The sequence below is a fragment of the Phaseolus vulgaris genome, chromosome 3, assembly GCF_051622355.1.
Source record: "Phaseolus vulgaris cultivar YP4 chromosome 3, ASM5162235v1, whole genome shotgun sequence".
NCBI lineage: Eukaryota > Viridiplantae > Streptophyta > Magnoliopsida > Fabales > Fabaceae > Phaseolus > Phaseolus vulgaris.
Genome location: NC_143500.1, coordinates 27,871,972 through 27,934,596, shown reverse-complemented (window position 1 = coordinate 27,934,596; position 62,625 = coordinate 27,871,972). Strand labels below are relative to the sequence as shown.

The window sequence follows — 62,625 nt, the reverse complement described above, 5'->3', positions numbered from 1 at the left end:
AACAGTAGCTTTTGTGTCACAGATTGAACCTAAAAGCCTGGAAGAAGCACTGCAAGATAACAATTGGATAACAGCAATGCAGGAAGAGCTGAACCAGTTTGAATACAATGAAGTATGGACCTTGGTTCCAAGGAAGCATGAGATGAACATCATAGGAACCAAGTGGGTGTACAGGAACAAGATGGATGAACATGGAGCTATCACTAGAAATAAAGCAAGACTGGTTGCTAAAGGGTATAACCAAGAAGAAGGTATTGATTTCGGTGAAACCTATGCACCAGTAGCACGTCTTGAAGCTGTCAGACTTCTTCTAGCATTTTCCAGCATACAAGGCTTCAAGCTATTTCAGATGGATGTCAAAAGTGCATTTCTAAATGGCTACATCAATGAAGAGGTGTTTGTATCTCAGCCTCCAGGGTTTGAAGATCACAAGAATCCAGAACATGTGTTCAGGCTTAAGAAAGCCTTATATGGATTAAAGCAAGCACCTAGGCAATGGTATGAAAGGCTAAGTGAATTTCTACTGTCTCAAGGTTATAGCCGTGGCAATTCAGATAAAACTCTCTTTCTAAAGAAGAAAAGTGAAGATATCATACTTGTGCAAGTCTATGTAGATGATATTATCTTTGGATCCACAAATGAAGAGATGTGTGAAGACTTTGTGAAAACCATGAAAAGTGAGTTTGAAATGTCAATGCTAGGAGAAATGAATTTCTTCCTTGGTCTACAAGTTAAGCAACTCAAGGATGGGATTTTCATAAGTCAAGAAAAATACTGCAAGGAACTGCTCAAGAAGTTTGATATGGACCAATGCAAAGCAATCAGCACTCTTATTTCAACAAATTGTCAGCTGGATCAAGATTCTGCAGGAAAATCAGTGGATCAAACGAAGTATAGGGGTTTAATTGGTTCCCTATTATATCTAACTGCCAGCAGGCCTGACATTATGTTTGCTGTATGTCTATGTGCTAGATATCAATCTGATCCAAAGGAATCACACTACAATGCAGCAAAGAGAATTCTGAAATATTTGCAAGGATCTAAGGATGTTGGATTGTGGTATCCTAACAAGGTATCTTTGAATTTGATTGGTTTTTCAGATTCTGATTTTGCAGGTTGCAAAGTTGATAGGAAGAGCACAAGTGGGACTTGTCACATGCTTGGATCAAGTCTAATCTCTTGGCATTGCAAGAAGCAAGCTTGTGTTGCTCTCTCCACAGCAGAAGCAGAATACATAGCTGTTGGAAGTTGTTGTGCTCAAACCTTATGGCTAAGGCAGCAGCTAAGTGATTTTGGTATTCTGTTAAGTAACATACCTATAAAGTGTGATAATACAAGTGCCATAAATTTGTCTAAGAATCCTGTCATGCATTCTAGAACTAAACATATTGAAATTAGACATCACTTTTTAAGAGAACATATAGCTAATGGAACATGTGATATACAATTCATTGGTACTGAATTTCAATTAGCTGATCTATTCACTAAACCACTTGCTAAAGACAGGTTTCACTTTCTTTTAAATGAATTGGGTATTATTAGCTTGAATTGTCCTCTGCAGTGAAAATTTCAATCTGTTGTTTTATGTTTTAACATGTTTCATTGCCTGTTTCAGAAATCACAACTGTGACTAGCAAAGAGAAAGATTTATTTTTCTCTCTCTCACTTTATTGTTGACTGCTTTTACGGTTATTAACCAGCAGGCCTATGCCAATTAGCTTGTGGGTATCCCAACTGATTGGATTGTGTGTAAGTGCAACAGATTTGATTTATCAAATTGAAATCTGGTTCCAATATATTCTTGTGCAAATCAATACCTGAATCTGCTACGCCACAGGAATAAAATCTGAAGCATATCAAATTGATTTTATTTTCAATCCATAATTGCTGAAATCTGATTTAATTGATTTTCTTTTACAATTGGTGATTTCTAAAATCTGATTTAAGCTCTATATAAACCCTGCTCAAATCAGTTCTCTCTCATACTTTCTCATTTGTGCTATAAGCTGTCCAGGTTCACACTTGCTTCACCACAGGTTTCGTTTCTGTTCTGAGTGATGATTTGTGCTGTTTTTTTCTTCTAGAATTGTATGTTAATAAACTGGTGCAGGGAAAAACAGATTGAGCATGGCATCCTCATCACACAAAAGGAAGAAATCCAAGGAGCAATCCAGCAGCAACCAAGGCATTCTGGAGAAATGGTTTGCTGGAGATTCTGAAGCAATGACAAGATACATTCATGAGACAAGCAGGAAGCAAGTCAATGCACCCAAAGTGCTGGAATTTTCCTGGCTGAGAGAAGAAAATCTGACTGAAGCAAAAACCTTGCTCAAGCATCAAAAGCTGAAGAACTTTCTAGAGATGACTGGAAATGTATATCCAGATTTGGTGAAAGTTTTCTACAGCAACTTGGTTCAAGATGGCAAAAATCTGGTCTCCCATGTGAAAGGTGTGAAGCTGAAGATTACAAGGGAAATATGGAGCAATGTGGGAGGAATCAAATATTCTGGAATGAAGGTAAGCAAAGGGAATACTGCTGGAATCCAGGGATTCAACAAGATGCAGTTTTACAGAAGTTGTGTGAGGAATCCTGCTGAACCAGTGGCTAGATTTCATGCTGGAAATCTCACAATCATTCCAAGACTCCTTGCCTACATCATTGCTTGGCAGCTCACTCCAAGAGGAAGTAATCATGCAACTCTCCATGAAGAGGACTTGATTTTACTATACTGCATCATGAATCAACTCAAGGTAAATTGGGTAAGTACTATGGTGGAGCATATGCTCAAATCCACAAGGTTACCAGACTATCGCTTTCCATATGCAATTTTTGTGTCAAAGCTAATTGATTACTTTGAAGTTGACACTACAAATGAAAAAAATGACACAATTAAGGCAGCAAGTGAGATAGACAACTCCACTCTCCTCAAGATGGGATTTCAAAAGGAAGATGATAGCTGGATATTCAGAAGGAATGCTGCAAACAGAGCTGAAAATGAAGCTGCTGATCCAGAAAATGAAGAAGAAAATGCTGATGGAGTGCAGAACATGGATGCATCACCAGTACACTCTGCTGGACATGAGGATATTGCTGCTACAAGCCAAAATGCAATGGTTACATATGAGGCACCTGAATACAGAGGTGAACCTCTGTCTATGTTTGAAAGACAAGTGCTAAGCAGGCTGGACACACTCACATATGAGCAGAAAGCACACTATGAAATGACCTACGCCAGGTTTCAACACTTGGATGACCAACTTGAAGGAGTTCAAGTGCAGCTAGCTAAGCTTTATTACAACAACAAGTGATCCTATTTCTAAGTCTTTATCTTTTATATGTTGTTGAGCAATTTGGAATTAATCTGTACTGTTTCGTTTCTGCACTGGTGTTTAGTTGTTTTGTGATTTGTAATGAACCTCTATGGTTTATTGGTTTTATTTGAACTGTTATGTATGGCTATTATTGTTTCTGTGGTATTTTGTGCTCCCATTCTGTTTGATGAATCCAAAGGGGGAGAAGAATAGCCTAGAGAACAGCCTAAGAATAGCCTGGTACAGGTTCTGCAGATGATATTCACAGTGGCTGCTGATATGATTCAGATGTTAAATCTGCAGGTATATCATTTCTAAATCTGTTGTTCTGCTTTAACACCTGTTTTCTGTGTATATGGCTCTGTACAGATTTGGTCATGATCTCTCTTCAAAGCTGTGCAAAGCAAAGGGAATTTGTCTCCATCAAACAGGGGGAGATTGTTGAAGCTGGAGGAAGCTTCTTCCCTACCAAGGCTTGATGTGTGTTTGATGAAGAAAATGGCTTGGGTGCTTTGAAGATTGTAATAGGTTTTTAGATTCATATGTAATTAGGCTTGTAAGTGTGTATGATTGCCTTTTGCTGTGTAACCTATCCTAGATGCCTAACCAAGTCTAGATCAAGCACATGATGTGGTTAAATGGTTTTTGAAAAGTCTTTTGAAATGTTTTTAACAGTTTTAAAACAGTACACAAATAAATCTGTTTTATGGAGAAAGAATCTGTTTATTTCTTCTCTGTTAAAAAGGCTTTCGTTTAATGGTTTTTGAAAAGCTTTTTAAAATGGTTTTAACAGTTTTAAAACAGTACACAAATAAATCTGTTTTATGGAGAAAGAATCTGTTTATTTCTTCTCTGTTAAAAGGCTTTTCTAAAATTTCTGTTAAGGCACTAAGGGAAAGCTCAGTTCGTTATATCAGTTAAGCTGAGCTGGCCTGTGTGTTATACTTTAATCTGTTTTACTGTGAAAGAACAGGTTTATTCCTTGGTGAGTTGAAAGGTTTTTCACAAGTTAGTTAGGGCTCCAAAGGTACCACTCAGACAGTTATTTCTGTTAAGCTGAGTTGGCAGTTTTCACAAAATAAATCTGTTATGTTCAAAACTGAATCTGTTGTTTTCTTAACTGTTTTTCAACTGTTTTTTGAAAAGAAGTTAGAAACTGTTTTCTATATAAAGAAAAGTCTCTCTCACATGAAAAAGTGCTGAGGAATTACGCTTTTGACAGAGATCAAACAATTTCCATGTGAGAAGAAGGATTGAAAAGAGTTTTTGAAAGGTTTCCAAAGAGATTTTCAAGTGTGCTTGTTCTAGGAAACCTTGAATCTTGGTGAAGGTGCTGGTGCAGTTTCTGCAGCAAATTGAACTACTGGTTTTGAGTTCTTGCATCTTCTTTTCAGGTGTAATCTTTCCTTTATTCTGTTTTGTAAAGGTGTAAGTGTTAGTCACTCCTTGATAGGGTTTCTTGGAGTGCAAGGTGTGCTGAAATAGGGTTTTTCAGCATTGTGTGTGGTGTTCTTGTAGTGTTCAAGAACTGCTGGTTTTGTAAGTGATTGGCACTGTTTTTTAGTGAATTCCACCTTGGGGTAAGGTGAGACTGGATGTAGCTCTGTATGAGTGAACCAGTATAAAAACGTGTGTATCTTGCATTCTCATCCCTGCACTCTTTTCTGTTTTTGCTTAATTCTGTCAAGAACTAAATCTGTTCTTTTTAAATTGAATCTGTTAATTCTGGGTTAAGTGAAAACTGTTCTTCCTGTCTTGTTAAAGTTTTCTGATCATAAACAAGGTTGCTGCATATAATGGCTTAAGTGAATTGTGAACAAACTGACCATTCATTAAAACCTGTGAAAGGATCATTTTTCTTGAAATCTTGTGTTGTGTAATTTTGGTTGATCTCTAAGCATAGCTATATCCTTTATCCTCACAATATTAATCTGATCTGGTTCTGTTCTGATTCTCTGTTGATCACAATTTTACAGTGAACAAAATTCAAATTGTGCCAATACTGCTTTGAAAAATCAATCTGTTTCATATAAAAACAATCTGTTCTTTTTGCCTCTGGAATACTGAAAAATTGTGTGTTCTTGCGAAAATTTTATAAGCTCAATTCACCCCTCCCCTCTTGAACTTAGACACTAATAGACCCAACAATTTCCAGAGAGGAACATCAACCAAATTAGTGTGAGAAACCAGTCAACATACAAAGGTGCAAACACAGATAAACAATTAGTTATTTCGTAGGAATAACTGGTTAAAATTTTGTATAAGAGTTTTATCAATTGTAAAATTTCAAACTTAAACCAGTTATAGCAGTGTTAAGCAATGTTCAAAGGCAGTAAAAGTGCAAATAATAAGAACATTGCATATCCCAACAACTTCTTCCCCTATTTGTCTTCACAAATAGACCAAAGGAATGATTAAAAACAGCATAAAAGAAAAAAGAAATTGTTCAGAGATTTAAACCAGAAAATTAGAAAGAATGATTGTTCTCCCTTTCAAATTGTAGCTCCAGAAGTTGATTCTGAACCTCTTCTATTTGTTCATCCAAGTTTGAAAAACGTGAACCCATATGATTGAACCTTGACTCACACAAATCATGGAGATTCCTTTGATTTTCAGAAAATGTGTCCATGCGGTTGATCATTAATCTTTCAAAAGGAGACATTGTAGTCATCATTTCTCCTATGTAACCATCACTAGGACCAGCCTCTTGAGTCTCAACAGCAGGTTCCTCTTGAGTTGTTGCATCTTCAGGTTCATCACCATCATTGGTTCCACTTGGGCCAACTTAGTCACCATCTTTGCTAACCCATCTCCCACCAATTTTAGTAAATCTCATTTTGATTAGGGATCCACTGTTCATCACACTTGAAGGCTTGATAATTTCAGCTAGCTCTTCTTCAATATCCACATCAAAATAGTGTAGAAATTTAGAGATTAAAATTGCATAGGGATAGTGGAAGTCACTTAACCTTATGGATTTTTGCATATGTTCCTTGATGGTGTGGATCCAATTGATCTTCACTTTATTCATAATGAAATAGATAAACAACAGGTCTTCCTCAGAAAGAGTGGAGTGCTTGCTTCCCCTTGGTGTGATGATCCATGACACAATGAAGGCTATGAGCCTTTGATCAAGCTTTAACCCTCCAACAGAAAAATTTCTTACTTTGGAGAGGGGATTCTCGAGACAACTCTTGTAGAATTGCATCTTGTTGAACTCTTCAACTATCCCTAGATTTCCTCTGTTGATTCTAACCCTAGAGAACTTCAATCCAGTCACAGTAGTCCACACATCATTGGTGATGACCATGTCTACACCTTTCACATGAGAGACAAGTGAGTCACCATTAAATTGAAGGTTAGCATAAAATACATTCACCTAGTTTGGATAAATGTTTCCAGTGAGCTCAAGAAATCTCTTCAATCTTTGCTCCTTGAGGAGGCTTCTCACAGTAGACAAATTTTGTTGCTTCATCCAAGTGAAGGAGACAAGCTTGGGTATATTGACAATTTTCCTAATTGTTTCATATAGGTATTTGTTGATGAGTTCAAATATTCCTGAGAACCATCCTTCAAGCTTCCCACCACTCCTTACAGCTCCAGTTTTCATCCTTTTAGCAGATGAAGTGTTTCGAAAAGACATTAGGGTTTGAAAATTTGAAAAATATAAATTTAAAGATTTTGAAATTTTAAGTGTTTCGAAGCGGTTTGTTTTAGGGTTTGAAAATTTAAATTTTAAATTTTTTTAAAAATTAGGAAATGACGTAATGCCCATAATAATGAAATAAAATTAAATATTGATATATCGAAAAAATAGGAAGAAAAAATATTAAAGAAAGTTAGAGAGGAAAATATTTTGAAAATTTAAAAAATTTGAAAATTCAAAATTTCGAAATTTAAAAAGTTGAAAATTTAAAATTTTTATAAATTTAAAATTTTGATAATTTAAAAATTTGAAAATTTAAAAATTTAAAAATTTGAAATTTGAAGTGTTTCAAAAAGGCTTTAGGGTTTGAAAATTTGGAAAAATTGTAAACTTGAAAAATTTATCATATTTGAAAATATTAAAATTTGAAAATTTTGAAGTGTTTCGAAAAGACTTTAAGGTTTAAATATTTAAAAATTTTGAAAAAATAGGAAATAACACAATGTCCATAATAATAAAATAAAATAAAATATTGATATAAGAATAAAATAGTAAAAAAATGAAAGAAAATTAAAGAGAGAAATCCTATTTATATAATTAATTGTAAGTAATTGATAATGTAAAATATACAATATACACGAAAGTTAACATCATATATTAAAATTTATAATTCAAACTTGAAAACTGAAGGTACCAGCCATGCCAACAACACCAACACTGTCAGGAATACTTCTTTTTGACATTTGTAGGATACCAGTTGGGAAAAACTTTCTTGGATATTTTCAATTCCATATTGCAAGCATAATAGTCCAAATTTACATCATGAACATGACCCATACTTTCTAGAGACCCATCACAACATAGTACCAGGAAGGAAATGACCCAAGAATAACAAGTTGACCTTCATTAACACTTCTTTATAAAGCCTTACATCTTGATCCCAAAATATCAGAAGTCATATGGTTTTGCTAGAGTAAGTTCAACCTCACTCAACCTCACTAGAGTACACACCATATGACTTATGATATTTTGGGATCAAGATAAGGTTTTATAAAGAAGTGTCAATGAAAGTCAATTTGTTATTCTTCGGTCATGTACTAGCCATCACCGAGTTCAGACCCAACCACTTTGTTTATGATAAAAATCGTACCAAAATCAATGGAGTGCTTTGACATGTTTGGTTTGTGCGTTTTGTTCCTCTCTTTGATAACCTTGTCCTCCACTTTGGAGATGATTACTCCCACCCAACCCGTGAGAGATCCTGTGAATGAGAATGTAACTCTTGTCTCAACAAATGGAACCTTCGAAGCAGGATTCTTCAGCCTTGAAAATTCCGGTAGCCGTTACCTAGGAATTTGGTACAAAAACATATCCCCCAGAACAGTTGTTTGGGTGGCCAACAAAGAAACACCACTTCAAGACCACTCCGGAGTCTTAGAAGTAGACGGTGATGAAGGGTTTCTCAGTATCAAAGATGGCACAGGAGCCAAAATATGGTTCTCAAATGCATCATCACACACACCACGCAAACCAGTTGCGGTGGAGTTGTTGGAATCAGGAAATATGGTTGTGAAAGATGGCGACAACAACTTTTTATGGCAAAGCTTTGATTACCCATGATACTTTTCTTCCAGGAATGAAACTTGGAACGAACTTCAAAACTGGTCATCATCGAGCTCTAAGATCATGGAAATCCTTCAAAGATCCTACTCCAGGTGAATTCGTATTTGGTGTTGATACTCGTGGCCTTCCTCAACTAGTCATCACAAAGGAGCCTAGTGATTACGTAGTTTATAGACCAGGCTCTTGGAATGGTCTTAGTATCACAGGACTACCTGGAGAAATAACTGACCCATTAATCAAATCCTTTTTTGTTATGAATGAAGATGAAATCTTCTATCAGATTCAACTCTTGAATAGTTAAACTAAGCTGAGAAGCAGATTGATCCCAGAAGGGTATCAAGTGCGTTTAATATGGTCAGATGAGACAAAAAGATGGGATACGCAATACCCTGGTTCATTTGATGAGTGTGAGAGATATGGTATATATGCAATGTGAGTGGAGCACATCAATCAACACTGTGAATGCTTGAGTGGGTTTCAATCCAACTTTGCAGATTCAACCTGTGATCGAACTACACCTCTGGACTGTAACAAGGGAGATAAATTTCAGAGGTACGAGGGAATGAAATTGCCAGATACATCTTCTTCTTGGTATGATAAGAGTATTAGTCTTGGGGAATGCGAGAAATTGTGCTTGAGCAACTGCTCTTGTACTGCATATGCTCAACTGAATATCAGTGTCCAGGGAAGTGGCTGCTTGCATTGGTTTCATGACATTGTTGACATCGGGGTACTAGCACAGGGTGGACAAGATTTTTATCTGCGAATTACAACTTCAAAATTTCAAGTTACTTTCAATTTTACAATTCATTCTTAACAAAAATCTATCGTCTTTTCGTGAAGATCTACCGTGCTTGTAGTGGTAATTAATTGGTTTATCAGGTTCCTTCACTGAAATACAAAGTTATGTCGGTGCAGTAAGCGTACGGCAATTTTTTTGAAATGAAAATATGGGTACGGTACAAGATATACAGAGGGTGTGCTAATTTAATTTTTTAGCAATATATGCAAATGAGGAATATCAAATATTTGTAGATTTTATTGAAACTAATTATTTATTTATCTATAACAATATAAACAAAGGGATTTCCTTTTTTGATGTATATATTTCGTTTTTTAATTTATCCTTTATAATATTAAAATATAATAAATATAATAATTGTTTATTTAAATTTAAATTTTTTTAAAAAGTTTAAATTTGAAAAAAAAAACAAAGAATTCAATTTCTTACAATTTTATACTTTAAATAACTTTTTTTTAAAATTCAAATAATCCTTTCCAATAAAAAATCACCTAGACAATAAAAAATTTGCATACAACAAAATTAAAAAATTATTTATTTTATAATCATTTAAAAAAATATTTTTATAATAACATGATAACAAATATAATAACATATTTTTATTTCAATAGTTATTATAATAATAATAATATTTTTTATCAAAAGAAAAAAAAGTGTACTTATTCATCTTTAAATAAAAAAATATTTATTCATTTATTTAATAAAATAAATAATTTATTTTTATTTTAAAATAATTAATCTCTTTTTAAAAATAACGGTTACATATATAATAAATTTACCTTTTAATATATAATTTATATATAAATAATTTTTATGGTTAGAAGATTATCAACTTTAAATTTAAGTCATATATTAATTCTAATTTTATTAGAATTATTATAATCTTCTAATGACAACAAACCTTTTAAAATATATTTAAGACATTTCACGTTGGTAAATAAGTTTCAATTAAATTGAGAAACACACCCGCTGAAATCGAATAACGGACACAAAAAAAATCTAAAACTACTATAAAAAAGGAAGAAGAAAAGTAGAGGAGTAGAAAAATAATAGAAATTAAATGTGATGATTTTGAAATTATTTTCTAAGAAAACAAAATAAAATATACATGTAAATAAAATAACAAATATTTTAAATAAAAATTAGAAACAGCTTAAATCGTTATATTTCTATCATTTTCTTTTAAAGCTCTTTTTTTTTCTTTCAATTTGAAAGGACACATATCCCTTAAAAAGGTTTCACTTCCACAAAGGAGGAAAAATATATATATTTTTTAAATGTAAACCTATTTCTGCAAAATGGGTAGATCCCACCATCCGAAAAGTTTATCACTCGTAACCCAATTCCTTAAAAAAAATAGTTAAATAAGTATACCCCCAATATATAATAGAGAATAGGTTTCACAAAAATAAGTATTATCCATTAAGATACAAATAATAGTGTTATTACCGAAAATGAATTGGAATTGTGAATGTACAACCTATACTAGTTTATTTACCTTTCGTTGAAGCGCTACTTAGCTTCAATGATGAAATCGAATGATAGTTCAATGATAATGATAGAAGATTCTCTAATGCTTAATTCACTAAGAGCTTAGAGATAGATAAGTAATAAAGTGAGTAATAAGTGTTGAGAATTTCTCCTTAATCAAATGAATGGAAGGCTATTATCAATAAATCTTGGTAATTGATTCATTGAATATATATTTAATGATGACATTTCAATGTCTTGAAATTATATACGTGAGAAGCATTAATTATCCATTATCTCTTTATGATGAAGCCTTTTTCTCCTTCTCTATATAAAGGAAACTTGTGAGGAAGAGAAATGCAAGCAAGTGAGAAGAGCAACATAGATATTAAATGAGAGAATTGATATCCACCATAGTGTGAGATTAAAAATCCTAGTGAGGCAGAGAGATATTATATTTCATCCTTGTTGGGTGAGATTGAGTGTTACCCTTATAAAGTGAGAAAAACCGATATTGTAATCTTACTTTCATAGTGAAGACATTTTTTGGACTAGGTCTCATGGGTTTTTACTTCTCAAGTTGAGGAGGTTTTCCCACGTTACAAATACTCGGTGTTATTACTCTATTTTGTTCTATTTTCTTTTTTCTGCTTATTATTTTTGCAAGTGTCCATTTTGTATCTACACAAAGGAGGGAGAATTAGTTATGATTTTCCCAACAGTCACTAGTACAAAAGTTTAAAACAACGACCCATTATTTAATGCGTTTTTGAAACTAACTTGATTTAAGAAGGCAACTAATTGTAATAGCCTCATTCTTAAAACCTTTTTTACCTTAACTCAGAAGCGCGCCACTTACGTTTTCATACTCTCCTTTCTCTCGCGCTTCGTTTCTCTTTTGTGCTTCTTCCATTAACTATGCTTCCTCATTTCTTTATCTCTTCTTTGCATTGTCTTCGTGCCATTAGTAAGCATTGTCTTCCTCTCTTCTTCTTCACCATTGATTTTTGTATGTTTTCTGTTTCTCTTATGTTTTCTCTTATGCCATTGCTAAGGTCACTGTTTCATTGGAAAAGTTTTTGTTTGCTCTCTATTGTGCCTTCCTCGTCGTTGTTGCCACCTTAATGACATGTTCAATAATGACATGTTGAGAACTTTGATTAGAAACCCAAACAACAGCAAAAAAGAAAAGAAACCCTAAATGTCATTCGTAAATGCGATTTATAAATTCGACTATGGTAAATAGCCGCATTTATAAATCAATTTTATGAATGCGGCTAAATAGTCGCCTTCTTATCTCTTCGATTTAAGACTACGTGTACATCAAATGCGGCTATATAGCCGCCGTTTTAAATTGAAAATAACTGCCGTTGTTTTTCCTTTCTGCACCAGTGAGTGGTATCAGAGATCTGATACAAGATGGAAGGATTCTTTACTAATGGATACATGTTCAAGTTGATAGTAGACAACTATTCCTATTGGAAGCCCATGATGGAGGATCATTTACACCGTAAGGATATGCACGAGTCCATTTCTTGAAAAGACAAGCCAGAAGGCAAGAATGACAAAGTTTAAGAACTTTTGAATCGAAAATTTGTTGCAATGATTCGAAAGTATATTGATAGAAGTTTGTTTGAGCATGTGTCCACATACACAAATGCTTATGAGTTGTGGTCAAAACTTAAATGTATGATTCAAAAGAAACTCCAAGAAATAAAGTATCTCTTATAAGAAGACTAATGAAACTTGACTACAAGGATGGTCAAAGTATGATGGAGCACTTAAATTCATTAAAGGATCTTGCTAATCAATTTACAAAGATAGATATGGAGATTGATGATGAGTTGCAAGTACTTTTGCTACTCAATTAGTTGCCTCAAATTTGGGACACGCTGGTGGTCATGCTCAACAACTCAGTCCCATATAGGAAGATCTCAATGGACACCGTTTTAGACAATCTGTTGAATGAAGAATCCAGAAGGAAAGAAAGAAGTACAAATTTCTAATTTGAAGCAAATGTTATAGAGAAACAAGGAAGAAGTGAAATAAGAGAAATCTCGTGTAAGAAATAAAAACAAAGTCAAATGCCGATCGCAATCTCACAAGAACAATAATATGTTATTATTGTAACAAAGAAGTTCATAAGAGACTTGGAAAAGACAACAAACATAAGAAGAATGCAAATGAATAGAAGTGGATGGATGTAGAAACCGAAAACAAAAAAAGTATTTTGTATGGTACCTTTATGATGGTTCTTATTACGTAAAGCGGGTAAAGGGAACACCATAGGAAAAGGAAAAAATAATGTAGAAGAAGAAGAACTAGAATAGGAAGAAGAATTTCCTCGATTAAGGGACACAAACATGCAAAATATTCTCTGGGTTGAGGTAATATGGTCATCTAATTTATGTGGTTTTTGAATTTTAATATTTTCTTGATCAAGTTTTGTTTAGTTTACTAGTATCCTCTCGAACCTCTTTGTGGTTAAGAGATATAGGAAAAAATTTGTTGTTTTGTCTAGGGTTAAAAATGTCCCTATAAAAACAATAAAAAATTAACATGAAAGAAATATGGACAATAAAAGGAAGAAGAAAAATGGAAAACATGTACTTTGGTTCAATGGTAAGGTACTTCTTTCTTAATAGGTTGATAGAATAGATGTAAGGAGTACTTTTTTTATTTTGAGTTTTCAGTTTTGCTATCTCATGAAATTGCCTAAACTTTTGATCGTCTTGTTTTATTACTAGCAAGTCTTCACAAGATGTTTGAACAAAATATTGGCTAGCTTTAGACAAAAGATTTTCAAAAGGAAAACTAGTCACAAAGTTATTTCATTTGTTAGTGAAAGTAATTTTAGGAAAACAACCCTTGTAAAAAAATGTACTTGAAAAATTCTCAGGGTTGTCTAATAAAAACTCACAAACTTCTATAGGGATAATGGGACTTAAAACGTTTTTTATCATAATGTCCTAAAAAAGGCTTGACTTTTACTTGTTGAGTCACAACGAAATCCCCATCATTTTGAAGGAAAAGATTTTATATGATGGAAAAAGGGTATTTATGTTGTATTTCAATATTTGAATAAGCAAAGGTATACAGAGATAACTATCCATAAGAGAAAACCTTTGAAAATGTGACAAGTATGATGAAAATCATTTTCTCTATGGAAAGTATGAAGTTGATTAACATTTTGAAACAAAATATTGGAATCAAGGGAAAAGTCATTGGAAGTAACATGAACAATACTAGTATTAGACTCCTCTCCTTTATGCTCAATGTTAATAAACTATTTAGAAGATATCTTAATTTTTGGTTTAGCATATCTTAGAGTTGTAGGAGATTGTGTGGTTAGTGTCTCTATAAGGTTAGGTACCTCCTTTTGAGTTTTTAGGGATGGAGATTCTTCTGTTGTCAACTCTTCAGAAAAATTCTTTATCTTGTCTAGTTTCTCTATCGCTCTTGATTTTTCCTTTTCGCTCTTCTCATTGGAAATGGGTCCAAAGAAAAGATTGGCATCAAGTAACTCCTCACAAGATTGGTCTAAGGAGAAAGAGTTTTTAATGTCTAGTTAAGCTCTAGACAAAGAATTTTCTTTGAGTTTGGTTTCGTTTGTAGATTCCAAAACTGGAATGTCAAATATTTCCTTTTCATGGAAAGAAAGGCCAGTATCAATGGAATTGTTATCATCATGATGTGTGGAACAAACTGTGTTAGTGGAAGAACATTCAAAAAATTGTTGTTCCCGACTATAATAAGAAAAACTCAGGATATGGAGATATAGGTAGAATATCTTTATTAAATATAAGAGAGGGAGAAGGAAAAGAAGTTTCAAGTGTTTAAGATGGTACAATAGGATAAAAAAAGAAACTTTTTTAGAACTCTTCTCCCTAAAGTGTGATTTGGATGATTAACCTTTCCTTTTGTAATCCGTCCTAGGGTAGGAGGAGTTAAAATATTAATTCACGGTATAGGTATTATAGGATACCTCTTTACATGGAGAATATGGTTGCTTATAAGGTTTAGTGTTTGGATAATAACCTTCCCCATGTCCACTCCTAGGTCGATGTGAAATGTCTCCATATATACTCCTAGACCTATGTATTTGACTTTCTTGATGTTGTTTATATTGTATAAGGAGTTCTTTTATCTCAGAAACATTTTGAGTTTGTTGGTCTAGTCGTGAGCGGATATCTATTGGAGTTTGAGCATTTATAGTGCCATGAACACCAAACTGATAAAATGGTCCACTCATGGTTGATTGTAAATAAAATTTTCACAACTGTTAGAAAGAAATCAATTATAGTGATTTTGTTTAAAACAATTTTATGGGTGAAGTTTAGTAAAGGAAGCAAAAGTGAGAAAGTTTCAAGTTCATTCCCAGGAAAGCGAGGTAAGTCATATGGACTTCTTAAGTACCAAGGCTTTCCTAGCCAGAGCTTACCTTAAATGTATCTCACAAAATTTTCCAAAAGAAAACTTCAAAACAATTTTAGAAAACATGAAAACAAATATGTAGATATGAAAATGCTTTTAAAAACCAAAGAAAGGTTTATCTAGCCACAAGAAAAGAAATAAAAGAAGGAAATTGTAAAGATAGCAAGAAGAAATGTAAACGTTAGTTCAAGACCTGTGGTGATAATGCAGAGAACACAAAGACTTCACTGGCATACTACCAGACTAATGCACGAATACTATTACAAAGTTCAGTGAGATTTCTTAACACAACATTTTCCCAAACAAAGAAATGAAAACTAATACTTGAGGAAAAAAATTAAATGCAACACAAAATTATGTCCTTTGAACTGAAGTATGCTGAAAATTTCTCTGGGATCCATCTTTCTCTTCTTGATAGTAAGTCTATATAACCAAGGAGAAGCCTCAGGAGATTGGGGCCACCCCACTTCTTGAAACACCTTTCAAGCATCACCAACTTACTAAACACAAAAGTAGGAATCCAAGTAAGAAAGCAAGAAAAACTAAATTTTGTGGAAAAGCTAAACTTAAAGGAGATAAGTTGTAAAAAACCAGAACAAAGATCCAAGAGAAGACAATACAAAAATTAAGGCAACCAAGAAAAGGAAGCACCATCAAAAGGACCTAAGAAAAACTCCAGAAAAGATTAAAAACCAAAAATCTAGAGAAACTGACAGGGATTGTTCCAAAAGTTATATAAATTAATTTACAAAGCAGTTGTTTGAAATTTTTATGGTAAAACTACACTCAATGATGAACAATATGGCATAAATTTGAGGCCAATTGGTTCAGTAATCACGAAGAAATAAATGCAACAAGGGCACACAAATCGCAAGCAAAGTGGACTAAAAGTGAAAGTAGGTTTTAGGAATGGCCACTAAAAGTGTAAGAATTATGGTAATTTTGATACAACGAATTTGAAGTTGAAATTTTATCTGGAGATTGGTAACATATTAAACAAGATATGGTAAAAGGTCCAGGATAAAACATCAAGGGAATTAGGTGCAAAAAATTTAAAACTAAGAGCAAAACTAGCACTGAAAGAGGTTCTCAAACATAAAAACGTCCTGACTTTTGAAATTTATAAAAAAAATTTGTAGGTACAATTTGGAAGTTCCTTTTTTACTGAATACAGGTAACATGTTAATGGTGTTACACAAAAAAATTTCACAAGTTTTGGTGATAATATGAGATCAAGATAAATTGTGCAAACTAAAAGTAAATCATAAAATTTTGGAAAACTGAATGAAAACCTAAAGGAAGCAATAATACATGACAAAACTGCAAGAAACAGTAGGAAACAATGCAAGGAATCACCAAGGAATCAATGGCAAGGTATGACACTTAGATGTAGGTAACACAAATTGCACACAAAAATTGATGCAAAAAGCAACAGAACTTTGAGCAAACAGTTGATGTGCACTAAACCAAATATCAAACAGCTTGCATGCAACAACAACACACAATGAAATTTGACAAGATTAAACAAAATTGGAATGTGACAATGGACATGCGACTAGTAGAAACACAAGAGAACACCTAAGTGTGCACAAAAATGAATTAAACACAAGACTTATCAAGAAATAGAAGTATAAGTAAAGAAAACAACAAGAACACCCCTGGTTTTGACAGGTTTTGGTGCGGATGGTGTGTGAACAAATTGGCACAAATTGAACTGAACAAACAATAAGGAAATCAAAGGAAAGACACACAAAAGTGAGATAAACGGTGTAACACAACAATGAGACAAAACTAACCAATTAAAACAAAGAAATCAGCAAGAAAACGGAAGAACAATAAACAACACATTAGGTTATGCAACGGAACAACAAAGGAAACTTTGGATGCAAGTTGTACTCAAATTAAACGGTGAAAAATGGATTTTAATCAGTGGAAACTGTAAAGAAAATAGTGGAAAATGTAAAGAAAATAGTGGAAACAAAAGTAAACGGTAGATGATAAAGATACAAAGACAAAGAATCAAGAACAAATGGAAACTGTGACAAACACAAAGCTGAACAAATTTTTTTTGCAAAAACTTGGCTTAGCTTGGCCAGATCTTGGTGTGCTATGATCCACCTGATGTAATCCAAGTTCTTGATTGTTGATTGGAATGGAATGAGGCAGCGAAAGGCTTTGGAAAAGGAAGAGAACCGCGAGGCAATGGTGAGGCTAGGGTTTCGGCAATGTTGAGTGCAATGGAGGGGAAGAAGGTGTGGCCAACCTTCCAAGGTTCACTAGGCCTTTTAGGCTTACTAGCAAAGATAGATTTGGGAGATAATGAGTTTTTTTAATTAAGAATACTTCATTCAATATATGTCAAATCTAGATACAAAATTTTTATGTAAGGTATTTATAGATGACAAAAGTGAGGGTAGATTGCTCCTTAAGCTACCATAACCCTAGTTAAGTAAGCTTAACTATGGTGAGATTTGGTGGCTTAAGAAGAGACGTGTATGTCCTCTTAAGATGCTTTAAGGACCCTTGCTTGTGTGATAAGTGAAGGCTTTTAGAGTGTCTTTAATTCATCTACAAAATACTCTTGAAAGTAATTGAAAATACAAGTCCTATACATGAATATTCTACTATTTATATAGATAGTTCTTCTGTCTTTATTCTTGTGTATGGTGGCTTGGATGGTCCTCCATCACCTTGGGTCTCCAAAAGATGAATTTGGGTACAGAATGTGGGATCCTATAAATAAGAAAACTGTTACAAGTAGAGATGTTGTGTTTTTTGAGGATCACACAATCAAAGGTATTCAAAAGACAAATCAGTGCACGTCCAAAGTTCACATTTATTTAAGGGTGGAAATTCCTTATAGATCTTGATCAGATAGACCAATAGACAAATTCTTCTCAGCGAGTTCCTGACCAGACTGATGAACAACCAGATCATGATTAGATAATTTCAGACCCTCAAATACAACAAGAACTCGAGCCAATGGAGCAACAAATGCAAGTTGAATTGAGATGCTATGAAAGAAGAAGAATGTTGTCATCAAAGTATCTTAAAGAAGATTATATTACTTTTAACATATAATGGTGAACTTAAAAACTTCTAAGAGGCTACGGAGTCAACTGAGAGAGGAGATTGGATTAAAGTCATGGAAGAAAAGATGAACTCTTTACATAAGAACCATACTTATGATCTGGTCTAGCTACCTAAAGGAAGAAAAGCCTTGAATAACAAATGGGTGTACAGGCTTAAAATGAATAAGGAAGCTCAAGAACAAGGTACAAAGCTCAAATTGTTGTGAAAGGGTGCAATCCACCTAGCTAAGAATCCTACATTTCATTCTCGGACAAAACACATTGATTATCGTTATCATTAGGTACAAAATGCTTTGGAGGATGAGGAGTTCTAGTTAGAGAAGGATCATACAGATGACAACTGGTCTGACATGTTGACCAAGGCAATTTCAGTTAAAAAGATAACAAACTGTTGTAGGGGAGTTGAATTAGTGATACCCTTAAATTAAGTCATGAAAGGGGAGATTTGTAGGGAATCCATCCTTAGTTAAATGGGAGACAATGACCAATGAATCTTGGTAATTAATCCATTGAATATATTCAATGATGGACATTCCAATGTCTTGGAATTATATACTTCTTCAAGACTATGAAGTTCAACCTAGAAAGTTGAAGATAGCTTTCAAGGTATCTTGAAAATGTGAGAAGCATTAATTATCATTATCTCTTTTTGGTGAAACCTTTCTCTCATTTTGTATATAAAGGGAACTTGTGAGGAAGAGAAATGTAAGCAAGTGAGAAGAGAAACATAGAGAATAAATGAGAGAATTGATATCCACAATAGTGTCAGATTATAAATCCTAGTGAGAGGCTATAGAGACATTGTATTCCATACTTGTTGGGTGAGATTAGGTATTCCCTTCATAGAGTGAGAGAAACAAATATTGTAATCCTACTTTCATAGTGAAAACATTTTCTAGACTACGTCCCGTGGTTTATAGTTCTCAAGTTGAGAAGGTTTTCTCACGTTAAAAATTCTTGATGTTATTACTATGTTTTTTTCTATTTTCTTTTGTCCGCTTAAGTGCCCATTTTATTTTTTTATCAGCAATGAATAAAATAAATAAAAAGAAACACTTTAGAGGTGTCCCAACCCTTTATAAACTTTTGTTTTCCTACTCTTACACATACCAGACTAGGCAATGCCTATATTACTTGGCATAAACAAAAGCTACAACTGCATAAATCATATAAAGAGACCCCTTCAAAAGACTTTGTACAACAAGTAATGCAAAGCACTGGTTTGCATCGTTATAACACCACAAAACTAAAAACAGAATTTGAATTCTCTTTAATAAGAAGAATTTGACAAAAAGCACATTCCTACAACCACATATAAAATTTTGCAGCCTTATAAAAAAGATTTGAGAACTTACCGGTATATGCTGTCTCCCATTATTTTTTCTTTTCTGTAGAATAACCTTCCAACTTCTATGTTACCATCACCTTGTCAACATGGCTGCTTTGTTGGCTTTGTTTCCCATTCCTTGCTTTCCATATACACACATTCTCCCCAGCTGGATGTCTTGCTTTCTTACAAAGTAACATTTTTCATATCTATTTGCTTTCCTGCACCACTAAAAATTTGTTCTGCATAACATCACATTTGGTCTTCTGTTGCATAAAACCTAGCTTTTCCATCACATGACTAAACCATTCTCCTACTTTCAAACTGCATTTCTTCTATTTCAGCTGCTTACAGTGTGCCTTCATACTTTCCTTCATAGCAATTCTGAGTTGCTCCCTACCCATACCACAAGCCCGTTTCCTATATAGCTTTAGAATAGTTTTCCTCAACCTATTAAAACCAAACAATAACCACCAAAACAGAAAAAACAACCTTGGTCTTATTGTTAGACAAATAGATTACAAACAATAAAGCTATTTGGTTGTCATATTGATACAAGTGATGTGAGGTTAAATCCAAGCCCAATAGGAAAAGTTATCTTTATTTACCTTATGTTTCAACCAAGCCCAAGACTGCGCCTGTGCCATAGTTAAAATCTCCATTGTGTTAATCCTATCTTGATTAAAAACTAAACCATTCCTATGTTTCCATATGCACCAAATGATGGAAGCCCACACATATTTCCATAACCTGTTACCTTCTTTATTAAAACACATACAAGAAAAATGGTCAAAATTATTAATCATATCGTTTTGATTCACAAAACTTACCCCAAGCCATTTGTACCACATATTCCAAACAACATTTGATATGTTACAAGATATAAGGATGTCGGATGTTGTTTCCTCTTTCCTCCCACAAAGAGTACACAAAGTATCCCCCAGCTGAACACCTCTTATAAACAATTTTTGCTTGGTTGCTATCCTATTCAACATAGCCCTCCATGTAAAGAACTGGGCTGAAAGCGTCACCTTTTAACCCCTTAGTGAATCTATAGCTTCAGATGGTTGCCCATAATCATTATTAGCTAACATTTTATATGCTAGTGGGAGAATCTCTCCATAGCCATTTATCCTCACTGTCACGGAGCAATGTTTCTAGTGATAAACATTCCATGAAATCTGTTAGCATTGTCCTTTCCCATTCAAACCAAACTCTTCTCCAGCTGAACACCCATTCCCAACCCTTTGATGAACATCTTCCAAAATTCTCTATTGTTTTGTCTTTGATCAAAGAGTTATTAAAAATTCTAGGATATTTTTCTTTTATCTTAATGTTATCTATTCACTCATCTTCCCACAATTTAAACTTTGACTCAAACCCACTTGCCATACCACATTTGAGTTAAACCACAAGTCCCCCTGCTCAGGGGTGCAAACTTTGCTTAAATTAGACCACCACCTTGTGTAAGACTATTTAGGCCAGAACTGTTTACATTCAACATCCTTCATGACCCATACTTTGATTCTATTACATCCTTCCAAAGACCTTCCTTTGAGGACCCCATCCTCCATTTCCATTTTGTATCTACACAAAGGAGGAAAAATTAGTTTTAATTTTTCCAACAATAAATATTGAGTTAATAAATATTGAGTTAAGATGAGTATTCTCTTATATTGTATTTATAGACCTTTGAGTTTTTCTAAATATTCAATTAACTGATATCTGTTACTAAGTATAAAGTTCATTTACACGATAATCGAAGTTAATTTTTAAAATATATGTGTAAGTTGTTAAGGTCCATTATCTCAAGAGAGTACTTAAGTATTTTTCGATAATGAATAGTATAAGTAGAATTTATCGCTACTAACTATGCTGCAAACAAAATAGTTTCTTTATGTACTTCTATACATATTTGGTCAGATTCACCAAAACTAATCTGTGACTCGTTTTAATACATTACTTAAACAAAAAAGATGGTGCCTATTGAATGCTTCCTCCTCCCATATTATGCCCTGTTTCCTGTTTTACCTTTTCTGCCCTAATTTATTGATTTTTAATTCAACTATAAAATATTGACACTTATTATGTTTCCAAGGTTAAGTTGTACTAAAATTTCTGCATATTTATGTTTTTATGTTTCGTAAATTATCCAAAGTTTGATTGTGTGACTGTTGATTATTACTTGATTGAGTTCTTAATCTTTTAGATCACGCCTTCAATAGAAAGATAGGAGTGTTGAATAAACGTTAATGTAATTTGTGGGTTTTTAAGTTAGAAGTTACTAGAAAAAAGTAGAATGGGAGTTTGGATATGTAAAAGGTCAAAAGTTGAGAATGGGATTTTAATTATGTTGTTAGTGGGGTTTTAAGGCCATAATGAAGATTTTTCTAGAAGAGCTTCCTAAAGCCTATAAAAAGGATGCTCTCTCAATTGTAATATGCACCACGGAAAGAAATACAATAGAGAGAAATGCAAAAGAAGAGTGTTTTCAATAAAGAGAAAATTCAAGTGTGAGTGATTGCTTGTTTTACAATTTGGTATCAAGAGCCAATGGCGAATGTGATGGGTCAAATACCGCTACCACGGTTATTGAAGGCGACCACATATGATAATTGGAGCATTCAAATGAAAGCTCTTCTTGATTCTCAAGATACATGGGAGGTGGTCGAAGAAGGTTTCGAAGAACCAACAAATACCACGGGTTATATGGCAGCTCAAACCAAGGTGTTGAAAGAGATGCGATCAAAGGATAAGGCGACACTATACATGTTGTTCCGAGCGGTTGATGAGTCGGGCTTTGAGAAGATTGCCAGTGCAACTACTTCAAAAGAAGCGTGGGACATCCTAAAAAAGGTGTTCAAAGGAGCTGACCGAGTTAAGCAAGTGCGTCTACAAACTCTTCGTGGCGAGTTGGAGAGCATGAAGATGATGGAGTTGGAAAGTGTATCTGACTACATTACGCGTGTACAGACTGTGGTGAATCAACTTAACCGAAATGGTGAAAAGTTGACCGATGCACGAGTTGTGGAGAAGATTTTGATAACATTAACCGATAATTTTGAGAGTATTGTGTGCGCAATAGAAGAGTCAAAGGACCTAACGACACTCACAATCGACGAGCTTGCCGGTTCTCTCGAGGCACACGAGCAACGAAAGAAGAAGAAGAAGGAGGAAACACTTGAGCAAGCACTTCAAACGAAGGCGTCAATCAAAGACGAAAAGGTACTCTATCATCAAAATTCTCAATATAGAGGGCGTGGTCGTGGAAGTCGTGGTGGAAAAGGCAGCAACCATGAAGGGTATTATAAGGAAAAGGAACAGTCGAGCCAACCAAATTGGCGTGGAAGAGGACGTGGTAGAGGAAGAGGTGGCCGATCGAATTATTCCAACATCGAGTGCTACAAATGCCACAAATATGGTCACTATGCGAAGGATGGTAACTCTGACAAATGTTACAATTGTGCTAAAGTGGGGCTTTTTGCAAAAGATTGTCGTGTTGATATAAAGATAGAAGAAACAACCAACCTAGCCTTGGAAGTCAAAACGAATGAAGGTGTTCTCTTGATGGCTCAAGATGAAGTCAACATTAACAGTGTGACACTCTGTGGTACCTCGACTCAGGAGCAAGCAACCATATGTGCGGTCACGAGTACCTATTCAAAGATATGCAAAAGGTTGAAGATGGTCATGTGTCATTTGGAGATGCATCAAAGGTGGAGGTCAAAGGGCGAGGTACGGTTTGCTACTTACAAAAGGATGGCTTAATTGGGTCACTCCAAAATATTTATTACGTACCAGACCTCAAGACCAACATATTGAGTATGGGGCAACTCACGGAGAAAGGTTACTCGATTTTTTTGAAAGATCGGCTACTACACTTGAAGAACAAGCAAGGGCGTTTGGTTGCTCGAATCGAGATGGAAAGAAATCGGATGTACATGCTGAATTTGAGAAGCATACGAGAAAAATGTTTGCAAGTCAACATAGAAGACAAGGCATCGTTGTGGCATTTTCGTTTTGGTCACCTACATCATGGTGGACTAAAAGAGTTAGCGAAGAAGAATATGGTGCACGGGCTACCCAACATGGACTACGAGGGAAAATTTTGTGAAGAATGTGTGCTCAGCAAGCATGTGAGAACCTCGTTTCCAAAGAAGGCTCAATATTGGGCTAAGCAACCTCTTGAATTGATTCATACCGACATATGTGGACCAATTACTCCAGAATCCTTCGGCGGTAAAAGGTATTTCATTACCTTTATCGATGATTTCTCACGAAAGACTTGGGTTTATTTTCTGAAAGAAAAATCCGAGGCATTTGAGGTGTTCAAAAAGTTCAAGGTGATGGTGGAAAGGGCAACTGATAGACAGATCAAAGTTGTACGATCTGATAGAGGTGGCGAGTATACTTCAACGACTTTCATGGAGTATTGCGAGGAGAAAGGCATAAGGTGATTTCTAACTACACCATACACTCCTCAACAAAATGGTGTGGCCGAAAGGAAGAACTGGACCATTCTCGACATGGTTCGATCAATGCTTAAGAGCAAAAAGATGCCAAAAGAATTTTGGGCGGAAGCTGTGCAATGCACCATCTATGTGCAAAATCAATGTCCACATGTGAAGTTAGATGATCAAACACCACAAGAGGCATGGAGCGGACAAAAGCCAACAGTTTCTCATCTCAAAGTGTTTGGTAGTGTGGCTTATGCACACGTACCAGATCAACGAAGAACGAAGCTCGAAGACAAAAGCAAAAGGTATGTTTTTATTGGGTATGATGAGAAGACAAAAGGATACAAGCTCCTTGACCCGATAAGCAAGAAGGTAATGGTGAGTCGTGATGTGCGAATAAATGAAACAAGCAAGTGGGATTGGAACAATTCTTCAGAGGTTATGATTGAAGTTGGAGAATCATCAATAGTTGCACCGACAAGTATAAACTCCGAAACAACCGATGATGAAGATGAACCACGACAACCTAAAATTCGAAGTTTGCATGATTTGTATGATTCGACAAATGAGGTACACCTTGTATGTCTTTTGGCAGATGCAGAAAATATCAGCTTTGAAGAGGCGGTGCGAGACAAGATGTGGCAAACTGCCATGGATAAGGAGATTAAAGCGATTAACCGCAACAACACATGGGAGTTAACAGAATTGCCAGACGGAAGTCAGCCCATTGGTGTGAAGTGGGTATTCAAGAAAAAGATGAATGCTCAAGGCGAGATAGAGAGGTATAAGGCGCGACTCGTTGCGAAGGGTTACAAACAAAAGGAGGGAATTGACTACGATGAGGTGTTTGCTCCCGTTGTAAGAATGGAGACAATTCGATTGCTCATTTCCCAAGCGGCTCAATTTAAATGGCCGATATTTCAAATGGATGTCAAGTCGGCATTCTTGAATGGTGTGCTTGAAGAAGAAGTCTACATCGAACAACCACCCGGGTACATGAAAATCGGAGAGGAGAAGAAGGTGCTAAAATTGAAGAAGGCACTTTACGGGTTGAAGCAAGCACCGCGGGCATGGAATACTCGTATCGATACATACTTCAAGGAGAACGGGTTCAAGCAATGTCCTTACGAGCATGCTCTTTACGCAAAGAACAATGGAGGTAACATGATATTTGTTGCTCTTTGTGTTGATGATCTCATTTTTATGGGTAACAATAATGAGATGATAGAAGAGTTTAAGGGCACAATGAGACGGGAATTTGAGATGACAGATTTGGGATTGATGAAGTTTTTCCTTGGCTTGGAGGTTAGACAAAAAGAGACGGGTATTTTTGTATCACAGGAGACATATGCAAAGGATATTTTGAAGAAGTACAAGATGGAAAATTGCAACCCAGTATCAATACCAATGGAACCAGGTGCAAAACTCTCAAAGTTCGATCGAGGAGAACGTGTCGATGCAAGTAGATACCAGAGTTTGGTAGGAAGCCTTCGTTATCTCACATGCACGAGGCCGGATCTTCAATTAAGTGTCGGCATCATAAGTCGATTCGTGGAGGAACCGGTTTAGTCACACTAGAAGGCGTTGAAGCGAGTCCTACGGTACATCCAAGGTATTGTATCACTCGGATTGTTCTACTCAAAAGCAGAAGATTACAAGTTGGTGAGTTACTCTGACAACGATTGGTGCGGAGACATAGATGATAGGAAAAGTACACCGGGATATGTATTCTTTATGGGGAACACAACATCTTCTTGGCTTTTAAAGAAGCAACCGATTGTGACGCTATCGACGTGTGAAGCTGAATATGTGGCAGCATCTTGGTGTGTATGTCATGCGATATGGCTTAGAAACTTGTTGAGCAAGATGGAGCTAAAGCAACTAGGTGCAACCGTGGTTCAAGTTGACAACAAATCAGCAATTGAGTTGGCAAAGAACCTAGTGAACCATGAAAGAAGCAAACACATTGACGTTCGTTTTCACTTTATTCGTGATCATGTGAAGAAAGGAAGTGTGAAATTGGTGCATGTGGCAAGTCAGGATCAAGTTGCAGATATCTTCACAAAATCGCTACCGAAAGTCTTTTTCGACAAATTCAAGAAGATGATTGGCATGATGGATGGTAGAAACATTTAAGTTTATGGGGGAGTTTTGTTGAATAAACTTTAATGTAATTTGTGGGTTTTAAAGTTAGAAGTTACTAGAAAAGAGTAGAATGAGAGTTTGGATATGTAAAAGGTCAAAAGTTGGGAGTGGGATTTTAATTATGTTGTTAGTGGGGTTTTAAAGGCCATAATGAAGATTTTTCTAGAAGAGCTTCCTAAATCCTATAAAAAGGGTGCTCTCTCAATTGTAATATGCACCACAGAAAGAAATACAATAGAGAGAAATTCAAAGAAGAGTGTTTTCAATAGAGAGAAAATTCAAGTGTGAGTGATTGCTTGTTTTACAAGGAGGAATTGTAGTTGGCTGCACTATATTCATCATTGCCGTTGCAGTATTTGGAATCATATTTTGTATTAAGAGGAAGAATCTCAAGCAGTCAGGTGAGCTCATGATAATTAAATATTGCCACACTAATTTGTGTTATATTTTACTTTAAACTGAGCAATAATGAACCAATCTTCATTTCTATGTTCTGATTACACTAGTGCAGAAACATAAAACAAATATAGCTATTTCGAATTTATAAATGCGGCTTTATAGCCATCAACACGCACTTGTAAATCAAGAAATAATGCGGCTATATAGCCGCATTTATAAATACCATTTACAAGTGCGGTTATTTGCTTTAACCGCACTTGTATATGCCAAATCATTAAAAAAATTAAAAATTTTAAAACATCGTTAATCTTGTGTAAATCCAACGTTGATGAAGAGTCATGAGAGCGCCAACAACGGTGGCGGCAGCAGAAGCGACGGCGGACAGGGAAGCAGCAACGGAGCAAACCAAAAAATCCACAAGAAACCACGAAGACAATGAAAGAGTATTGAGCGATGCGAGAAACCAAACAATGTAAGAAAAACGAATGTCAGCCAACGAAACAGTGCTTCGAGACCACCAATGCAAGGAAAAAAACATATATAAGAAAAAGGAAAAACATTTATGCATATATTTGTGAAGATGAAGAGGAAGAAAGAGAGTTCAAGAAACTTACATTGCACAAATGGAATGCAGATGCAGCAGAAGGAGACGAACTCAGAGTGCGAATGCGAAACGAAGGCAAAGACGAGAAATAAAGTTTGAAATTGTGTGTGGCGTGCTTCAAAATTTAGGGTAAAAAAGGATTTACGAATGCGGTTAAAGGTAAAACCGCATTCGTAAATCAAAGAATTTTGATTTACGAATGCGGTTATTCAAATAACCGCATTCGTAAATCAAGCGCTTTGATTTACAAGTGCGGTTATACAAATAACCGCATTCGTAAATCAAGTGCTTTGATTTACGAATGCGGCTATTCAAATAACCGCATTCGTAAATCATAATAATTTCAAAAATGCCACCGCGTTTTTTACGAAAGCGGGTAGCGCAAAAGCCGCACTAAATAAAGTGTATCCTTTTCTTTTTTTTGCACTAGTGTTAATTCTTGTTACAATTTACACAAAATTATTTTCTATTGTATTTTTTGCTTTGCATAACATCTGATAGATTTTTAAGTAGCAGAAACAAATTACTAGAAGGAGAAGAATGAGAAGGATGACATTGATTTACCCATATTCGACTTTTTATCCATCTCCAATGCTACAAATAACTTTTCTGAGAGTAACATATTGGGACAAGAGGGATTTGGACCAGTGTACAAGGTATGAAAATAGATTTTACTTACCATTCATCTTCTTCACAGAAATAACTTCAATGTTTTCAAAATTATTGTCAGGGTATATTATCAGATGGGCAAGAAATTGCAGTTAAGAGGCTTTCCAAAACCTCGGGACAAGGTTTAGAAGAGTTCAAAAATGAAGTAATGTTGATTGCAAAAGTTCAACACCGCAATCTTGTAAACCTTCTTGGTTGTTCTATTCAGCAAGATGAAAAGATGCTAATTTATGAATTCATGCCAAATAGAAGCTTGGATTATTTTATTTTTGGTGGGGCTTTTGTAAGAATCTAGTTTTTCCAATTTTGTAAAATTTTCCATCAAACTGTCATGCTAACTTGGTAGTGAACTTTCTCATTAGATTCAACAAGAAGTACATTAATTGATTGGGCTAAGAGATTTGAAATTATTGGTGGAATTGCTAAAGGACTTCTTTATTCATAGGGATCTCAAGACTAATAACATTCTTCTTGACAGTAATATGAAATAAAAAATATCAGATTTTGGTATGGCTAGGACTTTTGGCCTGGATAAGATGATGCAAACACAAATAAAGTGATGGGAACATAGTAAGTTTTTCTATGCTTGTTTTTTTCTTTCTCCTAACAATTCTAAATTCTCATGTTGAGTCATGTGTTTTTTTTTCAGTGGCTATATGCCTCCTGAATATGCTGTGCATGGTTCATTTTCAGTCAAATCAGACGTATTCAGCTTTGGGGTGATTGTATTGGAGATAATCAGTGGGAGGAAGAATAGAGGATTTCGTGACGCAAACAATCAACTAAATCTTCTTGGACATGTAAGTTAAGAATCAAATATGTAAGTGAATAATAAAACTTTGATCCTTCTTGAAAAAATGAACATTCTTGGAGTCGCAAAACACACTCTATACCTATATTTATTTTCTTTCTGTAATTTTCTGGTTTTTGTCTTCCCTATTAAAGACTAAACCTTTCTGTTGTAATTTTTGCAATGAATTTTGAAACAATGAACATTGCTTGGTTAGTAGTTTCCAATATGGAAAATAAAATTATCTATTAATGGGTTTTATGTATTTGTCTTTTCATAGGCATGGAGACTATGGATTGAAAAAAGGTCAATGGAACTAATGGATGACTCAGTGGACACTACAGTTGTTCCATTTGAAATATTAAGATATATTCATATTGGTTTGTTATGCGTACAACAAAGACCAGAGGATAGGCCAAACATGTCTTTAGTAGTTTTCATGTTGAACAGTGAAAAATTATTGCCTGAGCCAACTGAACCTGGATTTTACACAAGAAGAAATAATTCGACCACGACAGATTCTTTTCCTCAAGAAATTGTGATGCGTATTCCCTCAACGAAATGTCTGAGACATTGGTTGAGACAAGATAGATGATTTAAAATAAAATAAATGATATGGGAAGTACAAAATATTTTTGAACCACCAATCTCTGCAAGTACTACCATATATCTAGAACATTATTCAACTTGAGTGTTTGAGTGTGAGATAAGAATTTTAGAATCATGCCATGCTACTATTTGTTGATAATTTTCATCATCAGTGTGTATGATATTTGGACAAATAGTTCTGCTACATTATATTTTTCAGAGACAAGAGCTTCCTTATTAGTTGCTTATTTTGGAATATAAAAATTAATTTTCTCAGTATTCTTATTTTAATTCAGAGTATATATATTCGTACCTATTTACAGTGTAAACAGTTACTTAGTGGATTAGTATGTATAATTGTTGGACACTCCCTCTTAGGAAATGGAAATGTGTAAGAAAAAGGAGGAAGGAAATATATCTTTAGAGAAAAATATGAGAAATTGAAAAAAGAGAAAAATAAAAATGAAAAAAGAAATCGAAAAATGAAAATAGCAAGTGAAATGTGTTCCGTGATTATTATTTTTTTATCACTACTTGTTCTATAATGGTACATACTCCTAATTGTTTTATGATTGTCATTTTACTAAAAAAAAATAGTTTTAGTATTATTATAACTCTAATAAAGCACATATAAAGTTGAGGTTTTTAAAAGCTCTGTTAAGTGTCAATGATTTTTTCCTAAATGAATCTGTCAAGTACTAGAATATGTGAATGTGAACCTTATAACAACACATATACTTTGATAGTATATGTTCTCGCCGATTGACCAGGGTCGTCTTTATGCGTGACTTGTCCTCACGAGCAAGTGCACATTCGTTCCGCTCCATTCATGAGTATCTGAAAAGAAGTGAACAAAGGGGTGCCCTCGCGACCGTTTGCACTCCGATGATCAAGTCAGCTAGCGAGAAACATCAAAGACGACACACCTCCGTATCGGAACACCGTGACTGGATGCTCTGAAGGTGGTCGAAAATACTTAGTAACTAATGTTGTGTTGCCCTAATTGCCTGTGCGCACAGTGGGTGCGCCGTGAAACAACTAGGGTTTTTGTGACTTTGTGTGAATTAGGTCAAAACTCGGGATCCCGTTTCCAACGTCCCAAGGCCCTTTTTAAACACCTCCCGCACTTTAAACGCGTTAAAGCGCATTGAAATCGTATCAAAATATCCCTCGAAACATTCGAAACGTAATCTAAATTAACGCGTACCTTAGAGAACTTTCAGGAGAATATTGATATTCCAGTGCTTATTGCCACGTGTTCTTCTGACTTGATCGTTATTCTACGCAGAGAGCCTCACAGCGTCGTAACCCAACTTAGGGTTATTTCATTGTGCGAGTCCTCTTTCCTCGAAGTGCGTCTGGCGCGTGGGGCGACTCTCTGGGTGTCAACTCAGACCCCCCAACCTCTAGTCACTTCCCCTGGGAGTGTATCTACCTTCCTCTCGCACTACGCACGTGGTTTGCCCCTGGGCGTGGCCCTCTCATGGGTCGTATCTATCCCAAGGGCCTCCCAGCGGTGGCATGAGTACTTCACGAGTCAGGTTACTCCCTACTGGTACTAGAACTATGGCCTTGAAGCCACCTTTCTCTTCTCTTTGTTACTGTTCTGGGCTACGTCTTAACCTGGCGACACCCTCTCCTGGCGACGCCTTACTTTGGTGACGCCTCATCTTGGCGATGCCTCGTCTTGGCGATGCCTTATCCTGGCGACGCCTCATCTTGGCGACGCCTCAAGCGGTTAGTCTGTTGACTTCCTTCCTTGGGTCCCTTGAGGGGCCCCACTGATGTGAATGTAACTACAAGAACACATGATTCTTGACATTCTTAGGAACAAATTGAGCTGGATTTGAAAGGCACTTTACTTTAGAATTGGATCAATGTTCTAAATTCAAGAACTCACCAAAACTTAGCACCAACCAAGACTCATATGGAAGTCCATGTATTGTCAAATTCAACCAAAACACAAGGAAAGAAGAACAAGAATTAAAACTGGACAGAATTTAAAGGCTAGCTACTGAACCAAACAGAATTAAGAACACAAAGCTGGAAACACAAAATTAAACGGTAGAAAAAGAAGTAAAACTCTAGGAATCAAAACTACCGAATGGAAAATTGAAGAAAAGGGAAGAAGAACACTTATAGGAAGATGCTTGCTGGATTTTGAGGATTGGAAGAAGCCATTCACGCCACTTGGAACCTTGAACCAAGATAAGTGATGGAGTGCCACCACTTGAAGCTCACCATAGCTCACAAGATAAGGCAAAGAAGAAGAAGACGCAAAACTCACAATTTCTCTCCAAATTTGAGTATAGTCTCTCTACTATAAAATTCCAATCTGAATTGTACAAGCTAAGCACCTTTATTTATAGCCTAGAGGTGCTGAAAAATAGGTGGGAATTTTCAAATAAAACTCATTTGAAATTCCCAACAAAAACAAGTCACAAGGGAGGTGTGACCTTTTTCTACTATGACACCTCCTAAAAACTACACCTACACCCCCTACTAAGTCACATGGACAAAGTGACTCTCTCTAATACATTCACACCTATTTATTTAATATCCACACCTCCTACAAGAGTCATTCAAATGATGCTCTTTTATTTAATGCTTGGCCTTGCCCCTCATGGTTTGGACATGGGCTTCTTGGGCTTGGGCCTTCTTGGGCTTGGGCTTGGGCCTCATCTTTTGCAAAGACTAATAAGAAGAACTTTAAATGCTTTGGCCCTTGTCCATTTCTTCTATTGATAACATCTTGTGTGATGTTGTCCCAATGGAAGCCACACATATTCTTTTAGGTAGGCCATGGCAATTTGATAGAAAAGTTTTTCATGATGGCTTTACCAACAAAATGTCTTTTAACTTCCATGGGCACAAAGTCATTCTTAAGTCTCTCTCTCAAAAGGAAGTTCATGAGGACCAAGTTAAAATGAGAGAAAAGAGAGAGAAAGAAAATTATATAAAAAATTCCAAGAGAAGCCTTCTCATGTCCACACAAGTTACAAAGGTAATAGTTACTCAAAAGCCTATTTTTTTAGCTATTCCTAGGACTATTGGATGTGAGTCGGCTAAGGATAGTCCCACATGTTTGGACAATTTGGTAAAAGAATATGAAGATATGTTTCAAGATCCTCCTAAAGGCTTACCACCTCTAAGAGGGATTGAACACCAAATAGACTTCATGCTCGGGGTTTCTTTACCAAATAGCCCTGCATATAGGACCAGTCCCAAAGAAACTAAAAGAGAAAATGAAAAAACAAATGAAGTACATGCTAAACCGAGTCATAATACCTTCTCAACTAATTCAATTTTGTTGACTTGTGCTACGCCTACAAGGTATCCTTCTTCTTTGTCTTGTTCATTACCCAAGGTTCCTACTTATACACCATATTGGATGAAGAATGTTAAGGATGATTTTTTCATACCTTCTAGTTTTTGAAATAATATCATTTCTAAACAATCTTTTCCAACATGGGCTATGTATAGGACATCTTTTTCTAAACTCCCAACATTTCAACGTACTAAGTCATGTTTGCCTATTTTTTCTTGTATTCTCTTATCTAATTGCACACTGACTTTGTTTTATGCAGGAGTACTGAATTCGTGGACGAATTCTCTCCAACTTGGGGAGTATGATGAGAATAAAAAAGATGTTATCAATAGAAGAAATGGACAAGGGCCAAAGCATTTAAAGTTCTTCTTATTAGTCTTTGCAAAAGATGAGGCCCAAGCCCAAAGTCCAAGCCCAAGCCCAAGAAGGCCCAAGCCCAAGAAGCCCAAGTCCAAACCATGAGGGGCAAGGCCAAGCATTAAATAAAAGAGCATCATTTGAATGACTCTTGTAGGAGGTGTGGATATTAAATAAATAGGTGTGAATGTATTAGAGAGAGTCACTTTGTCCATGTGACTTAGTAGGGGGTGTAGGTGTAGTTTTTAGGAGGTGTCATAGTAGAAAAAGGTCACACCTCCCTTGTGACTTGTTTTTGTTGGGAATTTCAAATGAGTTTTATTTGAAAATTCCCACCTATTTTTCAGCACCTCTAGGCTATAAATAAAGGTGCTTAGCTTGTACAATTCAGATTGGAATTTTATAGTAGAGAGACTATACTCAAATTTGGAGAGAAATTGTGAGTTTTGAGTCTTCTTCTTCTTTGCCTTATCTTGTGAGCTATGGTGAGCTTCAAGTGGTGGCACTCCATCACTTATCTTGGTTCAAGGTTCCAAGTGGCGTGAATGGCTTCTTCCAATCCTCAAAATCCAGCAAGCATCTTCCTATAAGTGTTCTTCTTCCCTTTTCTTCAATTTTCCATTCGGTAGTTTTGATTCCTAGAGTTTTACTTCTTTTTCTACCGTTTAATTTTGTGTTTCCAGCTTTGTGTTCTTAATTCTGTTTGGTTCAGTAGCTAGCCTTTAAATTCTGTCCAGTTTTAATTCTTGTTCTTCTTTCCTTGTGTTTTGGTTCAATTTGACAATACATGGACTTCCATATGAGTCTTGGTTGGTGCTAAGTTTTGGTGAGTTCTTGAATTTAGAACATTGATCCAATTCTAAAGTAAAGTGCCTTTCAAATCCAGCTCAAGTTGTTCCTAAGAATGTCAAGAATCATGTGTTCTTGTAGTTACATTCACATCACCCACTATACGTTGACTTTGACTTTGGTCAACGCCCGGGGACGGGACGGTACACAAGCCCCTAGTCTTCAGCTGATACTTGTTTTCAGCAAAAAGACTAAGGCCTCGCCCTATTGTCCACGTGGCACTCTGATGACGTGGCATTTCCTGAGTGTTCTTGAATTTAGAACATTGATCCAATTCTAAAGTAAAGTGCCTTTCAAATCCAGCTCAAGTTGTTCCTAAGAATGTCAAGAATCATGTGTTCTTATAGTTACATTCACATCACCCACTATACGTTGACTTTGACTTTGACTTTGGTCAACGCCCGGGGACGGGACGGTACACAAGCCCCTAGTCTTCAGCTGATACTTGTTTTCAGCAAAAAGACTAAGGCCTCGCCCTATTGTCCACGCGGCACTCTGATGACGTGGCATTTCCTGAGTGGCTGGCGTGACATTCCCTTGAGCGGCTGACGTGACATTCCCTTGAGCAGTGGATGTGACACTTCCTGAGCGTCTGACGACGTAACATTCTCTGAGCGGGAAAAGTGACGCTTTGGGTCATGCTCTAATCTCTTAACACGTGGCTCGATCGTATGGCCAGCGCTTGGTGCCTCTTGCCCTTCAAGTTAGCGCTTAATCTCTCGACACGTGGCTCAATCGCACGGTCCTAATCCAGTGCCTCTTGAACTTCAGTCGTAACGTTTAAGTCTTTGAAATCCCGCGCTTCAACTACTGTTCTATTCTCTCTTGCGCTCTTCTCCAGTGTTCATTCTTCTTTTCTTTGAAGCTCCCGCGATCCCTCCCCTCTTCGTTCAATAAGGTCGTCCCTTTCCATTTCCAAATCACTAGAGGTATGGTTTTTCTACTCCGATTCCCCTTGCACTTTACTGTATTGAATTCATAACTGCCTGGGCCTGTTTATTTCTTCTGTATCTCTGTGTTCTTCCCCTTTCCTCTGCTTTCTCGTTCTTCCCTCTTTTCTGGATCTCTCGCGTGGGTAGGGTTTTTCTAGGGTTTCTCTTCACCTTTCTATCTTAACCTCATTCGTTGAACCCTTCCTCTTCTTCATTCTTCAACTCTTCTCATCAAACTATGGCGCGTACAAAAACAACGCCCAATCCTCCCCCAAAGGTCGACTATAAGGATCAGTACCCCTGGGCCCCAGATGAGCTCTTGGCTGAATGCACCAGCCTAACCACCGTAGAAGACATGGTGAAGCATCAGGGTGACCCACATTTATACAATTTTAACGCCTTCTGTAGCACCCACGACTCCCACATCTCTGTTCGCCATGGCACCCCTGGGGAACCAGTCTGTGTGGACAACCAGTTTAATGGCAGGAAACCCTTCATCTTCATGTACCAAGCGGTTTTCAAGCGCGTTGGTGTGCGCCTTCCCTTCACGTCCTTTGAGAGGGAGTTACTCACCGAGATTAACACAACCCCTGCCCAGCTACACCCCAACGGCTGGGCCTTCGTCAGGGCTTTTCAAATTCTATGTGGGCACCTGGGCGTCCTACCTTCAGTGGACGTTTTCCTTCATTTCTTTGAAGTGAAGAAGCAGGGGAAGAGCCTCTGGGTAAGCTTCTCTGGAATTGCCGGAAGAATCCTCCTAACCCTCTTCCAGAACTCCTTCAAGGGTTGGAAAGGCCTCTTTTTCAGGGTGTGTGCGAACAAGCGCAACCCCACAGCTCTTGATGGGTTCCCCCTGTATTGGACGGAAAAGCCCAAACTGGTTAAACCCAAATCTTTGGACGAGCTATCTTCCTCTGACAGGGGGGTGTGCGAGGCCTTGGTTGGCCTGAAGATCGTTTTCAGCACGTTGAAGCTCATAGCTTGTGAGTTCAATGCACGCACCTTGTTTTCATACTTTGGTAGGGAAACTTCCCCCTTTCTTTGTCCTCCCTATCCTTGCCTCTTAATCGTGCTTTCTATGACTCATGCATGCGATGCTTGACTGTTTTTAATTTCTATACTTGTTGTTGATCCACAAATTTGCCTTAATAGTATAATTGATATTCTGTACTCCAAATTTCCGCGTTAATATCAGCCCTAACCTTTGTTGCTTGATTTGTTTGGTGCAGCGTCAGTGATGGATTCCGCCACGCGAATTGAACTGGCCAAGTCTTTGAAGGCCCGTTTTGAGGCAAAGGGTGGCGCCTCCAGCACCTCCCCTATTCAGTCCAACTTGTTGCTACCATCTCCACTACCCCATGCTGCTGAAACACCCAGCTCTCCCCATTCCCTACAAACACCAAACTCTCTTCTCACCCTCCCAACACCCAAATCACCCCCTCCCATTGCTGCAGTCCCACTGGCTGTAGCTGAGACTCCTCCTACAGCCCCCCTTGACAAAGGCAAGAGGGTGCTCACCATTTCCTCCGAGGATGAAGACTCGGATGTGGGACCTGCCTATAAGAGGAGGAGGACGAACCGTATTGTTTACTCACGCTCCCCTTCGCCTTCACATGGGGGGTCTTTGATGAACAACCCTCCCAGTGCCACGTCCCCCTTGCCATCTCCCTCGCCACTAACAGTCCAAGAAGAGGTGGTGGTGGAGTCTGTTCCATTACCACCAATACCAACACCAACTCCAACACCAACCGCCCCAACACCTGCCCCAGAGCTTATAGTGATTCCCCCTCCCATTGCAGCTGATGAGGGGTTTCAATGAGAGGCTGTCACCAGGGGAGTCTTCCGAAGTGCCACGGTCAGAAGGCATGCCTTACTATCTGGGGGCCTTCTTGGCCGTCGCCCTTGAGTGGCGCGCCCAAGCAAAGTCCAAGACTGACGAGGCACGCACCCTCCAAACTCTCCGACAGGAAGTGGCTACCTTGAAGGAAGAAAAGGAGAGCCTGTGCCGCAGCTGGGCGTGCCAAGAGGAGGTTTATAAAGCCTCTTTGAGAAGTGCTCGAGAGGCCAATGCGGAAGCCTGCAAACGGCTACATGATGTAGGGCAGGTTGACACTGAGCTCCTTGCACAGGTGGCGTCTCTCCAATCCAAAATCGTAGCTCTTAAAGCGGCGATGCGAGCTTCCGAGGCACAACAGAAACGACTTGTTGATCAATGCGCTGCCCGGGAGCAATCGCTGGAGAAGACCGAGGTGGGAGCTAGCTGAACAGATGGAAAAGCTCAACCTTCTCCAAACTGAGCATGGCCAGTTTCGGACTGAATTGAACAGGCTCCAGGTGGAGAAGGAGGTTCTTGAGAAGCAGCTAGCCTTTAGGGACTCCGCGATCGAGGAGCTGGAGAGAGCCAAGAAAGAGCTTATTGCGGAGAGGGAAATTCAAGATTCCACCATCAAAAAACTGGAGTAGGCCAAAGGGAAAATTATCGACGATATGGCTGATACCTTTGCAGTGGGTTTCAAGGAGGCCCTAGCTCAAGCCGCCTGCGAAAACCCGGGGATTGACACCTCCAACGGCAGCCCTTTCAGCCATATTGTCGATGGGAAGGTTGTCCCCCTCGACCTTGGGGAGTGAACTCATGCATATCTTGAACCCTTTCCCTGTAACTTGTGCTTATACATTTGAATTTATTCGTAACTCTGACAATTGGCCCTCGTTTAAATACTTATTCGACTTTTATCCTTACCTCCTTGTTTGCTTTAACTTCTTTTGCACTTTTTATCTGTTTCTGTCTTCTTTACTACATCGAATGCGTTTCCCTCGATACATTTCTTCATCGTTTCACCTTTAACTCTTTAGGTAGCACGTGACTTCTTCTCTTATTCTTTCTTTCTAAGTCGTATTGCCTACCCTTCTCTTGGTCTCTTCACTCAGAAACTGGCTTGGCCTTCGTATCTGCGAGGAGTCTTCCTCATGAAGGCGTCGCTTGCCCCACCATTGCCCAAAAAGGCAAAGGAGGATTTAATTTTTCGTACTTTCTGGCCTCTGGCACTTGTGCTTTCACGTTTCTTCTTCTTGCTCTCTGATTTTCTCTGGCCTTCTGGGCTCGTGAAATTTTTCAGTTTGCTCTCTACCTTACTTGTTTCGAGCCCCTAGGCGCTTACTACCAAAGGTCGCGCCCTCATCTCTTTTCTAGCCTCGACATCGCTCAAGGGCGAGGAGGACTTACCTTTACCTGTACTGGGTATCCACGCTCGAGGAGAGACCTGATCTGGGTGTCCTCAGGGTACCTATACGCGTTGGACAACAATCGTGCTCTGGTGCCCACGCTTATGGAGAGGCCTATACAACAACACCGCATCATCCATGGAGTGTCTAAAACACCAGGGCAGCTTTAGCCCTTATCTCTTTACGTTTGGTGCCCACGCCTGAAGAGAGGCCTACTATAGTGGCGCCGTATCGTCCTCAGGGTGTCTAAAGCACCAAACACCGAGGCTAGCTATTCATACCTGAGGAGGGGGCGTCCCGAAGGAATCCCTTAACCCCTGCTCAAGGACTAGGCATCCGAGTTTTAACTTACACTGACATCCGGTACCGAGGCTAGCTATTCATACTCGAGGAGGGGGCGTCCCGAAGGAATCCCTTAACCCCTGCTCAAGGACTAGGCGCCCGGGTTTTATCTTACACTCCACATACCTGTTATCTTGCTTTGCGTCTGATCCGCCTCTTTATCTGGCGATGCCTGCTTCTGGCAACGCTTTATCTTGGCGACGCCTCATCTTTGTCTTTGTCTTTGTTCCTTTGATCTTTGATCTTACATGAAAGGGGAAAACTAAGGCAAGAATATCTTAAACTTTTCTTTTCTTTATTTGGGTGATCTCGTTAAAAAACCCTCGGGGGGGGGGGGGGGGGGGGGGGGGGAGAGTGTCCCCTTTACCAAGGTACATTCTCAGAGAGGCTATCTGTGGAGCGGACTTGGAGGGCACGTGGTGTCAAGCTGGTGAGGAAGATCGTGACGAGGCAACGCTCTTGCGCTAAGTCAACCGGCAGGATCAAGTACAAAAAATAAATCTGTTTTATGGAGAAAGAATCGGTTTATTTCTTCTCTATTAAAAGGCTTTTCTAAAATTCTGTTAAGGCACCACAGGTAAAGCTTAGTTAGTTATTTCAGTTAAAGCTGAGTTGGCCTATTTGCTATCATTTAATCTGTTTCACTGTGAAAGAATCGGTTTGTTCTTTGGTCAGTTGAAAGGTTTTTCACAAGTTAGTTAGGGCACCAAAGGTACAACTCATACAGTTATTTCAGTTAGCTGAGTTGGCGGTTTTTACAAAATAAATCTGTTAAGTTCAAAAATGAATTTGTTGTTTTCATAATTGCTTTTCAACTGTTTTTTGAAAAGAAGTTAGAAACTGTTTTCTATATAAAGAAAAGTCTCTCTCACATGAAAAGGTGCTGAGCAATTACGTTTTTGACAGAGATCAAACATTTTCCATGTGAGAAGAAGGATCAAAAGATTTTTGAAAGGTTTTCCAAAGAGATCTTCAAGTGTGCTTGTTCTAGGAAACCTTTGATCTTGGTGAAGGTGCTGGTGCAGTTCTGCAGCAAATTGAACTACTGGTTTTGAGTTCTTGCATCTTCTTTTCAGGTGTAATCTTTCCTTTATTCTGGTTTGTAAAGGTGTAAGTGTTAGTCACTCCTTGATAGGGTTTCTTGGAGTGCAAGGTGTGCTGAAATAGGGTTTTTCAGCATTGTTGGTGTTGTTCTTGTAGTGTTCAAGAACTGCTGAGTTTGTAAGTAATTGGTACTATTTTTAGTGGATTCCACCTTGGGGTAAGGTGAGACTGGACGTAGCTCTGTATGAGTGAACCAGTATAAAAACTTGTGTGCCTTTCTTCTCATCCCTACACTCATTTCTGGTTTTGCTTAATTCTGTCAAGAACTAAATCTGTTCTTTTGAAATTGAATCTGTTAATTCTGGGTTTAAGTAAAAACTGTTCTTCCTGATTTGTTAAAGCTTTCTAATCACAAACAAGGCAGTTGTATATGATGGTTTAAGTGATCTGTGAACAAAGAGTCTATTCATTAAAATCTGAGAAAGAACCATTCTCCTTAGAACCTTGTGTTGAGTAAATTTGTTTGGTTTCTAAGCATAAGTGTATTCTTCATCCTCATAATATTCAGCTGATCTGACTCTGTTGTAATTCTCTGTTAATCACAATTCTATATTGAACAAATTCAAATTTTGCTAGACTGCTCTGAAGAATCAATTTGTTTCATGTAAAAACAATTTGTTCTGTTTGCCTCTGGTATACTGAAAATTGTGTGTTCCTGCGAAAATTTTATCAGCTCAATTCACCCCTCCCCTCTTGAACTTAGACACTAATAGACCCAATCGGTTGTTTCCTCGAATCAATCGGTTGTTTTGGTTTTAACAGCTCAACCATTTGAAAAACAGTTTTCAATCTTTTCTCAAAACATCTAAGTATAAGCAATCGGTTGTTTCGACAAAACAATCGGTTGTTTTAACTTAGTTTGAAAACATTTTACTTTCAAAAAGATTGAGAATGTCTATGCTTTAGATTTAATCAAAAGGTGGATTACAACACTCAAACTACCCCAGAACTAAACTAAACCAGCAAAGCAACAACAAGAACAGCAAAGGCTTCAACATCCTTCAAAGGGTTTGGATTCTTCAAAGCTTGAACACCACTTGGTTCAACAATCTCCCCCTATTTGATGAAGACAAATCTCTGATGCTTGTGTTGTACCTGATTGAGAATGTCTTGGCATCTCAAAGCTGTGTTTTTGGAAAGGCTAGTTTGGGTTTCAATCCACAGAACCAACAAGATAAGTTTTCAAAAAAAAATTCAAGAAAGCCAGTGAAACAACCGATTGTTAAATCGAAACAACCGGTTGTTACATGCTTTTATTGCATGAAAAAGGGCCATTCGGTTAGATTCTGCAAAATAAGAAAATTTTTTGTTCCTAGAGGCTACATGAAATGGATTCCGAAAGGATGTGAGGTTCCAAATGAGAAAAAGAAATCTATTGGACCCACATTTGTGAAGGGACCAAATCTTGTTGCTTGAACTCATATTTGTGCAGGAATTCTAAAAGAAGTGTGAAGAATTAAGTCATGTGATCAAGTTCTTGGAAGAAAAAGACAATCATTGAAGCTGAATCAATGTTATGCATCTGTCCAAAGGACCTCAACAGTGAAAAGAGGCTTCTTGATCATAAAGCACATGGCTCGTTGAAGAATTAACATAAGGATAAGACTTTCCTTTATTTGTTCTTAATTTATGTTTTAAAGTTCTTTCTCATGGTTAAAAATCTTTTTAATATGCTTAATGTCATCTGCTTTGAACTTTTTCTGCTCATGGTTAAAATTCAAAATCAATTTTAACTGCTGTAGAAAAACAACCGATTGTTTCTTCGAAACAACCGATTGTTTTGGGTCTGACAGCACTGTGAAGAAATCTTTTTAATTACTATTTTGAATTTCTATCCGTTGCAAATCAATTCAAAGAGAGAATCTTGGTCAAAGAATCTGTGTTGAAAGCTGATCACGTTCAGAGAGAAGTTACAACAGTCATAAAGGAATATATTCCAAAATCTTGAAAATTCAAGAGCCTTAATGACTAGTCAAAGATCACATGTGAAGACCATGTGATTTTCAGCTTTTTCTGACGTTTTCTGCGCAGGGCAGAGTCAAGTCCTCTCTCTCTGAAAATCAGGTACCCACTCATAACATTGAATTCTAATTTATTCTTTTTTTGCTATAAAATCTGGTGCAGTTGATCTCTTCCACAAGAACAACTAATTGCAACATCTCTTGCAACATCTCTTGCAAAAATCTGTGAAGTGAGCTCTTCTCTGTTTTCTTCTCTGTCATCATGGAATCAACTCCTCCCACCTCAAAGAGAGTAAAAAAAAAAGAGCTGAGATTGCTTAGAGTTTGTGATTGTTCACAGTGTGTGGAATAGGATTCTGCTTGTATTGATTTCAGATTATCTTCTGTAACAAGTGTAATCCTTGTACTCTGTGAAACAAGTTTCGTTTCTGTGTTTGTTGAGATTGGTTGTGTGTTCTTGAGGGGATCAAGATCAGCAATCTTAGTGTTGGTGTGTTGGCCAAGAAGAGTGTGTGTCTTGAGGTGTTCAAGGTCACTTTCTTGGTTGTGGTGTAAGTGATCAAGGTGTGATTGCTTAGTGGATTTTCTCAGGGTTTCTGAGAAGACTGGATGTAGCTCTAGTTTTGGAGTGAACCAGTATAAACATCTGTGTGCAATCTCTCTATCCTAACTCTTTAAATTCAGTTTTGTTTGTTGTTTGTTGGTATAAACAACCGATTGTTTCTGTGAAACAACCGATTGTTTTTTTGTGGTTATATCTATTTTTCAAATTTTGTTTTCCTTCTGTTGTTACTGCTTTAATTCTGATGTAATCAAAACAATTATCTCTTGTTTTATCTCTTCTTTTTTCTATTTGTGAAGACAAATAGGGGGAGATTTATGCAATTTGTGTTTGATTTAAGTTTTATGTTTTCTGCAAAAACAGTTTGCTATTTTGAATGTTGTTTATTCTGATTTTATGCTCTGGATTTCTGTATTTGTTTCTGTGCTAACCAAATATCAGAAGTTCTATGTTTTGCATAAAACTGTATCTTGCAGGAACTGCTTCAGATTCAATCAGGTACAACACAAGCATCAGGGATTTGTCTTCATCAAATAGGGGTAGATTGTTGAACGAAGTGGTGTTCAAGATTTGAAGAATCCAAACCCTTTGAAGGATGTTGAAGCCTTTGTTGTGCTTGTTGTTGTTGTGCTGGTTTAGTTTAGTTCTAGGGTAGTTTGAGTGTTGTAATCCACCTTTTGATTAAATCTAAAGTAGGTATTCTCAATCTTTTTGAAAGTAAAATGTTTTCAAACTAAGTTAAAACAACCGATTGTTTATACTTAGATGTTTTGAGAAAAGATTGAAAACTGTTTTTCAAATGGTTGAGCTGTTAAAACCAAAACAACCGATTGTTTGTTTTGGGACCATAACAGAAAAACTGTTTTATCTTTGACTGAGCTTTAAATGATTTAACTGTTTACGCTTCAGTCATTAAATGCTTTGACCAATCTTTAAATGCAATTTAAGAGTTTGTTAAGATTTGATAACAAACAACACGTCCCACTTTGCCATCCTTAATGTGATGTACCTTGGTAAATTCGAATGCGGGAGAGAGGAGAGAAGAGGAGAAGAGAGGATGAAAGAACGATTACCAGTGTCAAACACAAAATGAACCGAATTCCATTCGAATGAATATAACAAGCATCACACCCAATGGGGACCTCTGGATCCTGGCTCCCAATTTTTTTAATATAGTCAGGATTTTCCGTTCCTTTCTGTTCTTCCAAGTAACTTTAACTGTCATATTTTTTTTATGTTATTCCAAAATAACTTCTTTTGCATCAGAACTGTTTTGTTTATTCTCAAATCAATGTTTTTCTCCTGCAACAACAAATTTGAATTTAGAATATCACGCCAAATTATTATTTTTACTTTTAAATTTCTATTTATATAAATTTTTGAAATAAATAATAAAAAATGCTACGAAGCTCGATGATTTGTAAATTAGTTTCCTTTTATGGTTATCTAGTCTTGTTTGCAAATCGAGTTTAACCAAATTACTTAGTCTCACACAAATATTGATACAGACACTAATACGACACGAACACGAAGATAGGTATAATATCTAAAATGTAGGACACGAGGATACAAATCTATATATTATATAATTATAAATTATATTAATTAACAATAACGATTTATGTGCACAAGTATATTTTAATTTTTTTAGTAGAAATATGTTTTTCATGGCTGGTTCAAAAGGATTTTTTCCTTATTTTTATAATCATACTAAAAATTTATACAATAAGTTTGAGTTTTAAGAAAATTAATGTATTTTTTTAAATTGTGTTAGAATCGTGTTTGAATTTTCAGAAATCTAACAAATATTTTTTGAATTGGACACTTCACTGATACGTGTACTACGAGTAGCGTACTAGTCAGTGTTTGATATGTATGTCGGACACAAACACGCCATTTAAGAAAAGTGTTTGATTCTTATAATACATTTCCCAACAATCAAGATGTCTTAATTACAAGAAAATGTTTTAGATTGAGGATAATATATTGATTATTATATTTCAAAATTATTTTAAATCAGATTGAAACGTGACTTTTATTAATATATTTTTTAATACTTCTTTTCAATTATTAATTTTTCTTTTTCTATTATAATGAATTTTTAAATACTTCTTATACTTCTTTTTTCCTGCCTTTATTCTATTTAATAATTCTTTTAGATATATGGATCAACCTATCTTGTAAGTGTTGTTTTAGAGAAAGTGTTGTTTAAATTCCATTAACAATAATATTTGTTATTTACTATTTAGAGAGTTAAGGTGTGTCAAAATTAATAATTCCAAAATTTTATTTAGTTTTTTTTTTTATCTTCATCTAACAATAAAAGTTATTTTTTATGTTAGCTACAAAATTATGTTGTTAATATTAATATAAAATAATATGTGGGAACAACTAACCAAGATGACGAGACAAAAAACTAAACAAAAAATACTTAATTAAAAAATATAAAAAATTTAAGTACTCAATAGACAAAAAATAATTAAAAATCAATTAAAATACTCAAATTTATTGAAACTTAAATAATCTTTATTTTATAATTATTATTATTTAAATATAATATTTTATTATGAAAAGTAGTTGTTGAATGTAGGTAAAAAAGTGTGTGGGAGAAAAAAAAATTATTTTCATTAATGTTGTTTAAGGTTTAGAGTTTAGGGTTTAGGTACGAAGATCACGATGTTACTATCAATTCATAAGCTTAAATATGGGACATTCACTCACATGAGAAAGGAGAGGAAAATCATGTGAAATGAAGTGAAAATACTAAAATGACATTGTTTTATTTCTCTATAATAGTGTTGAGCGCGAAGGAGATTTTCATGTAGAAATTTCTAATCTAATATTTTTATCAATTAAAAAAAATCGTAAATCACATCTAATACATCAAACACAAATTTTTATAAATTGTTTCTAAATTTATTTTTATTTTTTACTTTCGTTTCCACTATCCTAAATCCATTTTCAAATCTAAATAAAATCTAAATGAATAAGAAACCACAAGGAGTGAATGAAAGCTCCACACAACCTGAGAACCATTATATTAGGGAGATGCATATACTGCAGTGCACATCCATTGAAACCCTGCATAAAAGGTAAAGAAGGTCACAACATGTGGACTCAAACAATAAACACGAAAATTAACATCATATATTAAAATTTAACAATTCAAACTTTAAAACTGAAGGTACCAACAACACCAACACTGGCAGCAATACTTCTTTATGGCATTTGTACGATAGGATTTGGGAACAACTTTGTTAGATATTTTCAATTCCATATTGCAAGCATACTAGTCCAAATCTCCATCATGAACATGACCCATGCTTTCTACAGACCCATCACAACATAGTACCGACACAGGAATAACCGAAGAATAACATGTTGACCTTCATTAACACTTCTTTATAAAGCCTTACATCTTGATCCCCAAAATATCAGAAGTCATTTGGCTTTGCTGCAGCAAGTTCAACCGCACTAGAGGGCACACCATATGCAGTAACAACAATAGAGCACTTCAAAAAGTCCCTCTTCAAGTTGGTCTCACAATCCAAATTCATATTCTCCCATTTTTTTCATGTTTGTATTTTCTTGGAATAACATGTTGATTGTGAGAAAAAACAACCAGTTGAAATTCTGCAACAGGATGATTTGCAAAAAAAAAAATGGAGAACATGAATTGGGATGGTGAGACCAACTTGAAGATGAACTTTTTGAAGTGCTGTATTGTTGTTACTGCATATGGTGTGCACTCTAGTGAGGTTGAACTTGCTGAAGCAAAACCATGACTTCTGATATTTTGGGGATCAAGGGCTTTATAAAGAAGTATCAATGAGGGTCAACTTGTTATTCTTCGGTCATTTTTGTACTGGTATTATGTTGTGATGGGTCGGTAGAAAGCATGGGTCATGTTCATGATGGAGATTTGGACTAGTATGCTTGCAAGATGGAATTGAAAATATTCAAGAAAGTTGTTCCCAAATCCTATCCTACAAATGTCAAAAAGAAGTATTCGTTGCGGTGTTTGAATTGTTGGCATTGTTGGTACCTTCAGTTTTCAATTTTGGAACTGTATAAAGCAATTCTTTGATGTCTTCCTTGAAGGAGAACTATTGGATGAAAAAATAAATGGGGAGAAATTGTGGTTTCTTTGTTGTTAAAGTCACAATATTCAAGTAATATCTACAACACAACATGGTCATTGACTCTAGTTTAAGGTACATATATTGTATACAAATATTTTAATTTGTAAATAAATCAAATATGTATACCCAGGGTAATGACATTCATAATATCAAATACAATCCGATCTCGTTCCTCCTGAAGTCTCTGTAGTGGGAAATTACAATCGATTGCTTTTTATTGTAGTGGGAAATTAACACTTCTTTATAAAGCCCTCAGTTTCGTTTTAAATTTAAAGATTTTGAAATTTAAAAATATGAAATTTAAAAATTTCGAAATTTGAAGTAATTTGAAAATGCTTTAGGGTTCGAAAATTTGAAAATTTGAAAATTTAAAGATTTTGAAATTTAAAGATTTTGAAATTTTAAGTGTTTCGAAACAGTTTGAGTTTTTAAATTTAAATTTTTATAAAAATAGGAAATAACGCAATGCCCATAATAATGAAATAAAATTAAATATTGATATAAGGATAAAATAAGAAGAAGAAAATTTAAAGAAAGTTAGAAATGAAAATATTTTTAAAATTTTAAAAATTTGAAAATTTAAAAATTTGGAATTTGAAGTGTTTCGAAAAGGATTTAGGGTTTGAAAATTTTAAAATTTTTGTAAATTTGGAAATTTTGAAGTATTTCCAAAAAGCTTTAGGGTTTGAAAATTAAAAAATTTTGAAAAAAATTAGGAAATGATGCAATGTCCATAATTATAAAATCAAATCAAATATTGATATAAGAATAAAATAGAAAGAAAATGGAGGAAAGTTAAAGAAAGAAATCCTATTTATATATAATTAATTGTAAATAATTGATAATGTAAAAAATACAATATACACGAAAATTAACATCATATATTAGAATTTACAATTCAAACTTGAAAACTGAAGGTACCAGCAATGCCAACAACACCAACACTGCCAGGAATACGTCTTTTTGACAACAACGATCCATAGTCGTTGCAGAATTCCCCGAACATCCACAACCAAACAATAACAAAAAGGACAACACTAATTTTCACTCAACAGAAGATAAAAGTCAAAAGATTGAGAAAAGAAACAACACAGACAACAACATGAAAAAAGAGCATGTGCCAATACGATAGAAGTTCTTTGATTGAACTAGCTAAAATGGTAAGAAATGACGAAATCAAATGGAAAACTGATCAATAAATCAAATATAAAATTTCTCATTAAAACAAATGAAAATTGCTCCCTCACTTATTCAAATTGTGGAAAATAAAAAAGATGTTTGATGGGTTTATAAAGCCTTCAGTTTAGTTTTAAATTTAAAGATTTTGAACTTTTAAAATTTTGAAATTTTGAAAATTCAAAAATTTTGAAAATTTTGAAATATGAAATTTTAAATTTTCGAAATCTGAAGAGATTCAAAAAGGCATTAGGGTTTAAAAATTTAAAATTTATAGATTTTGAAATTTTAAGTGTTTCAAAACAGTTTTAGAGTTTGAAAATTTAAATTTTTTTACAAAATAGAAAATGACGCAATGCCCACAATAATGAAATAAAATTAAATATTGATATAAGGATAAATAGAAAGAAAAAAATTAAAGAAAGTTAGAGAGGAAAATATTTTGAAAATTTTAAATTTTTGTAAATTTAAATTTTTGATAATTTAAAAATTTGAAATTTGAAGTGTTTCGAAAAGGCTTTAGGGTTTGAAAATTTTAAAATTTTAGTAAATTTAATTCTTTTTGAAAATATTAAAATTTGAAAAATAATAAAATTTGAAATTTTTGAAGTGTTTCGAAAAGAGTTTAGGGTTTGAAAATTTAAGAGTTTCGAAACGGGTTTAAGATTTGAAAATTTAAAATTTAAAATTATAAAAAAGGAAATGACACGATTTCCATAATAATGAAATAAACTTAAATATTGATATAAGGATAAAATACAAAGAAAAAAAATTAAAGAACGTTAGAGAGGAAAATATTTTGAAAATTTAAAACATTTGAAAATTTAAAAATTCAAAATATAAAAATTTAAAAAGTAGAAAATTTAAATTTTTTTTAAAATTAAAATTTTGATAATTTAAAAATTTGAAATTTGAAGTGTTTCGGAAAGGTATTAGGGTTTGAAAAACTAAACAAAAATGACTCAATTAAAAAATATCAAATTTTAAGTACTCAATAGACAAAAAATAATTAAAAATCAATTAAAATACTCAAATTTATTGAAACTTAAATAATCTTTATTTTATAATTATTATTATTTAAATATAATATTTTATTATGAAAAGTAGTTGTTGAATGTAGGTAAAAAAGTGTGTGGGAGAAAAAAAAATTCTTTTCATTAATGTTGTTTAAGGTTTAGAGTTTAGGGTTTAGGTACGAAGATCACAATGTTACTATTAATTCATAAGCTTAAATATGGGACATTCACTCACATGAGAAAGGAGAGGAAAATCATGTGGAATGAAGTGAAAATACTAAAATGACATTGTTTTATTTCTCTATAATAGTGTTGAGTGCGAAGGAGATTTTCATGTAGAAATTTCTAATCTAATATTTTTATCAATTAAAAAAACATCTAATACATCAAACACAAATTTTTATAAATTGTTTCTAAATTTATTTTTATTTCTTACTTTCTTTTCCACTCTTTTAAATCCATCTTCAAATCTAAATAAAATCTAAATGAATAAGAAACCACAATTAGTGAATGAAAGCTCCACACATTATATTAGGGAGATGCATATACTGTCGTGCACATCCATTGAAACCTTGCATAACAGGTAAAGAATGTCACAACATGTTGATTCAGTGCTAGGTTTGTCCACAGGCTTTAGGCTTCAAATAAATAACAAATATAATTTTTTTAAGGAGCCTTTGCAACAAACATACAATGTGTTTGAAAGACAATGAAAAAGGATGTATGATAAAACTTCTCTTCTTCCTTTCGGATTCACCACACCTTGCACACAAAATGTCAACTCTAACCCTTTGTTATTATTCTTTCCAGTATGTCCAATTTTTGAATAAGGTCCCATGAATTGGGATCTGCATATGAAAAATTCAATTTCTTGGAACTTACTTGTTCTCTATTATCACTCTCCATATTCTTGTCTAAATTCCCATCCACTGTTAATGCCTGAAAATGATTTGTTTCAACTACAATTTATCCACAATCAGAATACTGAAGTCAATCTCCACACAAACACGTGCAAATCGACCCTATGTCGTACTAGGACATCAATACACTAACCTAATCCAATAAAACATATCTAAATATATAGTGTCATGGTCCTGCCCGATACTAATAGGGAGTTCGTCAAAACTCATCGAAAAGTTGTATTAACACAAATAAAAAAAATCTGAATAATTAGCCTTTATTATTGAATTAAGTCAGTATCAAGATTCAATAGATAGGGTAGATGTTTTGAGAGAATTCACCACAAAGGAAGACAAATTACATACTAGCTAAGAATACACTTATTCTTGGTTAAACTACATGTTCTAGATTTGAAGTCTTGTTTGAAACAAAACCAATGATATTTTAATTATTGCTTCTGAAGTAACGAAAGCTGGTGTCCAAGGTCAAATGAGGAGGCAATGATCAAAGATCTAAAATCATGAAAAAAAATAAAAGACTAAAAATGTTTTTTTTACCCTTTACTAATTATTAATGTGCTATAACTATATAAACTACAATTTTCTATTTTCTTTATTTTCAAGTAGGATCTTCTAAAAAATTAAGGATTAAATGTTGAGGTTGAATATAATTAGAATAGAAGGTTAGTTTCGATTTGTTGGAGGGATGATGGATGGATAGATTTTCTGGCGTGGGAAATGAACACACTGGGTATTTAAAAATTATAGGAATAAAGAAGTCCACTTGGGGTTCCCATGAAAGGTTGAATAATGCTCAGTCACCTTGCTATTTCAACAAATTAAGTAATGAAATGAGATAAGAAGTTAATGAGTTGATAGGTGCAACACTATTAGTATTGATTTTAGTATGAGTGGTAGCACCTTCATGGGTAAAACTCCAAGATGTATTTTTATATTTATTAGAAAGGTTTAGGTGTTTTGTTAGCTACTTTGTGTTCATGGTAGTTATTCTATAAGCCTTATAAATTGTATGTTCTCACTATTAAAACTTTGAGTTTGGTCTTTTTCCTTTAATATACATTTCATTCTTTGTTAAATGTATGTTGGAGCACTTTATTTTAGAATGAAAATTGAGTAGAGGCTTATATTCTTCTCTTCTCACTGACAACCATATCCTACCAAATCAATAAAATAAAATAAAAATTAATTTCTATATCAGTTCACCTAAATACACAAATTACATTCAATTCAATTCGCATTTAGAATAACTTATTAAAAGGTTTCACTAATCAACTCATTACGACGAACACACAAATCACTTCTAGTTATCACAAGTACACAAATCATTCTTAATTACTCCGTCTTAATCTCTTCCTAAAATTAAAACCTCAAAAAGAACTTTTAAGATAAGGGTTATTTAAGAATTAACTTCACAAACTAAAAAAAATACAAAATTTTAGCTCATTTAAAAATAACACTTAACAAGTTATGAATATTGGAAAATTGTATAACATGTGTATTCTTCAACTTTAACTTTGAGACCTTTATATGAATTATTAAAGATGACATTTATCTCAAACTTGATTAGTTTGCATCCCTTTCAATCATATTTTATCAACATCATCTTATATCACATATTACATTCCTTTAGTTGTGCTAATTAGAAGTTTTAATAAATTTTAATATTTTATAACTTTATCTTCTCTTCATGAAAACAATTGAAAAAATTAATAAAAGCACATACAATATGATTATGAATCACAACGCATTTTTGTTGTTTTCTTTTTTATTTTCTAAATTGAACATCGTAGAATATACAATTTTTATATAAAAGCGTTTAGTCAATTTTTAAGGCGTATATAGTGTTATATCTATACTCATCTTTGATTCATTTTATCTCTAAAAAATATTTATGATTATGACTTTACTTACATTTAATGAGTTTCAATTTATGTAAAACATACCTTCAAATATTCATATAATTTGTTTATTATTTATTATCATCAAAAAATTTTAAAGAAAATTATAGGGTTAGGTATTAACCCATCTAGGTCTCATCAAAACAAACTCTCCTTTTTCTCTTCAAAATTTCTAACGATTGGTATCCCGAACCATTTTTTTATCGGGCCTACAGAATGAAAAGTGAGAAAAGTTTCTCTCACATTCCCCTTTCCAACATTTAATAGTGAATGTTATGATGTATGGACTTTAGAAATTCACTCTTAATTAATATGACTAGATTTACGAGAAAGTTATGGAAGAGGATTACAATACTCATCTACTTCTCTTATTCTATTTCTTTTCACCTGCAATATCCACCTCTCCATGTAATTTAATTACGAGATCCTTACAGTTATCACTGACAATGAAAAAAAGAAAAATAAGGGTAAGTCCAATAACTTTTAAATAATTATAAAAAATAATATAGACATATTTCAATCAATAGCTATTTAATTAATTTATCAATCTTCAGAAAACCAATATTTAAAAAAAACTTATATTAAAGTTTATTTATTCAACTTCTCTCTAACTAAATAAATATCTAAACTTTCTTCAATAACAAAATTTCATACTAGCAGAGCAGAATGTGAGAATGTTTAAATTAAGTAAATGTATGATTCTTTTTCTTACAAGACAACTTGATTTGATATAAAATCTCAATAAAACATTCTAGATTTTTCAAACTTTAATAAAAAAATATAATTAAATTTATTTATAAATAAATAATTAAAAACTACATAATTTTAATATATTTTATATATTTATAACTAAATTCTCTAAAATTTTGAAAGTTACAGATAAGTTTTCTAAAGTTTTAAAAATTTATTTTAAAAACTCGCAAAATAACCTTGGATAATAAGTATATCAACAACTAATTTTGGATAATAAGTATTTCAACCATATTTGCATATTTTTTATGATTGATAGTAATTAGTTTATATAATTCCTAGTTTTTTTTACGAGCTCATACTTCAAGAAACCTTACTTATTTTGTTTTATCTTTTGATTCATGTATATTTTATGTACAATTTTAGTTTTAGTTATAATTGTTAATATTTAAACCAACAGATAACAGTTTTAAACCAGCATATTCTCCCCCTATTTGTCTTCACAAATAAAATAATGGGAGGGATAAAAACAGAATTAAGAAAGAGTTTGAGAATCAATAATACCCAACTCATTTCTTAAGAAGAATAACCTGTTTGCATTAGAGTTTTCCATCATTGAAAACCAACATAAATCAGTGCATATAGCAACACCATTTTAGCAACAAATATGTGATACCATATCAGAATTGCAGTAGAAATCTGTAGTGTATAAGACTTATGGCAGTAGCAGAATTAACGTACTATAGTGCCCAGAAATTACAACAAAGAAACCACAATTTCTCCCTCTTTCTTTACTTCATCCAACAGTTCTCCTTTAAGGAAGACATCAAAGTATTGCTTTATCAAGTTCCAAATTTGAAAACTAAAGGTACTAGCAATGCCAACAACACCAACACTGCCATGAATACTTCTTTTCTACATTTGTAGGATAGCAGTTGGGAAAAACCTTGTTGAATATTTTCAATTCCATATTGCAAGCATACTAGTCCAAATCTCCACCATGAACATGACTCATGTTTTATACCGACCCATCACAACATAGTACCGATACAGGAATGACCTAAGAATAACAAGTTGACCTTCATTAACATTTGTTTCTAAAGCCTTACATCTTTATCCTCAATATCAAAAGCCATCTGCTTCGCTGCAGCAAGTTCAACCTCATTAGACTAAACTCCAAATGCAGTACCAACATCAACTTGTTGTTCCAAGAAAATACAAACCTGGTTGTTTATGTATCATCCAGGTTCATATTCTTGGAACAACTGGATGATTATGCGAAACAACCAGTTGAAATTCTGCAACAAGATGATCTGCCAAAAAAAATTGGAGAATTAGAATTTGGATGGAGAGACCAACTTGAAGATAAACCTTTTGAAGTGCTCTATTGCTAGTACTGCATATGGTGTGCACCCTAGTGAGGTTGAACTTGCTGCAGCAAAGCAGATGGCTTTTGATATTGGGGATCTAGATGTGAGGCTTTATAATTTTTGTGAATTTAAAAATTTGAAATTTGAAGTGTTTCGGAAAGCTATTAGGGTTTGAAATTTTGAAAATATTAAAATTTGAAAATTTTGAAGTGTTTCGAAAAGGCTTTAGGGTTTGAAAATTTAAAAATTTTGAAAAAATTAGGAAATGACACAAAGTCCATAATAATAAAATAAAATAAAATATTGATATAAGAATAAAATAGGAAAAAAAATGGAGGAAAGTTAAAGAGAGAAATCCTATTTATATATAATTAATTGTAACTAATTGATAATGTAAAATATACAATATACACGAAAATTAACATCATATATTAAAATTTACAATTCAAACTTGAAAACTGAAGGTACCAGCAATGCCAACAACACCAACACTGCCAGGAATACTTCATTTTGACATTTGTAGGATACCAGTTGAGAAAAACTTTCTTGGATATTTTCAATTCCATATTGCAAGCATACTAGTCCAAATCTTCACCATGAACATGACCCATGCTTTCTACAGACCCATCACAACATAGTACCAGGAAGGAAATGACTCAAGAATAACAAGTTGACCATTATTAAAACTTCTTTATAAAGTCTTACATCTTGATCCCCAAAATATCAGAAGTCATATGGTTTTGTTGCAGCAAATTCAACCTCACTAGAGTGCACACCATATGCAGTAACAACAATAGAGCACTTCAAAAAGCTCATCTTCAAGTTGGTCTCACCATCCAAATTCATATTCTCCATTTTTTTGGCAAATCATCTTGTTGTAGAATTTCAGCCGGTTGTTGTTTCTCGTAATCAACCTATTGTTCCTAGAAAATACAAACATGGTTGTTTGAACAACCATGTTTGTATTTTCTAGGAACAACATGTTGATTGTGAGAAAAAACCAGTTGAAACTCTGCAAGAAGATGATCTACCAAAAAAGTATGGAGATTATGAATTTGGATGGAGATACCAACTTGAAGATGAACTTTTGGAAGTGCTCTATTACTATTACTGCATAAGAATAAAATAGGAAAAAAATGGAGGGAAGTTAAAGAGAAAAATCTTATTTATATATAATTAATTGTAAGTAATTGATAATGTAAAAAATACAATATACACGAAAATTAACATCATATATTAGAATTTACAATTCAAACTTGAGAACTGAAGGTACCAACAATGCCAACAACACCAACACTGCCAGGAATACGTCTTTTTGACAACAACGATTCATAGTCACTGCAGAATTCCCCGAACATCCACAATCAATCAACAACAAAAAGGACAACACTAATTTTCACTCAACAAAAGATAAAAGTCAAAAGAGAGAGAAAAGAAACAACACAGACAACAACATGAAAAAAGAGCATGTGCCAATACGATTGTAAGTTCTTTGATTGAACTAGATAAAATGGTAAGAAATGACGAAATCAAATGAAAAACTGATCAATAAATCAAATATAAAATTTTTCATTATAACAAATGAAAATTGCTCCCTCACTTATTCAAACTGTGAAAAATAAAAGAGATGTTCGATGGGTTTATAAAATGACATTGTTTTATTTCTCTATAACAATGTTGAGCGCGAAGGAGATTTTCATAGAGAAATTTCTAATCTAATATTTTTATCAATTAAAAAAACAATTTGTAAATCACATCTATTACATCAAACACAAATTTTTATAAATTGTTTCTAAATTTATTTTTATATTTTTACTTTCTTTTCCACTCTCTTAAATCCATCTCCAAATCTAAATAAAATCTAAATGAATAAGAAACCACAAGTAGTGAATGAAAGTTCCACACAACCCGAGAACCATTATATTAGAGAGATGCATATACTGTAGTGCACATCTATTGAAACCCTGCATAAAAGGTAAAGAAGGTCACAACATGTGGACACAGTGCTAGGTTTGTCCACAGGGACCCAAATACCTCTCACATTGCTTTAAGCTTCAAATAAATAACAAATATAATTTTTTAAGGAGCCTTTGCAACAAACATACAATGTGTTTGAAAGACAATGAAAAAGGATGCATGATAAAACTTCTCTTCTTCCTTTCGCATTCACCACACCTTGCACATAAAATGTCAACTCTAACCCTTTTTTATTATTCTTTCTATAAGCTGCCACATTCCCAGTATGCCCAATTTTTGAATAAGGTCCCATGAATTGGGATCTGCATATGAAAAATTCAATTTCTTGGAACTTACTTGTTCTCTATTATCACTCCCCATATTCTTGTCTAAATTTCCATCCACTGTTAATGTCTGAAAAGGATTTGTTTCAACTACAATTTATCCACAATCAGAATACTGAAGTCAATCTCCACACAAACATGTGCAAATCGACCATATGTCATACTAGGACATCAATACACTAACCTAATCCAATAAAACATATCTAAATCTGTAGTGTCATGGTCTTGCCTGATGTTGCATACTAATAGAGCGTTCGTCGAAACTCATCGAAAAGTTATATTAACACAAATAAAAAAATTATGAATAATTAACCTTTATTATTGAATTAAGTCAGTATCAAGATTCAATAGATAGGGTAGATGTTTTGAGAGAATTCACCACAAAGGAAGACAAATTACATACTAGCTAAGAATACACTTATTCTTGGTTACACTAAATGTTCTAGATTTGAAGTCTTGTTTGAAACAAAACCAATGATATTTTAATTATTGCTTCTTAAGTAACGAAAAAACGTGGACAAAACATGATTTTTTTGAAAGGTATAAAATATAAGTTTACAAATTATCATTGTTATTAAAAAATTAGAATAATGAAGTATGATATATTTTAGACATTAAATTGTTATAAATTATTTTCGATACCATTGAATAATTTATTTCAGAAAAAGTACAAGTTACCTACCATAATTAGGATTATATGTGTAAAAATTGAAAGTTGTTGCATAAAAATAAATAATTTTAATATTCAAAATTCTAAATAAATACAAATCTTAAATATTTTATGTTCTATTTAAATAAAAATCTAAAATATATAAAAATCTTAAAATATTCAAAATTTAAAATAAATACAAATATTAAATATTTAAAGCCTTATTTAAATAAAAATATGAAATATATAAAATTCTTGAAATATTCAAAATCTTAAATAAATAAAAAAAAATTAATGTCCTATTTAAATAAAAATATAAAATATATAAAATTCATAAAATATTCAAAATATTAAATAAATACAAAATCTTAATATAAAGTTCTATTTAAATAAAAATATGAAATATATAAAATTTCTATAATATTCAAAATCTTAAATAAACACAAATCCTAAATATTTAATGTCCTATTTAAATAAAAATATATAATATATAATATTTCTAAATTATTCAAAATCTTAAATAAATACAACTTCAAAATATTTAATATCCTATTTAAATAAAAATATGAAATATATAAAATTCCTAAAATATTATAAATTTTAAATAATTAAAAATCCTGAATATTTAATGTCTTATTATAAAAATATGAAATATATAAAATATTTAAAATCAATTATAAGGATTTCAAACTTAATAAAAAAATAAAAAAAAAACATACATTTCATAAATATATATAAGCTTATAAAACTATTATCCTTCCCTTAATCATTACGAAATAAAATCGAGTCCTTACAGTTGGTTTAAATAAAATTTTAATACAAAACAAGTGGTTGTAAATTATAACAATAAGTGCTATTTCTTAAGTAATTCACAGAATAGCTTCTAAAACAATATTTGTGTATGTTTCATCTTTGTATATCTACTTTTAACATGTCGTAATGATAAAGAAATACATGATAAAGTATTTTATGAGAAATGATTGATCTAAACATTTTTTTTTACAATAAATTTATTTTGTTTTGATTAGATAATAAATTTGAGAAAGTTAATTTGAAATTATTTATGGGAAAATTGTGAGGAAGGTGAGATTGTTTAGATTAAAATAAATAAAATAAAAATTGGAGACAAAATGTATGAAAGTTTTTTTTTAGTTATGTGATGAATATGATTGAAATTTTATATTTTTTTAATTGATTTTTTTTTACAAATTTATAATTGTATTTAAAAATAGTTGAAATATAAAATTTGATTTATTTATTAATATATTTAAGTTATTTGCAATTAAAAGGTTGACTTTGAAAAAAAATACGTATGTGAAATTGTGGAAATATAAAAAAAATTATATATATTTTTTCAATTAGAAATAAAATCTTAATATTTATAATTATAAAAAAAATAAAAATTTAATATTCGTAATTATAAAATATATCATAAAAAATTTAAAAATGTGATAAAAATTTAATAAGTTAAAACAAAGTTAATCCATAAAGTGCATACGTAATAAATTTAATTGTTAAAAACATAAAAATATAATTTATTTTTATCATAAAAAAAAATAAAATTATTTATGCATAAAATCCATTAAGATTAAAACATATTTTATACTACGAATATTTTAATTAAAAAATACAACTGATTTAACAACAATTTTTTTTATATTATATTTAAACAATATTACCTTTTATATTTTTTTATAACTAATATGTTTATTATATAAATTTATTTCTTATTATGAATAATTATATTTACTCGATTATATTATAATTATATTTTTATTATTGTTGTTTGTTTTTATTAATAATATTATTAAATTATTTAATTTAATTTTAGTTTATAATATAATTTAATATAATTTTATTTATATCATATTATATAATATTATGTAATATATATATATATATTACAAACCTAACATATAATAATTATATAATTATATATTAAGTTAATAATATAATCAATTATATATATAACCAATTATATTATATATATAATAATTAAGTTAATATATTTTAAAAATAGTTTAATATTTAAAATAAAGTTATTATGTTTAACTTTTTTTTTAAAATTTACTGATACATGAACATATTGATAATCGGGTGCCAATCAGTGCCTTCTCGCAGCTCCTTAATAGCGTACATCTATATAACTTATGATGGTGATCACATACTAGTGGAAGCTGTTACATTCAATTTGGTGGAAATAGTACATCTACAATGGACACAAGAGTACATTGCTCTGCATCATTGCTTAAGATAAGCATACCAGAGGCAAATGTAGGAAGGCAGATATAGCTGACGATGAGGAGGAGGCATAAGAACTAAGGTGGCAGTTATGGTATAACTGCAGAAGTGGGTTCGGTCTATGTAGGTTCCTGGTTAGTTCGTGTGTAGTTCTGGCAGGGCGCGAAACTAATCACTTGCATCAAGTAATCTCAGGATTCTGACGTACTATCTTCAGCTATAAGTTGCATATTTGAGACGGGCAGGTGGGCTAGAGGGTTTGGTAGGGGACTAGTGAGGAAGGTCAAAGTTTTAGGAAATAGAGGCTTCCACACGGAGAACTCTGTTGTTGTAGAAAAGACCAATAAGTTTTTTCTGGGGTACCTTGGACATAAGGCATGTAGCCCAGCTCTGCCCATAAAGAAACCAAAAGCTTGAATTAGCGTGGGACAACATCAGCACTTTCTCGTTTGGTCCTTTGGTCTCTTGGTTGCATTGGAGATTGTCATGAATTCAGTGCTAATGAGTTGGTTGTATACATTCGGATACATCACTCTGGCAAGGAAGTACAACTTGGATTATGGCCCTATTGGTAGATAACATATTTCTAAATCTGTAAAAGTAGGCTGGAAAATATGTGCGGAGTGTTTTTTTTTTCATCTATGGTAATAGTATAGCGGATGGGGAATGTGGCTCACCAAAGGGAAACATGTTGCAGCTGAGTGTATGGCTTCCTAACGGTTTGACGGGCTGTCTAAAAAGAACGTTTATCTATGGAGCAAGATAGATGAAAGATTCTGCATATCAGCAGCCAAAAACAACAGTTGTTAGCTAATTTTATTTATAGTTTTTGGAGGTACAGTTCTACCCAAATGTGCAAGGAAGTAGAATGATAGTTGATGTTGTAACGGCTCCTTATTTCAACTGCCAAGGATCAAATAATTCTGAAGATGGATCTATGTTGTTACCACATGCGCTGCGGAGGGTGCAAACATCTAGTAGGTGGAGTTAGCTATAGTGAACACATAAGAAGATGCTTGGTTGGGACGGATGAAGGAAAGGTCTTTGGGCTTGTGCTATGTTGCTGGGCACAACCATTGAGGGGTTGTGATCATGCTGTATCAATTTCCATCAAATTTTAAATGGTCTGGCCTACACATGAACTCTGCAGGTTTTTCCTTGAATCTTAGCCATGTTAGCCTGAGGCCCAGTAGCAAGTTTTTCCCTATCTTGTGTTTTAGCGTTGGGTTTTGGGGGGAATTACCTTTACAAGTATGTTAAGGTTTCCGTTTTGGTGCTGAATTTCTATACTAGGTAAGGAAAAGGGTTGGATACCCTTAAGTGTTCCTTCTTAATTTTATTAATTCATTGTTGTTCAAAAAAAATATTGATAATTAGGTACCAGAATATTCTTATAAGAGATAATCTATTATTTTAAAAAAATCATAATCAATTATATAATCGATATGTAAAAAAAAATATATTTCAAAAAAAAAATTGTTTATGTATAAGTATAAAAGAGAATTAATTATTTCTCCAATTTTTTTAAAATTAATTATGTATTAAAAATTAATTGGTTATTTTTTTTTATGTATTAGCATTATAACGCATATCATAAAAAATTTTATTTAAAAAAAATTATTATCTTTTAAAATAATAATAATGATAATAAAATATAAGTATTAATTCGTGTTATAAGTGTCTTTCTTTACAATTTCAAACTAAACAGAAAAAATCATTTTTAGTATTTTTTCACTTTTCCATGCTCACTCTTCTCCGAATATCAGTCAGTATGTATAAAAAAAAGATTTTTTTTAGTAAAGCAATTTGATAAATAGTATTCACCTAGAAACAACACATTGTGAGATAGTAAAACCTCGTAGTGGTGGAGTGTATTTGACCTTACAGTTTTTTTTATCAACAATAACAAATAAATAAATTAGAACTACTTCAGGGGTGGTTCAACCCTTATACATATTACACACCACCAATTCCAACGACAAATTGTCAAAACAAACAAAACAACACCTTGCCCTTGCTTAACCTAAAAAAAAAAAACTTCAGGAAACTAACCTCATGCACTCCATTGGTTCCAAACACCAATAAGAAAATGAGAATGAAACTAACCTGGAATTTGTAGAGACCCAGGACCAAACCTTTACTTGTACCAACGCAAAAACTTCAGACGCATCAACCACTCCTCTTTTGAAAATTATTCTATTCCTGTGACTCCAGATTCGCTAACCACCCCTACCCATATTGTGTTCCAAACAATAAGACTCGTCTCAGAAGGTAGAATCAACCTGAACTGATCGAAGTTAAACCTCGGCTCAATATGAGCCACGAACAGAACCCCAAGCCATCTGTAGCATAAACACCAAACTCGCCAAGCGAAACTACATCCAAAGAACAAATGGCTACAAGACTCTTCCTCCTTCTAGCACAAAACGCACCTCAAGCTTTCTAACTGCACCCCTTTTCTACTAAGATTTACCTTAGTAGCAAGCTTGTTTTCTAACACCCTTTAAGCCATAAGCACTGCGGAAGGAACAACCTTGCACCTCCATAGCTTACTAAAAACCGATGAAGGATCCGCCTCATTATCCTTCCTGACAAGGTTGTATGCAGAACTTACTGTAAAAGATTTGAGACCCCCATCCTTCCAAATCCATCTATCATCCTCTCCTGGGACAACCCCAACCCCAAGCAGAAGCTGACTCAACTGCTCCGCCATCGAATTCTCCCACTCAAAGAAAGACCTTCTTCAAGCTAGTTTCCAAACCCATCTTCCATTAGACCAAGACCCACACTCCAACAGTTTTGTGTCTTTGTTAGAGCTAATAGAGAACAGTCTTGGATATACATTTTTCAACACCTCGCCCTTCAACCAACTATCCTTCCCATCACCTACTTTCCACTCAAAACTGTCTTCGAAACTTCTCCCCCAACCCTCTGATGACCAAACTTCCTTCAAATCTTTCCACCAAAGAGAGCAACTCCTATCTTTACCTCTCCCAGAAATCTCCACCCACCGTACTTAGAAAATAGAACTTCCTTCCAAAGACCGACCTCAACCGAACCCAACCTCCAAATCCACTTCCCCAGCAAAGCCAAGTTAAACAGCTTTGGATCTATGATTCCTAGCCCCCCGAACTCACGAGGCTTACAAGCCAAGCTCCAGGAAGCCCAAGCAATCTTCCTTCCGTCTGCACCCATCCCCAGAGAAAATCCCTTTGTAACTTGACCAACTTCCCTGCCACCCCAGAAGGTAATTTGAATAACGACATAAAGAATAACGGAATGGAAGAGAGCAAAAACCTTATCAGACAAATCCTCCCAGCCATCGACAAACTTCTTCCCTTCCACCTGCTTAATCTCGCCTGCACTTTCTCAATCACCCCGTTCCAAAAAGCACCGCGCTTATGACTCCCTCCAACTAGCATACCCAGGTATATAAAAGGAGATACCATCGTATCACAGTTAAGAATCGTTGTGAAACGCTGAAGTGTGACCTGGTCCATCCCCGTCCCTCCGATCCTACTTTTCGCAAAATTAACCCTTAACCCAGAAGAGAGCTCGAAACACTGCAGGATCGCCTTGATATTGAATACACTTTTGGTATTTGCTTCGTAGAAGAACAAGGTGTCGTCCACATATTGTAACATATTTATCTTTACTTTATCCTTTCCAACCTCCAAACTGTCAATCAACTTCTTTTCTTTTGCCACCCTTGTCACCCCAGCTAACCCTTCCGCCACAATGAGAAAGAGAAAAGGAGCAAGCGGGTCGCCCTGACGAAGACCCTTTCAAGGAAAGAACTCCCTAGTTGGACTCCCGTTCACCAGGACAGACACCGATGCTGACTCCAAGCATCCCTTTATCCACCGAATCCAACAGTCGCAGAAACCCAACCTCCTTAGCATATAGTATATAAAGCCCCATTTCACCGAATCATAATCATTCTCATAGTCGACTTTAAAAAAGATACATCGCTTTCTCTTTCTCTTGTAATCCTCTAGAACCTCATTTGCAATGAGCACGCTATCTAATAAACCTTTTCCTTCAATAAACGTCGACTGTCTTATATTAATAATTTTTCCAATCACCTTTTTCAAACGCAAGGAAAGCGCCTTAGAGATGATTTTGTACAAGCAACCTACTAAAGAAATAGGTCTAAACTCCCCCAACTGTTGAGGATTTTCAACTTTTGGTATCAAACAGAGAAATGA

The 62,625-nt window shown here is 34.4% G+C and overlaps 1 pseudogene; it reads left to right on the top strand.

Annotated features, from left to right (window-relative positions):
* The first annotated feature begins 8,092 nt into the window (after positions 1–8,092).
* LOC137839435 (G-type lectin S-receptor-like serine/threonine-protein kinase At4g27290) lies at positions 8,093–29,361 on the top strand (annotated as a pseudogene).
* Positions 29,362–62,625: the final 33,264 nt, after the last annotated feature.